At 43.5% G+C, this 72089-nt stretch overlaps 1 protein-coding gene across 1 annotated transcript; it reads right to left on the bottom strand.

Moving 5' to 3' along the window:
- Positions 1–35581: 35581 nt before the first annotated feature.
- Positions 35582–60770, bottom strand: EREG (epiregulin). Its single transcript, XM_069978287.1, has 5 exons — positions 60532–60770; positions 42033–42116; positions 41014–41137; positions 39911–40060; positions 35582–38430 (listed from the first exon to the last, which is right to left on the bottom strand). The coding sequence occupies exons 1-5, from the start codon at positions 60572–60574 to the stop codon at positions 38364–38366; spliced, it is 468 nt and encodes a 155-aa protein (XP_069834388.1). The 5' UTR covers positions 60575–60770; the 3' UTR covers positions 35582–38363.
- Positions 60771–72089: the final 11319 nt, after the last annotated feature.

Genomic DNA, 72089 nt, shown 5'->3' with positions numbered 1-72089 from the left:
CATCTAGTCTGCCCTTTTAGTATTATTTTAGGACAGATATATGTTTATCCCAGACAGGTTTAAATTCTGTTATTGTAGATTTACCTACCACATCTGCTGGAAGTTTGTTCCAAGCATCTACTACTCTTTCTGTAAAGTAATATTTTCTCATGTTGCTTCTTATCTTTCCCCAAACTAACCTCTCACTGTGTCCTCTTGTTCTTGAGTTCAGTTTATTTTTTTTTTTGTGGATATGCCGCAGAAGCTTAGTAGGCTATGAGTAGATCAATGTTAATAATGTTTTTCTCATTCCCCCCCCCCCCCCCCGCATTCTTGATTAATTCCCTAATTGCCCCTATGTAAATATGTGGCTTAAGAGCATTTCTCCCCAGATCCAACCCCCAACCTGTCCTATCCACTATGCATATTCATGTATGCATAGTGGCCTCTTCACCACGCAGTGTCGGGAGGATGTCCCATCGGAGACGGGCTGCTCCCCACGCATGCGCGATTCGGCCGGCCATCCTGAGAAGAATCCTGCTGCAGCCAAGTTGTCATCATCCCCGAGGTCACTGACAAAAGTAAGTGTGATAAAACCTTGGCTCCAGCAGGATTCTTCTCACTGCGTCAGGACGGAATATATGAATATGCATAGTGGGCTGGGACGCGGACGTGCTCAGAGCCGGCGAGCAACGCCCCAAATGCTCCTAAGCCACATATTTGCATAGGGGCAATTAGGAAATTAATCAAGAATGCGGGGGGAAGAAAAACGTTAATAACAGCGATCTACTCATAAGGTAAAGAGCTTCTGCGGCATATCAGCAGGTTCTCTATGCAGAACCTGCTGATAGCGCCGCTTTAAGTCTTTCCTGATATGGTTTATGTCTGACACCCCCCATCATTTTTGTAGCCCGTCTCTATTTTATCAATACACAGTATTCCGCTCAAATTAAACTTTTGATATGTTGCTGGGAGAACATAACAAACAGCTTATTCTTACCTTTCCACACTCCCCTGATGTCCTCTGAGGATCTTTGGGGTCCTTGCTGTACGATCCTGCCTCTACTTCCAAGATTGACTCATCTTGGCAGTGACATCCTGCTCAACCAATCACTGGCCACTGCGCTGTCCCATTTCAATCAGTGATTGACTGAGCGGGCTGTTGCCCTCAAGACAAATCCATCTCAGGAGTGGAGGCGCTATCGTACAGCACGGACCCAAAGATCACGGAGGAGGACACCTGGGGAGTGCAGAAAGGGAAGAATAGGCTTTTAGTTATGTTCTCCAGAGGGCAGAAACATATTTAAAGTTTAAATTGAGAAGAATACCCCTTTATTTCTTAGCACAACTCCTGTATACCACAATAAGGGAAGGAGTGCAAATGTCATAGACAAGAGTTCTAGTACAGTCATAGTAAATGGGTGTGTGTGTTTTTCATGAGAGATTTATAGGACTATACTATGTGTAAGTGTACTATTCATATCGTATCAGCAATAGAACATAAAAGCCTGATCTCTCTAACATCTAAAGTGGTAGTTTTTCTTTTTGGAACGCATCCTAGTAACTCTTAGACCATTACTCACACAGTAGAGTGATGCTACAGAAATACATCACACGTGGGGGAGTCTGCACAGTGACTATTAAATTACTGGTCTTACAGAGTGTTTTGATCTATCTGATCAGTTTCTCATTTTCTTCCCTTTAACATGACATAATGTGAAGGACTCACAGCAGTAGGATCACCCCTGACTGCCCCAGACTATAAAGCTTAGGGCTGAACTTTATGCATTTTTTCGTGTCTAGAATTTTTCCCCAAGGGAAGCTGTTTACCAAAACCTAGCAGACGTTCCCTCATTTCTCCCTCAGAATGGGAACATCATTATCAATAAGTCTTTACCTTTTACTTTCACGTTTCTTTATCTGGAAAGATTTGACAGAAAAATATGTGGATGTTATGACTGCCATTAGTCACCACTTTCTGGCATCTGTTACCAATGAAGTAGACAACAGTTTACTACGAGAGATGAGTGGAACTCGAGCATGCTCAAGTCCAATTGCTCGGTATTTGCATATCGGTGCCTGAAGAAGTTGGATGTGTGGTGGGCCCCCTGATGATGTTGTAGCGGTGGGACGACCGGTCACTTGCTAGATGGAAGTGTGACGCCACTACTGTGGTGGATGGCTGAGATACAGACGGACCTTTGGGTTATATCATGTGACGCCAGTGCCTGGTGGGCACATAGGTGTGATGGCACACCTGCTTTTAAGGTGTAAGGCCTGTTGTACCATTTTCCCCTGTGGACAGTGTCCTGTCTGGTTGCTGCAGGGTCCCCTAGGATAGTGTAGTCACAGGTAGCCAAAGCGGTGTAATGACCCTTCCAAATGGTAGTAGGACCCACCACCCACAGAAAGGGGAGATGTCCCAAGGTTGTGGTGTAGGTGCTGTGCAAGTGGTAGTGAATAATCACAGACTCAGGTGGTAACGTTGACTTGGTTTGTTTCTTGTTAATATGCAGCAGTTATTACAACGAATCTTGAAATACACTTGATACAGTTCTAATAAATACACGAACAGAGAACCACCAGATCTGTGGGATAAGTGCTGAGTAGGATGTAGTGGAGTTAATAAGGTTTTACTGAGGTAGCGTAGTAGAGAGGAAGGTGTCGTGAGAGTCTCAACCCAAGTAGTAATGTGCTTTACACCATGTTTGATAAATATCCCCCATTGACTACTAAAATTAGAGCTGCTTTTGTGGAAATGGCCAGCATGATTCCAAGATGGAGTGTCATTTGTTTGCCTTGTTTTTCATAAACATACCTTAGCGTGTGTGGGAACTAAATCGGTACAGACTGAGAACCCCGGTGTTCCCCACAGCAGTCATTCATTTTGCAAATGAGACGCCAACACCTTAGTTTAAGCAGCAGTCTGCCAGCTATTATTGTCCTAAGGACTGATGTTTGGTCTGTTGTGGCAACATATGTAGTATTCTGTCAATAGGTCTTTTCTCTCAGTAGGACTTTGAACTGAAGCTATTGTGCGAAGTGTTTCTACTGCAGTGGAAATGACCCGTGTTGTAAAAGCAATTGATACCAATAATAGTACCTGAAAAGTGACGTAAATTACGCTAGTACATCACTGTGATTCATAGACACATAAGAGCAAGAAGTTGTAAGGGTAAAGTAGCACTAACCCAGCAAATAGGACAGAGGATGGTTAGTGCGCCATGCCTTTATTTACAAGGTCTGCTGCCCCATTAATGAGGTCACTTACTATGTAAATAAGGTGGTTCAGTGCATTGGGGGTGGTCTTCTAGTGCACGGATCTGCCCGGCCACTGGCTCCTGCAGCACACCTCCATATGATTAATCATACCTTTTACATAACCCCCCCCCCTCCCACGCACACACACACACACACACACACACAGTGCAACAATACGCGCAGCCCCTTTTCTGCTGATAATCATTAGAAGGGGTGGGCTTGCTGGGGGTGGATGGGTACACTGGGGGGGCTGTAGTCCCACCTGAAGTACACCAAACACCTAATAGCATGGAAATGGCGCTGTGCGCAATAGGGAGATATCAGCGGGTTAGATTTATCAGATTGGACACTTTATGGCTGCATTCACACTACGTATATTTCAGTCAGTATATGTATATTTCAGTCAGTATATTTCAGTCAGTATTGCAGCTAAAACCAGGAGTGGATTAAAAACACAAAAAGGCTCTGTTCACACAATGTTGAAATTGAGTGGATGGCCGCCATTTAATGGCAAATATTTGCTGTTATTTTAGAACAACGGCTGTTATATTGATATAATGGCCGTTATTTACTGTTATTTGACGGCCATCCACTCAATTTCAACATTGTGTGAACAGATCCTTTCTGTGTTTTTAATCCACTCCTGGTTTTGGTTGCAATATGAGGACCACAATACTGACTGAAATATACGTAGTGTGAACCCAGCCTATAGCAGTATTAGGCTTTGTTCACACTTTGTATGACACCGGCCAACAGCCGGTGTCAGAAAAGATTATCCTGGCCGGTACTGCAGTACCGGACGAATGATCTATACAGCTGCTTAATTCGGGTTCGGGTGCATCTGTGCGCGGCGACATCCAAATTTGGCACTGCACAAATAGGAGTGTGCGGCCGGTGCCGCACGTTCCATTGTGTGTACTGACAGAGTTTTCTGTGGCCACTATTCAATGAATATTGGCCGCAGAAAACTGACATGGGATTTCTTAGAAGGTACCACTCCGTGAGTACCATAGTAATCACGGCCGTTGTTACAGCGGCCATGATTACTACGAAACTTACGCAGTGGGAACATGGCCTTAGTAAGTATGCGCACTGCATTTACTGATAGCAGCTCTCTGTGTACCCCATCGAGCTAAAAACAGACGCCTCCTCCTTCAGGCCATGTCATCCTGGTCTTTATGCTGGCCGGTGATCCTGTCCATAAGATGGTTGAGCATGGAGGAGCATGTGACCCCCCTCCCTCGTGTTCTCCATAGTAAATGTTCAGATAAATATGTACTTGTGGCTAATAGTGTTAAGCAGAATTGGGAAAACTGTCCGGATTTGACAATTTCTTCGAACTGTGCATTGACTCCGAACATCTGGAAACGTTAGATGCCACCCTAGGGAGTGCTGGAAAATGGATACAACAGCCAGTGTTAGTGAAGATCAGATGATCAGAGGTACTGCAGATGATCTTCATTTGTGCTTAATTGGGATGCGGGCACATCCGTGTGCACCCGCATCCCAATTCATCATTGAAGACAATGAAGAGTGCGGCCGGAGCCGCACTCTCCATTGTGTAACCTGTCAGGCTTTGACATATCAGTTTTTTTGTACGGCCACTAGCGATCACGGCCGGAGTGTATACTTTGTGTATACACTCTGGCCTGGATTCCCTCTAACTGCAGTGCACGTAAGTTGTGTAGTAATCACGGCCGTTGTTGCCGATCTGCAATTAATACACAACTTACATTGTGTGAACATTGCCAATGGCTATATATATTTTTTCCTTGCAGTCTTAGGGTGGCATTCAAATGCCACCCTAGTGCTTAGGTTCTGAGAAGTTGCCAAACCCAGACAGTTTCCTTAAAGGACAACTCCGGCGAAATTTTTTTTTGCCTTATTTAACACACATTACAAAGTTATATAACTTTGTAATGTGGTTAAATACCCGGTCTGGCCCCCTTCCCCCACTTTCCGACCCCCGACCCCCCACCCCGGAAGTTAAAGAATATATACATTACCTATTACGGTCGTCACGGTCCTCTTCTCTGGTGTCGGGTGATGTCAGAGCTGGGGGCGGTCCGGGTCTTCTTCCTCCTCGGCGTCTTCGTTGAGAGTGAATGGGAGAGAAAAGGCTGCTGGTGCACATGCGCACCAGCAGCCTTTTCATTGGCTGGAGCGCATCACATGGCTTCCAGCTTGCTCAGCCCTGATTGGCTGAGCTTGCTGGAAGCCGTGTGATGCGCTCCAGCCAATGAAAAGGCTGCCGGTGCGCAAGCGCGCTGGCAGCCTTTTCTCTCTCATGGACCCGGAAGAAGGAGACATCGCTGGACGGCGAAGGCAGGTGACGGTGAGGCGGACGGCGGGCGAATGGAGTGGCGACCGTCACCGGAGGGATGGTGAGTATGGTGTCTGTGTTTTTTTTTGGGGGGGGGTCCCGCCGGAGTTGTCCTTTAAGTCATCTCAAGGCTAGTGGCTTACCTATATGCCAAAAATGGATGACCTCCATATATAACTATAGGGGGGGTTGTCACTGGCTTTCTTTTTGGCTTGTCATAACATTCATTATTAGGGCCACTTAATATGGTGGTTTTGGTGGTTTCCTTACAGGAGCCACCCCTTGGCTGGGCCCTTCCCGGAGGGATATCGGGCTAGTCCTGTGTTTTCAGACTCTTTAATGAGGCTCCACAGGCTCTTCATTTGCATATTCATGTTTCCCAGGGGACAATGCACCTAGGACCTCACTGCATTGAGCGCTTTGCCTAGCAGCCGACAGTGTTGTCGTTTGGCTGGTCTCCCTGAGATCAGCAATCTGTTTCTTTTATAGATTCACACTATGTAAAAATGCCCACCCTCTTTCATGACAACGGACGTCATTGTTCAAATAACGTTCATTTGTGAAATAACAGACATAATTTGCGCAATGACGGCCATTGTTATGAAAGATGGCCGTCGTTGTTACGTAGTGTGAATCTAGCCCAACAATGTATTTTTGTTAGCAGTTTAATTAACATTAACTTACTTTCCGCCCACGGCGTGTTGCTTGAATTTTTCCCAGGACTATCCCCCGCTTATCTTGAATATTTTCTATATTTACTTCAACTGATTCATTAGCGTTACTGATTACAAGTAAAAGTTAAAATAAAGTTGTTATGTATTTAGTCATTGAATGTACTTCATCCACCCACAAAAAACTGCAAATGTCTCGCATTCCTACTTCGCACAAACTAAAATCAACTATCTCTGCCAATAGGTTTTATTTTTAGACGGAGATTTACTTAATAATGGCGATAAATCTTGTTTTCTTTCTAGCACAGTTTCAGTATTATACGAGTTATTAATAATTTGTACAATTTGCTGATGCTACTTGCAAAAATACATTATCTGCTATGCCTGCAGTAAAAACAATAAGGTCACAACGACCCGCTACCTATTTTACAAGTGTGTATTATGCAGTTTTACGCTCACAGAATCACAGATGTATGTAACCTGAATATTGGAGTGTTTATTAATATGTGCATTTGGTGAGCATTTAAAGACTCCTTAAAGGAGAACTCCGGCCAAATCGAAAAATCTGAAGCAAGCAGGGGGGGTGCGAAAACATAATAAGGAATTTATACTTACCTGCAGTAAGTGCTTACCTGCCCCTGCAGTGCCGTCTCTGACCACTGCCAGGATCCAGTTTCTCCTGGGTTCTGGTGTTACCATGAGCCAGCGAGAAGGGTGCACTCATCCAGTCATTGACTGCAGCATTGTCAAGCACCAGTCACTGACTAGCTGATCCAGGTTGTGGTGTTGCAGGAATGGGGGGTTTCCAGGAGGGGTTCCATGAAGGTGATGCAGTGCTACAGGAGGATAGGTAAGTATAGAATCTTTATTATGTTCCCACACCCCCTGCCTGCACCATTTTTCTCATTTTGGCTAGACTTCTCCTTGAAATAGTCTAAAAGAACAGCAGTAGTCTTGCATATATCCATATATCCTGCAACTTTGTAAATTACTTTATTAACCATTTTATTATGTAATCACCTTCTTTTCTCTGTTCTTGCTTTTTATCTTATTATCTGTTGTTAAGAGGCTAAGTTTATCCTGGGTGTTCATATCTACTGTAGATTAGTCAGAATGTACTGTTCCTACTTGTACAGCTGTGGCAAGGAATACTATATATATATATATATATATATATATATATATATATATATATATATATACCTAAACCAGGCCATAGGCATTAGTTTATAGTGGATTTCAGCAGGTGTGTCTATCAATGTAACATTTATGGAGACCTTCCTTCTCTTCCCTGAAGGCAGATGGTGGGGGTAAGAAATGTTGTATACAATATACTCTTTTGCTTCCATGGAGAAAAGCTACCTCCAGAGGAGTCTGGCCACAGGTTTTTCCTCCTCCTCTACCCCAAGTCAAGCATACATGTAAAAGGTTGGTATTACACAGCCCGATAATCGTTGTAAGCAAGCGCCGATCTGCTAGAGACTTTTACACAAATCGAGAATTGTGCAGCAAGGGCTCTCTCTCTCTCTCTCTCTTTATATATATATATATATATATATATATATATATGAGATGTTCATGCAGCCCTTGCTTTATATAGAAAATAATAAAATTATACTTACCTCTCCAGGCTCCCTGGTGTCCTGCTGCCTTTTCCCTGCTCACCGCAGCCATAGCTGAAGCCATGAGATAAAGCCATAAAGTGACAGGCTGCTCAGCTAATCACTGGCTAAAATTAGTCAGTGCCAGTGATTGCGTGGACAGGTAAGTATAAGCCGGATTGTAAGCCGGATTGTAGGGGATAAAGAAGAGAGTTATTGGAGAGATAGTGGGTTAGGCAAGAATAGACCAGACATTCCAGGAGTTTAGAGATGAAAGGCAGATTAGAGACAGGTCGATAGTTGGCTGTACAGGATGGGTCCAGAGAAGTTTTTTTCAGTAGTGAGGTTATAATAGAGTCTTGTATATTTTGTATGTGTACCACATACATATATGTAAAGGAGAACAAATGTTTTTAGTGAAGTAACTTAGATTCTTGTACCATTTTTTTCCCTATGCGTCTAATCTCTGGTTTTCCTCTCTGAACAATGACCCTTCTGTTGCTAGAAAAACATTAAAGAATGTTGGAAGATTGTCTAGTGTGACCTTTTCGTATTTCCCTTCTTATTATCTTAATGAGAGATACACAGTGGTACCTTGGTTTAAGAGTAACTTGGATTGAGAGCATTTTGCAAGAAGAGCTCACAGTTTTTCAAAATTGTAACTTGGTTTAAGAGCATTGCTTTGGTTTACGAGCTCCCAGTACTGGGTGAGAAGGAGAGGGAGGGAGGGGCATGGCCTGCACTGCATGGTCTACAGCACTGTACTCTGACCCAGGAAGTCTCCCTCCAAATCATAGCAGATCCACTTCCTTCCTATTTCATGCTCCCTGCAGTCTCTGTCAGCCCTCGTGTTTCCCATTCTCTCCATTCCTGCTATAATGTGCCTGCACTCACACTAAGCTATACACACTGCTGCTATAATGTGCCTGCACTTACACTCAGCTATACACTGCTGCTATAATGTGCCTGCACTTACACTCAGCTAAACACTGCTGCACTAATGTGCCTGCACATACACTCAGCCATTCACACTGCTGTATAGAAAAGTTTCTGTCACTGTCCTCCGATTCTTACTTCCTGATTGGTCCATACTGTCCACACAAATCTCTGCCAGCAGCCCTGCTTCTCTATTCTAGCCTGTTTTACTACACTACTGCATTATGGGGATCTGCAGTTCCATCCTGTATCTACAAACTGCTGCTGTTTCTTCAGGTTTATGCACTTACTATACATTATACACCACATACTGATTGCTATACTGTACAGTAACTTATCACATATTTAACTTTTTTTCATTGTTTGTTTCAACTGTTCTACATGTTATTCAGAATAAAAAAATCATTATTTTTGGGGTGTGGAACCAATTGTCGGAATTTCTATGATTTCTTATGGTAAAATTTGCTTTGGTTTAAGAGTGGATTTTGATTACAAGCACAGTCCCGGAACGAATTATGCTCGTAATCCAAAGCACCACTTTATGTTTATCCCAGGCAGGTTTACACAACATTTTTGCAATCCATTTTTTTCATCCGTTTTTTGGAAAAAACAGATGAAAAAGGGATAGAAAAAATGGAAGTGTGTGCATCCGTTTTTCCATTGACTTCCATTTAAAAAAAAAAAAACGGCTCAAAACTAGAGATGAGCGAACCTGGAGCATGCTAAAGTCCATCCGAACCCGAACTTTCAGCATTTGATTAGCGGTGGCTGCTGAAGTTGGATAAAGCCCTAAGGCTGTGTGGAAAACATGGATATAGTCATTGGCTGTATCCATGTTTTTCAGGCAACCTTAGGGCTTGGTTCACACACAGTATATTTCAGGCAGTATTTGGTCCTCATGTCAGGTCCTCATGGCAACCAAAACCAGGAGTGGATTGAAAACACAGAAAGGCTCTGTTCACATAATGTTAAATAAATAACTGCCATTATTTCATTACAATAGCCGTTGTTTTAAAATAATAGAAAATATTTGCCATTAAATGGCGGCCATCCACTCAATTTCAACATTGTGTGAATAGAGCCTTTCTGTTTTCAATCCACTCCTGGTATTGGTTACTATGAGGACCTGACATGAGGACCAAATACTGCCTGAAATATACTGTGTGTGAACCCAGCCTAGAGCTTTATCCAAGTTCAGCAGCCCCCGCTAATCAAATGCCGAAAGTTCAGGTTCGGATGGACTCGAACCCGGTTCGCTCATCGCTAATCAAAACGGATCCGTGTTTTGTTTTTTTTGACGGACAAAAAACGTGGTTGACCGCGGTTTTTGTCGTAAAAAAAAAAAACGGATCCGTTTTAAAGTTTTTTTTTTATAATGGAAGTCAGTGGAAAAACTCACATCCGTTTTTTCTATCCAATTTTTTGCAAAAAATGGATAAAAAAAATAGATTGCAAAAACGTAGTGTGAACCCAGCCTAACTCTTTCAGTAATATTTTCTCATGTTATTCCAGATTTTTATCCCCAACTAACCTCAGATTGTGTCGCCTTGTTCTTGTGTTCAGTTTCTTTGAAAAAGAAAAAAACATTTCTCTCCTAAACCTTATTTTGTCCTTTAAAGGGGTACTCCAGCGGGGGGGGGGGGGCACTTTTTTGCTGGGATCGGGGAGGAGGTGGCTGAGGGAAAAGACGTCCATTCACCTCCCCGGTTCCAGTGGCGGGTCCCGCATCGAGGCGCTCCGGTGCCCGGCCGCTTCCTGGTGTCTGACACGGGCCCGAGTCTCAGGTCCGCTCAGCCAGTCAGTGACAGAGGCGGGATCTGAGCGGACTTGAAACGGATCTAGCCTCCTTCACTGAGTGGCTGAGCGGACCTGAGACGTCACGTCTCGGGCCTGCGTCAGACACCAGGAAGCAGCCGGGCACCGGAGCACCGCGATGTGGGACCCGCCACTGGAACCGGGGTTCCCACCAAAAAAGTGCCCCCCTGCTGGAGTACCCCTTTAACATATTGAAAGGTTTTCATTATGAACTCTGAATTGTAACTGCTGTTGCCATGCAGCAGTGCAGACACTTTCCCACCATCCCTCTTGCTGCATGTAAAGTGAAAACCAGCTGCCCAGTACTAGTGGGACAGATCATGTGACTGTGATTGAACTGAGCATGTGAGACCCAACCTAGTGGATGCCTGGTGGGCCCTAACCAAGCAGCACATGGGGGATTGGTGAGTCTATATCCCTCAAGCAATTTATAAAAAGGCTTGGACATTGGAAATATGTTTTATTTAACATAATTTATCACTAATAGACCTAGTTTTCTTCATAACACCACCCCTTTAAGTCTATCCCTATATGTTTTTATACCTCACACCCTCCACCATTTTTGTAGTCCGCCTTTGAAACCATTCTATTTTATCAATATCGTTGTGTAGGTGAGGTCTCCAGAACGGGACACATTTTCCCACAATCCCCCTTGCTTGCAGGCTTAGTGGAGGCCAACTGCCAGCACTTCCTGGAGTTTGCCGTTGCACTGAGAATACCTGGTCCACCTTAGTGCATCATAACCAAGGACATTGGGCTTGGTTATTAACACAATGCTGGCACATAAGGAATTAGTAAGGCTATATTTCTCAAACAGTACATTTTCAAAAATGCTTGTAAATTTAAAATATGTTTATTGCAATACATTAGTTTACATCTAGTTTTCTTAATGACACAACCCCTTTAAGTTTAGGGTGGTTATGTGGGATATCCTGAGTGATAAAGATAGGTTGTACATTACAGATAAATACAACTACTAAAATAGATTGTTGTTGTTTTTTTCTTTTTTTTGTCAAACTGACCAGTGCCCCCAGCTTCTATTTTAAGAACAGAAGAATAGATAGAAACTCTTATTTTCCAGAATGACATGTCCTGTCCTTGATAGTCTGCCAGCTGAGTGGTACCAGTCATATAGTAACATGACGACTGCTGCACTTACATGAATAATGAGGTTAGACATGGGCTCAGTATTTCCACTCAGCAAAATGTGTCCTATTATTATTTTTTCCATAGGTTAAAATTACACAGTCCAGGAAAAATGTCTTGAAAGTAGAAACGTAAGTCCCGCTGTAAAAAAAAAAAAAGATGATATTTTACTTCTGATTAAGTGTCGAGACAAAGGAGACACTTGAGAGGGGAAAATATTTTAAAATGCCATTCACCATGCGATATACTGTAGCTTTACGTTTATATAACGTATCACTGTTTGTTGTAAGGAAATTACGATTGTATTAAATATTAAAGATGACATTTCATTGATTAGAAATCCATTCTACAATTTGTCATTGTTTTAAAAAATTTATTTAGGAGGAAACAGCTGATCTAAACCCTAACCCTTTGAAGACCAAGCACAAAATGACCCAGTGGACAGTTTTTTATTTTTGTGTTTTTGTTTTTTCTTCCTCCCCTTCTAAGAGCTGTAGCACTCTCATATTTTTAACTACAGGGCCATGTAGGGCTTTTTTTTTTCTGGGAATATTTGTACTTTGTAATGGCATGTTTCATTCTACCATAACGTGTATGACGGAACCCCCAAAATCATTATTTATGAAAATATGGTGAAATTGGAAAAAAGAATGCAATATGGTAACTTTTGGGAGGTTCCTGGGTCTACGTAATGCACCATACGGTAAAAGTTACATGATACCATTATTCTATAGGTCAGTCTGAACACAACCATATGCAGGTTTACACAGATTTTCTGATGAAAATGACGTACATTTACGTCCAGGGTTGTCTAGGGGTTGAGGACCCTGGTAAGTTAAATTTGAGCTGCATAAGAATCTATTTGCTGGGATATAATTAGAGATGAACGCAATTCGAGCATGCTCAAGTCCAATCGTTATGCTTTTGAATACCAGTGGCTGAAGAATTTGGTTGCAACCCTAGCCCTTGGCTTTATCCATGTTTCCCATAACTTCCTAGGGCTGCATCCAACTTCTTTATAGAAACATAGAAGATTGTCTGCAAAAAAAGTCCACCTGACCAATCTAGTCTGCCCTATTAGTATTTCCCTTCTTATTATCTTAGGATAGATATATGTTTATCCCAGGCAGGTTTACATTCTGTTACTGTAGATTTACCAACCACCTCTGCTGGAAGTTTGTTCCAAGCATCTACTACTCTTTCAGTAAAGTAATATTTTCTCACGTTGCTTCTGATCTTTCCCCCAACTAACCTCTCACTGTGTCCTCTTGTTCTTGAGTTCAGTTTTTTTTTTCTAAAAACACTTCCCTCCTGAAGCTTTTTCAATCCTTTAACATATTTTAAGGTTTTGATCATGTTCTTCATTTCTCTTCTTTCCTCCTGACTAAACAGATTCACATCCTTAAGCCTTTCCTGATATTTTTATGCCCTCCATCATTTTTTGTATCCCTTTGGAACCCAGAAATCTTGGCATTTGATTACCGGTGGCTGATGCATTTGGGTGCAGCACCAGGGCTGCCTGGAAAACATGGATACAGCCATAGGCTATGTTCACACTGCATATGATTCTGTCCGTAGTGCGAACCGCGAATATACGCACGTAGTTTTGAGATTGATGCGTTCACTTGAAAGTATACGATATACGCCCGCACAATGCACACTACGTATGAGCTTACGGCCGGATCGTATGCGGCGCCGTGAAAAATGAACAAGACCATTAATTTTGAGGACGAAAATGTTGAAACTCACGGCCGTGGGTTTCCATGCGGTCCTGTGCGAAGTACTTATTTCAGCCAAATTGAACTTGATTTTTTGATCCAAAAGGTTCTGTGTGGTTTACAGGGCTGGGCGAAGATTTCCAAGTAAATGACCTGCCTCAGATCGCTTCGAAACAAGCTAGGGAAGCATAACTGTACTACGGGCGTATGTTCGCGGTTCGTACGCATCCGGCCGCATCTACGGACGGAATCATACGCAGTGTGAACATAGCCTCAGGCCGTAGGTTGTATACATGTTTTCAAGGACTTCCTAGGGCTGCATCCAACTTCATCAGCCACCGGTAATCGCTAAATGCTGAGACTTCTAGGTTCGGATGCACTCCAGCATGCTCAACATCCACTTATCTCTAAAAAAATTTACCTCTACATGGCAGCAAAGTACACAATGTACAATAAGTTTAAATATAATATTATGCTAAAATAAGCAAAATATAAAACATAAAGTGCAATTTGGGGGGCAATCTGTCCATCAACCAAAAAATATTAAACACCTTAGATTGAAAAATAGAAATTTGCTATTTAATTTCCTGTGTTACTGTGTCATTATACGTACTAGTAGAATAAATGCTATTGTGTTTCAAATACATTGAGTGCTTATTATTTTTACATACATTAAAAAATGTACCATAGAAATTCCTCTCGGATGTATCATGCAATTTGATTCTGCCCACACTTCTACTCTATTAGTTTCGGAAATAACCAACGTCACAGGTAGCCAACGTTCTCTGTTCTTATCAAGAGAGAAGATTGTACCTCTGTTCACCAGCTGGTTCATTGACATAATAGGTAGCTGTATAATCTCATATCAGTTACCTTTAGCAGTTCAATTTTCCTTTCATGTCATAATACTATATGAAGTATTGTTCTGCTTTATGCTGCCTAATATGGATTTAACATCCTTAAACAAAAACCATGTATACATCAAGATTGACAATATTGGCTTTCAATTCAGTAAAGTATTTGATTGCATTAAATCTTCCAGGGCCCTTTGTCACAATTTTGATAAACACAGTCCATTGTAAGTGATTGCTGTCAAAGATGGATTAGAGGTAAAGCAAATAAAGGGTGTTCTCTGCATAATGCAAGTCACATGACCAGGACAGATTTTTTTCCATTGCAAGCAATGATTTTGGAACAATTTGGAACTGATACAGAAGGTTTATTAAATGCTGCATAGCTTTTTATATACAATGTATAACTTGTTGTAACTTTAACCCCTTGCCACAAAATGACGTTTGGGAGACGTCATGTAATGCAGGTAGTTCCTGCATAATGGCGTTTCCCAAACGTTATTCTTTCCCTGCCTCCCCCCACTGTCCCTAAAACCGATTGGGCAGCAGGAGGAGGCAAGTTAACCCCATAGGCACCGCGGTCCGTGGGACTGCAGTGTCTATGGGGCAGCCGAAGGGAGATCCGCTCCCTCCAATACCCCCGCCATCTATAAGTATCTAAACACTTGATAAAGAGACCGGACTGATCTCAAAATGCGTTGTGTCGCTGGCATAATTCTTTTAATAAATTTTATGATATTTTATATCTATATCTATATATCTATAACCCCTTGGACCTGCGCCTGTTTTACCTGCTTTAGAGTGGAGTATTGACAATCAGTTACTGGAGCGATGTCCCATACCAGTTACTGCCTGGCTGAGCAGCCAGTCCATCAGCCGAGTCATGTCAGAATATTGGTAGAAACAGAACTAGCACTCACCACTTGTAGCCGAGCAACATCTTTATTGTAGCTGTGATACACTCAGCATGGAAGGGGGAAGATAGATAGGAGCAGGTGGGTAAATAACAAATGTTTCCGCGCAGCCGTGCTTCGTCAGGTTGAGACCTGACGAAGCGCGGCTGCGCGTGAAAACGTTTGTTGTTTATGCACCTGCTCCTATCCATCTTTTCCCTTCTATGCTGAGTGTATCACGGCTACAATAAAGATGTTGCTCGGCTACAAGTGGTGAGTGCTAGTTCTGTTTCTACCAATATTCATATTGGGCGACTTGCTGCGTTTTTTCTGTGCACCTCCACTAGCCTGCTCCTGGCCGTGGTTCAGACTGCCAGTCACTGCGATCCTCTTGCCACATAGTGTTGCACGTAGTTTTGGCTACCAAACGTCTAAACCCTCCATTATATCTTTTTACACTGCAGAAAAGTAAGAGAACAATAAACCAAATCTAAGGAGTTGCTATCAAAAGGGTTGTCTTGTTTGTAAAACCCATTTCAAACCTTTTTAGAGCTTGGAGGGTCCCTTATTATAGGACCACCATCAGTCTGCCAACTACACAGAAACACTCTGGCCCAGATTTATCAATCTTTATAAAACAAAAATCTCACACATCTTTTGTTTCATACAAATAGAAGCCAATCATAGCACATTTTGATAAATGAAAACTGAGCTGTGATTGGTTGCTATTCGTGATGAGCGGACTTGCCAAACACGAATACTCAGCATTCCCAATAGCTATATAGACGGCTGCTAAGAATAGGCTTCAACACTTATGTCTTACATAAAAGACATAAGAGTAAAAAAATTGATAACTGTATGGTATGTATGATATGAAATAATATGAATAATTCTCTCACGCTTACATAAAGTAATAGACATGTGAGGAAATACTTCTAAGAAAGCTGTGAAAGTAAAGTCTCCATTGAGACTCAGTGGGTTCCGACCATGATGGCGAGGAATCTAAATTGCTTCTTTTCATAAAAGTTTTTTCTTTTTAATCAATGTTCCACTATCAGGGACCAAACTTGGGTCAGGCCAAACCCCAAAATGTTAATGCAGATACATCTCCAGTATGTGTCTCCCTTATATGCATGGTGAGCATCATAGCACTTATGGATACATGACTCATACCTGGGAACAGTAGCTGAGCTACAACTACAGGTTGGCGACAAACGCCATTCACTGTGTGGTGCGGGCACTGGACAGCTGATCAATGTGGGTGATTCATGTTGGCATCCCACAGGAAAGGTCCTACCTTTTCTGCTCTCCAGTGCTCCACTTCCTCCGTCTGCCCATCCATGCTGATACTCCCGCTGACGAGACGGGTGGTGGGAGCATGCTGCGGGCACATTGGGCATCGCATGTGGGCAAAACGGAAATGGAAAGGTAGAACCTTTTCTGCTTTAATGTTATACCATAATGTAATACAACCCCAGCTTGTATTGATAAAAGTCCAGGTGTAACCTATATACAGTATTTATCATTATGAACGATATAGTGTTCATGTCACATAGTATACTGTATATCACATAGTGAAGTATAAAGACGTTTGGCACGAGGAAAGAACTACGCGTCACTTTTCTTCGGAAGGTGCTTAGTTTTAATTGCAGCTTTAAATAAGATTAGATTTCACAATGTGAAAAGCATTATCCATACTGTGTTTCCTACTTCTGTACTTTTTGTTGTTAGTAAATAACATTATTTTATTTGGGTATATGATCACTTCCTTCCTGTCACTGAATCACAACCTCATCCTTTCCTTGTCACCCACTACATTTTGAAATAGTAACACAAATCCTTTTTTACTTTTCGTATTGAAGTTTACGTGATGCGCGAAGATCCTGTTTAGATGAGGCATCTGCTGGAAATAGTAATTGTTACGTGATAATGTCATTATTGCTTTGACCTGCGTATATTTGTTGCATTTTGGACATGTTCTTAGATATTATATAAACTATTAGAGGAGACACGAGGTTGCACATTATTGAAACCTATGTACTGGTATTTCTTATGGTAGCATGAGTAACACAACAGGGTAGAAGAACAGTTGAATGCTTTATTAACTTTTTTCTAAAAACAATTGCTATCCGACTCAAATATATGGTTAAATATAAATTGTCTGGTTTCTTTCTTTATTGCCCATGGGCAGTGTCTGGTATTACATCCCAACTTTATTCAGGTGGAAAAGGCTGAGCCCCTAGAAAAGAGTGCCACTCTTTATTGTAAAGGGAGATGCCTTGCACATGACCTGCAGCCTATTGGCTAATAGATGTCACTTTATGATGTGTCTTTTCCAAGTTTAGCAAGCCCAGTTCCATACACTCTACGAGGGAATTCCAAATTAATAGAGAAGGGTGTTCAGTTCAGAGAACTCCAGTGATCCCATAAAAAAAATGCACAAAAAGCACCGATCCGCCACCAATTGTTTGACACTTTTCCCACTACACCGCTCTTAGCCCCAGATTCAAACTTTTACAAATGTTTTACAACATGGCATCCAACCAAGAAACTACATCTCCCAGCATGTATTGCACCTCGGAATCTATGGGTGCCTGCCCCTGTCTTGTAGTATCTGCCCACCACTGACCCAGTCTGCTTCTGCATTGCACAGTAAATACAGTATGTAGCTATCTTTCTGTCTATCTGTTTATTTATTTATTTATCTATCTATATATTCATCTACATAGATTAGAGAAAGAGAGAGATAAAACAACAATGTCTCCTTTCCCCAATGCTACTCCTGAGAGTCTGTTGTTTCCCCGTCCTTGGCCAGGTGATCACTGTGCAATGTCAGTGGTGGTAGGGTTACAGAGGAGGTGTTACAGCTTGCCTAGCAACTGAAGAGACAGAGATCACATGACCTCTGTCTCAGAAGAGAGGGGGAAGAACAGAGGAGTGGAGACAGAGTGGACCAGAAAGTGAGGATTTTCAGCAGCTTCAGGATGTGCTGCAGACAAATGGCTTAATTCATGTAAAAGAAGCCTATTACACACAGGCTTAGATTATGGGTGAGGGTAATTGAACAGGGTTAAATCTTTCTTAACTGGGGTTCCCCTTAAGAACCTTTTGAAGGATTGTGTAATGCTTAGTTTCCCCTGTGGTGGCACAGCTGGGTAATTGAACACTTCTGAATTTATTTGACGGCCTATCACTAGTATTAATGTAGGAACCTAGTTAGATTCCCCAAGTCCTGGATTCATTTTGGAGACCTGGTCCCAGGAGGGGTCATTTTAATTACTTTAGGATCCATCACCTTACTGAAATGGGATGGTACACACAATTTGATCAGAAAAGGTGCTGAGAATCTGTTTTACATGGAGAGTAAATATTGCAGTAATGCAATTTAGAATAATTCATATTTCCAATGTATACATATCTTAGTGTTCCCTTTAAATGGGAATCCCACATTTTTTTGTACCCAGACTGAATGAGACTGGCTCCAGGAAACTGGTAGGCAATGGCGGATTATAATGTAGGCGGTTTGGGCGGCCGCCCGGGGCCCGAGGCTCCGGGGGGGCCCATGCCTTGCCGCCCACATTATAATGCCGCCCGGGAGGCCCCCTCGCCACTGCAGGCTCTTGTGACCGCAAGCATTGTTTCGCTTGCGGTCACAAGAGTCTCCGGCTGCCTCCGTCTGATGCGCGGCTGCCGGGGGTGTCCCGTCCTCTCCCCGGCAGCGCGCGCATCACACAGCTCCTAGTGCCGCCTGGGGCCCTGACTTCCGGTACTGGGAGCGCACGTACCGGAAGTCAGGGCCCAGGCGGCACTAGGAGCTGTGTGATGCGCGCGCTGCCGGGGAGAGGACGGGACACCCCCGGCAGCCGCGCATCAGACGGAGAGAGGATCGACGGGGGAACGCAGGGTAGGTGAGTTGTATTTTGTTATTTTTGTGTTATTTACTAACTGGGGGGGCATCTATAAAGGGAGGGGGGAGAGGGGGACCATCTATAAGGGGGGGAAAGGAGGACAATCTATAAGGGGGGAGAGGGAAGAGGGGGACCATCTATAAGGGGGGAAAGGAGGACCGGGGAAAGAGGGGGACCAGCTATAAGGGGGGGAAAGGAGGACCAGCTATAAGGGGGGGGGGAAGAGGGGGACCAGCTATAAGGGGGAAAGAGGGGGACCAGCTATAAGGGGGGGAAAGGAGGACCAGCTATAAGGGGGGGGGGAAAGAGGGGGACCAGCTATAAGGGGGAAAGAGGGGGACCAGCTATAAGGGGGGGAAAGGAGGACCAGCTATAAGGGGGGAAAGGAGGACCAGCTATAAAGAGGGAAAGAGGGGGACCAGCTATAAAGAGGGAAAGAGGGGGACCAGCTATAAAGAGGGAAAGAGGGGGACCAGCTATAAAGAGGGAAAGAGGGGGACCATCTATAAGGGGGGAAAGAGGGGGACCATCTATAAGGGGGGAAAGAGGGGGACCAGCTATAAGGGGGGAAAGAGGGGGACCATCTATAAGGGGGGAAAGAGGGGGACCAGCTATAAGGGGGGAAAGGAGGACCAGCTATAAGGGGGGAAAGGAGGACCAGCTATAAGGGGGGAGAGGGAAGAGGGGGACCAGCTATAAGGGGGGAAAGGAGGACCAGCTATAAGGGGGGAGAGGGAAGAGGGGGACCAGCTATAAGGGAGGAAAGAGGGGGACCAGCTATAAAGAGGGAAAGAGGGGGACCAGCTATAAAGAGGGAAAGAGGGGGGACCATCTATAAGGGGGGAAAGAGGGGGACCATCTATAAGGGGGGAAAGAAGGGGACCAGCTATAAGGGGGGGAAAGAGGGGGACCACCTATAAGGGGGGGAAAGAGGGGGACCACCTATAAGGGGGGGAAAGAGGGGGACCATCTATAAGGGGGGGAAAGAGGGGGACCATCTATAAGGACGGAGAGGGGGACCAGCTATAAAGGGAGGGGGGAGAGGGGGACCATCTATAAGGGAGGGGGGGAGAGCGGGACCATCTATAAGGGAGGGGGGAGAGCGGGACCATCTATAAGGGGGGAAAGGAGGACCAGCTATAAGGGGGGAGAGGGAAGAGGGGGACCAGCTATAAAGGGAAGGGGGAGAGGGGGACCATCTATAAGGGAGGGGGGAGAGCGGGACCATCTATAAGGGGGGAAAGGAGGACCAGCTATAAGGGGGGAGAGGGAAGAGGGGGACCAGCTATAAGGGGGGAAAGGGGGACCATCTATAAGGGGGAAAGAGGGGGACCATCTATAAGGGGGAAAGAGGGGGACCATCTATAAGGGGGGGGGGAAGAGGGAGACCATCTATAAAGGGGGACTATCTCCTATAGGATTAGCACCCTCCTCTCCTGACATCCTCTGTGCTGCTGGGACCTCCCCTATAGATCAGCACCCTCCTCTCCTGACATCCTCTGTGCTGCTCGGACCTCTCCTATAAGATCAGCACCCTCCCCTCCTGACATCCTCTGTGCTGCTGTGACCTTGGGGGGGGGGGGGGGCAACATCAGGGGACCAGGTGAAGTGGCAATATGTTTATTGGGGGCAGTGGAGGTGGGGTGGGCAATGCTTACTGGGGGTAGCAGCAAGGGACCAAACATTATGTTTATTGGGGCCAGCAGGGAGGGGAGGCAGGCAGTGTTTATTGGGGACAGTGGGGGGGGGGGGGGGCGCAGTAGCAGATTATAATGTGGGCCAATTGACTGGGGGGGGGGGGGCCCAGGTTGGGTGGACAGCCCGGGGCCCAGGGTACATTTAATCCGCCACTGCTGGTAGGAGTCAGGAAGATAAGTTTATGTTTATCTTAAGTTTTTCCCCAGGCTGGGCAGATTTATAAAAAAAAAAAAAACCTGAATAATAACTGAAAATACCCCTTTAAATGGGCACTGTGGTTTTAAATGCCCTCCCGCCATGTAATAGCCTATGTGTTTTTTAACACATGTCAGGGTGATGGTGTGAGCCCTAGTCTGATCCACAGCCTCTGTCCCTGCCTTTTTGTTGGTCTAGTGTCACAGAATCATGTTTAAAATATAACCTTTATTAAATATTAGGATAAAACAATTAAAAGGGAACTCCAGGTAGAGGTTAAAAAAAAATGAAACTTCTGCAGAAGCATAATGCATTATTTACATATCTATCCCAGTTTGAAACTACCAAAAATCCATTTGTTTTGTTTTTTTTTGTTCTGTACATTCCTTGCTGCAGCTGCTTCTGGCCATTCAGAAATGGTGGATCACTCAGGGGATTGGAGGATCCAGCCGCGCCTCCTGTGAAATCACGCCCTGACTGCATCATCAGCCTGTTCTCAGCAAACACACACAATGTGAGACAGAGGCATAGAAGATTTGTCTCCTAAGGTGGGAGAGCAGTGGGAGCAGAAGACAATGTGAATTGGCACAGAGGCCATTTTTCTTCACTTCCTGAATTTCTATCAGCTACCAGTGTGGCAGAAGATATAGTAATACATTGTATAGACACATCTATATAACTTTTAATGTACTTTTAATAGAAAACAATTTCCCCTATGTGGAGTTCCCCTTTAAGTCCTACTAATTGCACACAAATTGAAAAATAGTAGTAACCAGGCCCTGTCCGTCCTTTGCGTCCTTTCCATCCTCTTGAAAAGTGTATGTCTCATACACATACACGTTTCAAGAACGGTATATACACTAACTAACTGATCGTTGGTGCATACTGGGTGGCTGCCCGCAAAGGAAGGACGGTTTCTACTATTTTTCTATTTGTGTGCCATTAGTAGGACATAATTTTTTTACCCTAATATTTAATAAAGGTTATATTTTAAAATGAATTTAGTGACACTAGAATTTTTATAGTTTACATACATGACAAGTTGGTAGTGTGCACTATTACAGGGTGCCACATCTGTGAGATTCTTTTTGTTGGTCTAACCCTAGGGCACAGGCGACTGCTGGACAACGGTCCCTACTTCTAAGTGCTGGGGCTGTCAGGTGGTGAGAGAAGTCAAACAGTCTGGGTCAAAACACAGAACAGGAATATCAGGCCACAAATCAGAAGACATGCTAAGAGCATCAGTAACTAGTAGACTAGTAGACTACTGTATAAACGCCTGTATACGCCTGTTCAGCCCAATGCACTTCCACCAGCACTGTATCACTGTAGCAGAGAGAAATATGTGATTTGTTGTATTGTGATGGGCTTGAGAACTTCAGTGTGTGTCCCTCAGAGGTTTAAAGTGACTGTACCACCAGGCCCAGGCTGAAGCACTGGAGGCGGGCCGACCCACCCTTAGTGGGAGGAAACCCCCTCCCCTCTATGATAGGGTTCCATTGATTCTAATGGAGTCACGTCATGGAGGGGCTGGGGTTTCCTCCCACTAAGGGTGAGTCGGCCCGCCTCCAGTGCTTCAGCCTGGGCCTGGTGGTACAGTCACTTCAATAACAGCAGTTTTGAAACAATCTGTAAGCTTTCAATACTAAGTATTAATAAGTAAACCTCCCTAGTAAAGTTCTTTTTCTGTGGTCATGTATGCCAATTTGGAGCTTCTGTTGCCAGTTCCAATTGGGGTTCCAAATGGGGTCTTTCAAGTATCATTGGCCTTCATCATACAGCATATGCAGCATTTGTGGCTTTCCCTCGACACATATGCAAACTGAGCCTAAGGGCCGGATTACACGGTGCAATAATCAGCTTAATCAGGCCAATTTGGGAGGGAGAACGATCAGCCAATGAAACGATTAGCTGATCGTTTCTTTAGGTCCAGACTTAAAATCATGGAATCATGTAATAGTAATGCATGGCCGACGGCTGATGATTTTAGTATAAAATAATAAAGTATTAACTTACCTTACCACGGTTCTGGTGTCCTATGGCCTTCCCTGGTGCCTGCAGCTGCAGCTCCGCTTTCTGTTCCAGTCTCTGCACTGACAGGCAGTGGCCGCTGAGCCAATCACTGGCCAAGACAGGCCAGTGACTGAAACAGAAGACAGAGCTGCAGAGACCAGGGAAGGCCAGAGGCCACGGGGGAGCGTGGTAAGGTAAGATAATACTTTATTATTTTACACTAAAGGCAAGTGCTGCCCAGACATCGCTAATGATTGCCACATGCCGGGGTAGCTAAGTAGTGTTGTGGCAGCTCTGTGGGTGTTGAGTCTCTTGGGCACTTGTAACAGTGGCCAGGAGTGATGTCAGAACCCACTCCAGGACAAACGGGCACTGAGTGCAAAAGAATAGACCAGAGTCCTATGACTTAACCAGGACAACTTTGTTTACTTGTAGAAACGTGTAGAAACAGGATAAATACACTTTGGTAACTGCAGGTGCAGACAGTAGGTAGTAAGAGTTGTGAGAACAAGGTAAAGTAGAGGAACATCTTGAGGGCCCTCTTCAATGGAGCAGCATACTCTGCCAGGATAGTGTAGTTGAGAAGAGAAGAAGAAGATACTCGTACTCATGTATAGATACTGTGGAACTGGCCGCCTTATGCCCTATAGTGTCTGGGTACCCGATCTGCTAGGGTAGTATGAGGTCCCAGCTCCCTGCGCTGGGTTGAGCAGACTTTCCAAGACGTCCCATAATAGTTGTTCGTTACATTAGGATACGTAGGCTTATATGCTGCTTTGTCCTACTGGGGTCGGTACCTAGCCTCAGGTATACTGCCCTGTGTGTCGCTCTAGGTATCCCTGGCGTGGACAAGGTTTTACTGAGAGGACGTCACTCCCTCCTAAGGTTTTTTAGCACTGCATGCTAGCGACAGTTACTTGCTTAAGAAATAGAATAAGTCTCTTGGTCCCTGACCAAGGCCCTGGCTTCGTTGCAGCAGCAACTACTCTCTGTTTTAGTCTCTCTCTTCACTGACTCAACTAGAAAAGACCCTCCCACCAGGAACTAGCTCCTTTTAATAGTGACAACTTAGCTAGCCTGTGATTGGTGGGGGCTGTGTGGGTGTGTTAGAGAGGATAGACAAGTTAGGAGGAAAAGTGAGGGAAACAAACCTCCACTTGTGAATAGAGAAAACATGACATGTGACATAAAACAGTTAACCCACGAGACCTTCAGCTGTGCATAGTACACTATACATACAAAAATACAACACTGACACCTAGTGGGGAAAAATACACAATACACTTTCCTTCCTCCCCTTCTGTGAGAACCTGAGTGAGTTACTTTACCCAGGTGTATAAAACTTAGTGGCACACCTGTGCTGGGACACTACACGATGTCTGTGCAGCCCTTGCTGCCCGATAGTCGGCCTATGTAATTACTTAGTAAACGAGCGCCGATCTAGTTTATGGTCGGGCCGTGTAATATGACCCTAAGATGACACCTTTCTTCTCAGGGTGACAGTGTTAGATTTATTGTTTCAGTTTCTTAGGTTTCTCAAGAATGTTTAAATTCCTTAGTAGGAAACATGTAAATGTTGAAAGACAAGAGCACCCCCTTGTGTACATTGTGATACTCATACAATATATGAATCGGAGAAAGGAAATCCTTAGAAAATGAGAAGTCATTTAAACTTACTTTAAGCTTGTGTTCAGGAGGAAATAGCATGCAGAAGAGGAACTGATGGCTTTGCTTATCTTTTATAGGATGTTTATGCTTTAATCTCTGTTATTAGCTTACCCTGGCTGATAGAATTCCCATATATACTCCAATACGTTGTGTAAGGAACTTGCCAGTCAGAAGCTACGGAATGTGAAACACTTACTAGGCAAGCATCCAAAAGAAATAGTGCTGTGTCACAGGAAAACCCAGAGGGCACAGTGATGCCAGTCTGAAACATTCCTGGGCATTGAATTGGATTTGTGATTTAAAGTCAGGGATACAGCATTGAAAGAAGATGTGTGTCCTAATTAAGAAAAATTAAAGTTAAAAATTAAATCAAATGGTGTCAGAAAGTTGTACATTCTTAAATTAATTGTATTTAAAAATATCAAGTCTTCCAGTACTTATTAGCTGCTGTATGTTCCTCAGGAAGTGGTGCATTCTTTCCAGTCTGGCAGCAGAGAGCATTGTGCCAGACAGGAAAGAATACACCACTTCCTGTAGGACATACATCAGTTGATAAGTACTGAAAGACCAGTTTTATTTTAGTTTTTTTAATAGAAGTAATTTACAAATCTGCATAATTTTCTAAAACCAATTGATTAAAAAAAACCTCTGGAATAACCCTTTAACCTCTACAGTACGTCATGGAATCCTGTCACTTAAGGACCCATGAAGTACCTGTATGCAAGTGAATCCAGCGGCGCTATGCAGTGAGGAGCTATGAAGCTGAGCTCACTTCATATCACATGGGAACCGGCTGCTATATGCAGCCAGGTCCTCACTGTTAATGACGGGCCGCCATTAACCCCAGCAGTGCCATGAGCGCGGCACTTACATCAGTGACAGCAGCAGGATGTTTTAATGTTGTGTAATGGTTAAATGTAGAGATGAGCAAAGCGGGAAGCGATGGGCTTTTCAATCCCGCTGTCTGTCCGCTCCGTGGGGAAAGTGGAGACAGAAAGTGGGCTGTATCCATGTTTTCCAAGGCTATGTTCACACTACGTAAGTTTCCGGCCGTAGCGCGTTCCGTGAATAAGCGGCCGGAGACTTACGTAGTTTGTGTATAATGGAAAGTATACGAAGTACGGCTGCACTGTTCACATTTCGCACGAACTTACGCCCAGATCGTACGCGGTGGCGTAACAAATGAACCAGACCATTGTTTGCGTACGAAAATGCCGGAACTTACGCCCGTAGCGTTACATGCGGTCCCGTACGTAGTGGTGATTTCATCATTTTTGCAGCTTTTTGTGCCGATCCAAAAGGTTCTGTGGGGTGTAAGGGGCTAGGCGAAGCTTTCCAAGTAAAAGACCGCTGTCAGATCGCTACGTAGGTCACTCGGGAAGCGTAAGTAGACTTCGGGCGTAAGTTCGCGGTCCGTACGTAGCCGGCCGCAAGTAGCGTAAATCTCCGGCCGGAGTTTACCGCGTATATGTCCGGCCACGAAAATATGCGGCCGGACATATACGCAGTGTGAACATAGCCCAAGGCTGTATCCATGTTTTCTATGTGGTCCTCAGACTGCCTCCACCTTCTCCTCGAAGCAGACTGAAAGCAGGATTAAAAAGATGATTGTTTAGCTTTGTACGAAGCAAAACAGATCCAACTTTGTTAATCTCTAGTTAAATGATAAAACCTAAAGAAATTTAAAGGGAACCTGTCACCAAGACTACACTATCCAATCTATAGCCATCATGTTATAGAACAGGAACAGCTGAGCAGATTGATATATATCTTTGTGGGAAGAGATTCAGTATAACTTGTAACATGTCCATTCTGTGCTAAGGAGTCCAGTGGGCAGTGTCACAAAATGGAATGGACTCTTTACCATGGAATCATCAATCAATAAATTACAAGTTATACTGAATCTTTTTCCATAAAGATATATATCAATCTGCTCAGCTGCTTCTGCTCTATAACATGATGGTGATACCTTAGGTAGCATCTTCATGGTGAGGGTAAGGCTAGGTTCACACTGTGTTTTTGCTGTCCATTTAACATATCTGTTTTATGGGGGGGGGGGGAGATGCAAAAATGGATGCAGTTGTATTCCATCCATTAGGATCCATTTTCCATTGACTTACATTATAAAAAAAAGGATCAAACAAGATCTAGTGTTTTTTTAATGTACACACAAACGTGGTTGACCATGTTTTTCTGTACGTTAAGACTAACCATTTAAAATAAATACCAAAGACGAAGTGTGAACCAAGCCTAAGTGAAATGAACATATTTTTATTGCCTAAATGAAAAAAATATCAGGAATATGTACAACCCCAGGGTACCCTCGCAACAATAGACCTGTAATAGTGATATAAGCATTTATAACTGTGACTGGCAGGAAACCTACCAGGCAAAAAGGAATGTGATTTACGTCGTTACTCGTTGGCAGTCTGTTTTACAAACGTGTATTAACGGATCCCCAGCAAACTTACTAACTTCCAAACAAGTATTCATATCTAATACCATACTTGTTCAGTGTGCCAGGAATTGATGTGTTCAGGATGACCCATAACCAGTCACTCACACACCCTATAGACTACTAGTTAGGTGGAACAAACAAAGAACATTGGGGAAAATTCATTAATAATGGCACATTCCAAGTAGGTTATAACTTGTGCTCAGTACAAGCTTGAAGGCTCACTCATATTTTCTAATATATTCAGATTCTACCCAAACATATTGGTAAATCTGCCCCACATATCCACAAGTACTATGCACAAAAAATTTTCAAAACAAAAATCTGCGTCTTAGAGGCTAAGGGTATGTCTACACTACGGAATCCCGGCGATCACCTGCTCGCGGCCACACGCATCTCCACTGGTCCCATAGGCTTCATTCTATGGTTTGGAAGATTCCACCATCCACCCAAAGAATGAACCCACTCATTCTTTGGTCGGACGGTGGAATCTGCCAACCTATAGAATGAAGCCTATGGGACCAGTGGAGATGCGCGCAGCCGCGAGCAGGAGCAAGCTGCGGAATCCGTGCTGGGTGATCTGCCGGGATTCCGTAGTGTGGACATACCCTAACACACTGTGTTTTTGCATGCGTTTCACTGGTTCAGTTTCTGAACGTTTAACTTTAACATACAGAAAAAGTGGTAAACTGATTACCAGAATACCCCTGTAAAGAGAACTTGTTGGCTCTCCTGTCTCCCAGTGTCTCCTTTAGTAAATAATTGCATTTTGTGTGAAATAATTTTTGTTGGAAAGTAGGGACCCATTGCTCTTTTATATCTCCTAGAAATGTATAAATAAATTGACAGCTGTGTGTTACCACTTAGGGAGAAAGGAGTCCCTATACTGCCACTGTCTAACAACTGCTGGCAGGTTGAGACTGTGCCAGGACACAGCTTTTTGAGAAGGTGCATGAAACAGCACAGTTGTCATTTTATTTATACATTTCTAAATTTAAAAAAAGATAAAAAGCACAAGGTATACCTCTCACTTCCAACAACATACAGTATATAGCGATTTCAGATGTTGTCATTTACAGTGTTCGTGCACTAAGACCACTACTGATCTCTAGCACTAAGGAGGACAAGTTTTCTTATGTTCTAGTCTACAAGCACTGCCACTGCTACTGTCAGGAACTTACCTGACCGCGCTCCAGCGTCGTCTGCTCCGGCTGGAGCGCAGCGCCGCCCTCCTCGGCCGGGCCGGGTGACGTCACGGAGACCCGACGGCGTCCCTAGTAACCAGGGGAGCCGCGGGTCTCGCGTTAGTGTACGTCGCCCGGCCGAGCAGCTGAGTGCTGCTGAGCTCAGGCTGAGTGACGGATCTCTCTGCCACTCAGCCTGCAGCGCATCAGCTGCTATGCGTCTGGATTCAGGAGACCGGACCAATCAGCCTTTGGTCCGGGCTCCTGATCCAGTATAAAGTGTTATTAGTGCCAGCCTCTAATCGCTGGCTATTAGTTGTTTCTGATCCCAGCTCCCCAGTCCCTTGTATTCTGCTATATCCTTACTCTTTTGCCTCGCCTGGATTCTGACCTTTTGCCTGTCCCCTGACTCTCCGTTTGGTTCTGATTTTGTACTGCGTTGCTCGTTTGGTTTCTGACTCGGCTAGTTGACTCCCCGCATTGTGTTTGTCTGTCTGTCCGTGTTTTATGTTCTGCACGTATACAGTATAGGGATTGTCTTCGTGGTTGTCCGCGACCGCCTAGGGTCGACCGAGGCAAGTAGGCAGGTGACAGTGGGTGGGGTAAGATCTAGGGCCCACTGTCGAGTGTCTTGTCTTCACCTGCCAGTCGTGACAGAATAGCCAGCCATTACAGTTTCGTGACGTGCACCAGGATTTCTATTATGGATCCTATGAAAGCATTGTTGGAGCAAATGCAGAACCTAAACTCAATGGTACAGAGTCTTGCTGAACGGGTTCAGGAGCAGGAGGCTGCTCCCCGACAAGTTACCATGACCACCCCTTCCCCCCCTGAACCACCTGTACAACTCCCAGAAAAATTTAAGGGCGATAGAAGGAATTTTCGGACTTTCAGAGAGGGGTGCCGACTGTTCTTTCGATTACGTCCCCGCTCCTCAGGGGACGAGTCCCAAAGAGTGGGGATTATCATGTCACTGTTGCAGGGGCCACCACAGGAGTGGGCATTTTCTCTTCCTCCTAACGCCATAGAGTTAACCTCGGTTGATTATTTCTTTTCAGCTTTGGGATTACTGTATGACGACCCTGACAGGACTGCTGTAGCCGAGCGACAATTGACATCTTTAAGACAAGGGAAAAGGCCAGTTGAGGACTATTGCGCAGAGTTCCGCCAGTGGTGTATCCCATCCGGTTGGAACGACTCTGCTCTGCGCTATCAGTTTCGGGTGGGCCTCTCTAAGCAGCTAAAAGACTGGTTGGTAGCTTATCCTCCTCCTGAAACGTTAGAAGAGACCATGACGTTAGCCATCAGGGTGGATCGTCGTACGCGGGACAGACGTAGGGAGAAAGGAACCATTGAACTCTGTAAAACCCCTACCTCTTTTCTGTCTCCTTCTAAACCTCCTCCTTCCCCGTTACCACCTCCGGAGGAGCCCATGCAGATCGGTGCTACCGATGCGAAAACTAGACAGGCCCATCGTATGCAACATAATCTGTGTCTGTACTGTGGCAAAGCTGGACACCGTGTTCGGGAGTGTACTTCCAAGCCTGGATCATCGCCGGAAAACTCCAGCGCCTGAGTGACTATCGAGGGGGTCACTCAGGCGCACAGGTACCACTCGATAAGAATAAATTAATGGTCCCCATCTCACTATGTTTGGGTGAGAAGTGTATTTCGGGGTTTGCCCATGTTGATTCAGGGGCATCCGCTAATTTTATTAATTCCGGGTTTTGGTCCAGTCTGGGGGTATGTCCACTTCAGCTTAAATGCCCGCTGAGTATTACTGTGGCGGACTTTACCCCACTGGCTCAAGGTAGAGTGAAATATATCACTCCTCCTCTAGAAGTAAAAGTGGGGTCGATCCATTCGGAGTGTCTTGATTTTCTGGTTATGGACAATTTGTCTTCCAATGTTATTTTAGGTTTGCCCTGGTTGACCCAGCATAACCCTGTTTTTGATTGGGCAAGCAGAGAACTCGTCCAATGGGGCCCCGAGTATGCTGCTCACTGTCTTTCGTTAAATTTAACAGGATGTTCTTCATTAGAAGGGGAGATCCCCGAGTTTTTGTCTGATTTTCGTGATGTTTTTGATGAAAAATCGGTGGATGAACTACCCCCTCATCGTCCATACGATTGTGCTATCGATCTGGTTCCTGAATCTAAATACCCGAAAGGGCGTATCTTTAATTTGTCTCGACCAGAAAGGGAGGCTATGCGGGATTATATTAAGGAAAGCTTACACAAGGGTCACATCCGTCCCTCCTGTTCTCCCCTTGGGGCCGGATTTTTCTTCGTAGGCAAAAAAGATGGTGGATTACGCCCCTGCATTGATTATCGGGAGCTAAATAAAATCACCATTAAGGATCAACACCCGCTCCCTTTGATTCCAGATTTGTTTGATCAGATTGTGGGGGCCCGGTGGTTTTCTAAGATCGACCTCCGGGGGGCCTATAATTTAATTCGAAGAAGGGAAGGTGACGAGTGGAAAACTGCATTCAATACCCCCGAGGGACACTTTGAATACCTAGTCATGCCCTTCGGGTTGTGTAATGCGCCCGCAGTTTTCCAACGCTTCGTCAATGATGTGTTTCGTGAGTACCTGGGTCGTTTTGTAGTAGTGTACTTGGACGATATCTTGGTTTTTTCTCCAGATTGGTCTTCACATGTCAACCATGTTCGCAGAGTTATGGAACTTTTAAGACATAATCAGTTATTTGCGAAGTTGTCGAAGTGCCAGTTTGGTGTTCAGGAGGTCTCTTTTCTGGGATATAAGATCACCCCTAGTTCTTTTGGTATGGATCCCCTTAAGGTGGCAGCCATTGAAAAGTGGGAACGCCCAAGGAATCTTAAAGCTCTTCAAAGATTTCTGGGTTTCGCCAACTACTACAGAAAATTTATTAAGGGATTCTCAGTAATTGCTAAACCCTTAACTGATCTTACCAGAAGGGGTTCCGATATGGATAACTGGACTCCTGAAGCCATTCTGGCCTTCGACAAACTCAAAACATGTTTTTCTGCCGCTCCGGTGTTGATTCAACCTAACTTTGAATTACCTTTTATTGTCGAGGTAGATGCATCTGAGGTGGGTGTAGGGGCTGTCCTGTCACAAGGTCCCGTAACACTCACTAACCTCCGACCCATAGCCTACTTCTCTAGAAAGTTCTCCAAGACCGAATGCAACTATGACATTGGCAATAGAGAGCTCCTTGCCATTAAGTGGGCATTTGATGAGTGGAGACATTTTTTAGAGGGGGCTAAACACAAAATTAAGGTTCTAACCGATCATAAAAACCTCGTTTATTTAGATAAAGCCAAGCGCCTTACTCCACGGCAAGCCAGATGGGCATTGTTTTTTGCACGATTTGATTTCGAAATCACCTTCAGACCAGGTTCCAAGAATGTAAGGGCAGATGCTTTATCTCGTAGTTTCAGTATTAACGAAGTCCCTGTAAAAGAATCCGAAACCATCTTATCTCCTGGGGTGGTGGTGGCAATTCTGCAGCCTGATCTGGCTGCTCAGTTGGTTCAGTCTCAGTCCATGGCACCTAGAAACACCCCGGAAAATAAACTATTTGTTCCCCCTAATCTTCGGTTGAGAGTGTTGGAAGAAACACATTGTTCAGTACTGGCAGGTCATCCAGGTATTGCTGGTACCAAATATCTACTGTCTCGTCATTATTGGTGGCCATCCTGGGCCACGGATACTAAACTGTTTGTAGAAGCCTGTGAGATTTGCGCCAGGTCCAAGGTTCCTCGCAGGTTACCGGAGGGACTTCTTCAACCCCTGCCTCTGCCTGCTAGACCTTGGACCCACATCTCCATGGATTTTATAACTGATTTACCACCCTCTAAGGGTAAAACGGTGATTTGGGTGGTGGTTGACAGGTTCTCGAAGATGTGTCATTTAATTCCTCTCAACAAACTTCCCAATGCTCGTACTTTGGCCTCTCTTTTTATTAATCATGTCTTACGGTTGCATGGGGTACCGGAGAATATTGTGTCTGACCGGGGAGTACAGTTCATATCTAGATTCTGGAAAGAGTTTTGTGGTCGCCTAGGTTTATCTTTGTCATTTTCTTCAGCCTTTCATCCACAATCCAATGGACAAACGGAGAGGGTAAATCAGTCACTGGAGCAATTCTTAAGGTGTTTCGTTGCAGGTTCACAGGAGAAATGGAGAGAATACTTACCATTGGCTGAATTTGCCCTAAACAACCGTGAAAGTCAGTCTCTCAAAATGTCGCCGTTCTTTTGTAATTTTGGGTTTAATCCTCGTTGTTCTTCTGTACATGCGTCCGAATCCACTAATCCATCCGCCGAAAGAATTTACAGAAAACTGTGCACAGTTTGGGCCCAGACTCTGCAGAACCTGGTTAAAGCTCAAGAGAATTGTAAAAAACAGTCTAATAAAAGACGCATATCTGGCCCTGAGTACAAGGTAGGTGACAAGGTGTGGCTCTCTACTAGAAATTTGAAATTAAAGACACCATCTGGTAAATTGTCTCCTAAATACATTGGTCCCTATCCTATAGTAGAGATCATAAATCCAGTTTCATTTAAGCTGCTGTTGCCTAGGAGTCTTAGAATTCACGATGTTTTTCATAAATCGCTATTGAAAAAATTTGTTAATCCGGTGATTCCGTCTGCTCCTCCCGCTCCGTTGGTCATTCAGGGTGAACTGGAATATGAGGTGGAGAGAATTCTGGATTCTCGTCGGGTTCAGAATTCTTTGCAATATTTAGTTCATTGGAAAGGATTTGGGCCAGAGGAGCGCACTTGGGTAGCTAGTAGAGATTTACATGCATCACGTCTAGTTAGACAGTTTCATCTACAAAATCCATCTAAGCCTGGTCCCTTAGGTAAGGGTCCGGAGGCCCCTCCTGAAGGGGGGGGTAATTTCAGGAACTTACCTGACCGCGCTCCAGCGTCGTCTGCTCCGGCTGGAGCGCAGCGCCGCCCTCCTCGGCCGGGCCGGGTGACGTCACGGAGTCCCGACGGCGTCCCTAGTAACCAGGCTAGCCGCGGGTCTCGCGTTAGTGTACGTCGCCCGGCCGAGCAGCTGAGTGCTGTTGAGCTCAGGCTGAGTGACGGATCTCTCTGCCACTCAGCCTGCAGCGCATCAGCTGCTATGCGTCTGGATTCAGGAGACCGGACCAATCAGCCTTTGGTCCGGGCTCCTGATCCAGTATAAAGTGTTATTAGTGCCAGCCTCTAATCGCTGGCTATTAGTTGTTTCTGATCCCAGCTCCCCAGTCCCTTGTATTCTGCTATATCCTTCCTCTTTTGCCTCGCCTGGATTCTGACCTTTTGCCTGTCCCCTGACTCTCCGTTTGGTTCTGATTTTGTACTGCGTTGCTCGTTTGGTTTCTGACTCGGCTAGTTGACTCCCCGCATTGTGTTTGTCTGTCTGTCCGTGTTTTATGTTCTGCACGTATACAGTATAGGGATTGTCTTCGTGGTTGTCCGCGACCGCCTAGGGTCGACCGAGGCAAGTAGGCAGGTGACAGTGGGTGGGGTAAGATCTAGGGCCCACTGTCGAGTGTCTTGTCTTCACCTGCCAGTGGTGACAGCTACCTTACAAAATGGTTCCTACTATCTATTAGATCACATGTAAGGGGTTCACTCCTTCCTCTTCTTCATAAAACCTTGGTAAGCGACTGTAATATGACAAGTGTTTTAGTTAGTCAACCTGTTGTGACATCACAAATGTGTTTCTGCCAAATAAGACCCAGTGGCAACAAAAGTATTTTTCACTCCATCTAGAAGTCTTAGGGCCCTATTACACGGGCTGATTATCTGTCCAATTGGCTCTCCAGCAGCAACATCATGGCCCAGCTGAGTAATTGCCAACACCGCCCCCGTCACTGATTGGCTGAACAAGCAATCGATCACCCAGGTATGTGACAGTGCAGCTGGAACCGGCTGTCAACAGAACCTGGGAGTGACGCTCTGTAAAGGCCACTTCACGGAAGAAGGGAAGACAATGAGATGAAGGATGGACTGCTTCAGCCAGGTATGTTTTTTTTTTTTTTTTTATTATAGAGGGGAGGTGCCTTAAGGGGTGAGGGCAAACTGTTGTGGTGGCATTACCTACAGGGGGATGGCTACAACATTACATGAGGGATACTATCGGGGGGCTAACTTCTGGGAGGCTAGCAGGGGTGTTTAATACAGGGGAATATGTACAACATGGGGGATACTAACTACTGGGGTGGGCTAACTAACAGAGGAATTATGTCTACTACACAGGCGTGTTGGGGGTTCTACCTATGGGGGTAACTATCGGGGGGATCACTTGCAGGAGGATGCCTAAGATGGGGGATACCCATCTTAGGTAGGGGCTAAAACCCAGGGGGAGTACCTACAGGAAAGATACTACTTACTGGTGTGTATGTGTGTGGGGTGCTAACTAAGTATTATATGGATGAGCAGAGGGGCCTAACTACTATATGGGGGCACAGAGATACCTAACTACTATATTGATGCACATAGGGGTGCCTAACTACTATATGGATGCACAGAGGGGTGTCTAGCTACTATATGGATGCACAGAGGGGAGCCTTACTACAATATATAATGCACAAATGTGGCCTAACTACTATATGGGGACATAGAGATGCCTAACTGCTGCATGGATGCACAGAGGGAAACCTATGTGCTATATGGATGCACAAAGGGGGGGGGGGGCAAACTAGTATATGGGGGAAATGAGGAGAAATATACTGTCAGAGTGAGAGGCATAAAATGTTTGTCAAAGTCTAAGGAGACAAGTTGTAGCCAGGAGAAGTCTTTATAATTATTTGGCCAGATAGAGAAGAAAATGAAATGTTGGTGGTCAGAGAAGATGCACTATGTGAGTCACTGGATGTAACTGCACTTTATTTACTTTCTGTATGTTGTGTGCAGAATCTGTGTACCATTGGTATCTACCTCTATATGGGGGGGATACTGGTCTTTGTGCAGTGAATTTATTTTCGTAATGGCATGGTTGTATTAGTCACTATGTGGTGGTAATAGTGGTGGTGGTGAAGGTGTGGCAATAATATTTGTAGTGGACACAGATGCAGACGAATCCAGGTTGGAACTGGATTAAAATGTCACTTCTCACTTGTTCTTCATTGGTGGGCCCCCAGGATCATTCCCCCTGGTGGAACCCATGTACCCAATACCCAACACTGACCAAACCCACAACCTGCTCCTTATGAACATTTAAATTATAGCTGGAAAACAGTTATCTACTATAGGACATAAACAAGAAGAATACTATGGAAAAGATGTAACCATTTTTTTTATTTGGTTCTGCAGCATAACAGTACCAGTCATAGATTTCAGTGAACATCACCCATGATATTTTGAACACATTATGATACAATTTCACTGTGTAAGTAATGCACTTAGAAAACAAAAACACTTTCTTTTTGAGAAATTTAAATATGAATCAGTCAGAATAAAGGAAAATTTGTTAGTATTAACCGAAACACCATAATCTTATTTAATCATTTTCAAAGCTAAGGAGACATTTTGACAGTCATCAAAATGGTATAAGGCCCATGGGCAAACTATTAATACATTCAGGTTTGCCTAAACTCAAAGTCCTCGGCATTTGATTACGGGTGGCTGAAGAAGTTGCATGTGCCCCAAGGCTGCCTAGACAACATTGATACAGCCATCAGCCATAGACTGAATCCATGTTTTCCAGGACTCCCTTGGATCTCCACCCAACATCTTCAGCCACTGGACTCAAATGAGTCTGAGTTTGGTTAAACCTGAAAGTATTTAAAGTTTGCTCATCTCTAGTTGGAACCCATCTGGTGCCGTCGGTGTCTATTGTGTGATGGATCTGACACGCCATCATGTTTGCTTTTTTTGTTTATACCAAAGAAAAGAAAAATGGAACTGACAACACAAACATGAGCAGAACCCCCGCTTTATGTCATCCCTCCTTTTAGAAGTGGCAATCTGGCCTAAGGACATTTATGGAGAATTTTGAATGCATCATAGTAAAATAACTACAGTTGTTCTATAGTAGAGGTCAACATTACAGACTGGCTAAAAGTTTCAGGCCTGTTTCTTGGCCTGTTTTCTAAATAATCTGAACAACCCCTTTAACCAATGCCTTACTAACATCCTTAGTAATATTAATGATCTCTATGATGTTGCTACAAATATGTAATTTTATTACTAATATTCAGTAATGGCATAAAAGCAACAAGTAATCAGTCTGTATTTTTCACTGCTGATAGTTCTATATGCTGCATATAAAAGTGTATTTGGGTTCTTTAAAGGGAATCTGTCAGTTGGCTTATGGTGCCTTAAATGAAGGCAGCGTAAACTAGTGACAGAAATACTGAACAGATCGGTGTATTACTTACATCATTCTATTCAGCCATTCTCCTAATATGTAGAAGAATAGGATTCTTGCCACACACACACACCCACACACACACACACACTCTAGCTCGTAATTTTCAGCTGACTGCCTAAACACAGCATGGATAGATAACTGCCAGCTGGTGGGTTGAGTTTACTGGAGCTCATGAATATCCAGGACTACTGAGCTCACCCACATAATGGAGAAGACCTCTTTAACGGTGTTTAGATCACTTCTTGACAAAAGACTGATTAGGGCATAATAAGCAGTTACAGTGGGGTACCCTGCTTGGAACCCCTCCAGTTAACTAAAGCGGAGAGCTGCAAATTTCCTGCTCTGAAAGACCTTAGATGTCAATGAGCACCTTTGTATACAGTACTTTTTATACAGTGAACTCCAATGATAGGAGTGAATTATTTCTCTAAGGGAGTCCTCCAAACTGGACACCCTTTTATTCCTTTATATAAACAATACCTAATTAAATATATATATTTTTTTATCATAAGTTAATTAAAAAAAAATAACGATGGAATTCATTTCACAGTGATGCATTATGGGCAGACAGCAATGATATACAGCATATTGTAGAGATTTAGCTAGGGAGCCGACAAGCATGGCTAAACACACCCACATATTTATAGATAGCTTCATATATTCATTCATAAAAAATAAAAAAAACTCATTATACCAGATCTAAGCAATAAGTTAAAGAACAGATTTTTTAAAGAAATCACAGCATGATATGAACTTCCAGAACAGTAGCTACACCAGGTTTCAAACATTCTTTAAATACATTTGCAACACATAAAAAGTACATAAATATTCATATAAAAGGTCGCGTACAAAATTGTGTTTCTTACAAAATACATTTAAGCTTTATCAGAAGTTTTTTTCCTTTTTTTTTTTCAAAAATAATATATACAATATTAACACTACCATTAAATAACACATTCATGTTTGACCTGCAGTGCACAATAGATATTTACAAGGTCGCTAATCTTTCAACAGACTTTGCAGTAGACGCGGTCCTGTGTGTACGTACAGTAATAATTCTGGCCATCATATAACTTGTATATGGCATATTTTTCACCAATTTTCTTCTTTATCTCTGTAGTATTCAGTTGTCTCTAAGCTAGTTAGTAAAAACTAGTTAATGTGCACACACAGAAGAGGAGTTCCTGCTCCCCTATATATCCGTATAATATCCTAAGAAGCAGCATGGAGGACATTATAAAGCAGTACTGAGCTATATGACATAACACTTACTGCAAGCTGCTGGAGCCATTGTGTTTGAGTCTCTATTGCCCCTATCTCACTCTAAACCAAAGTCCTCCTCACCCTCCCCTCTCTGTAGATGTCTATGAGCAGCACTTAATCTGATCTCTCAGTCTCTGCTGGTCAGTCTTATCTCTCAAAATTTTTTGTAGTTTTCACAGTGAATGATGGATTTAGGAGAGAGAAGGAGGACAGAAGCCTGATAGGTGGAGAAAGAAAATTTTTCTCTGATTTCATATATCAAAAAGTACTATTGATCTATGCAAAGTTTGTTGAAAGGTTAGGGACCATTTAAGGCTTATAAATAATGAACATTAGAAATGAATGCTTCCAATATGGTCCTCCCAAAAACTGCAAAAGTTTGAGGGTTGTTTTTTTCTGTGACTCTTGTGGAAATCAAGGATTCCTATATGTTTTGTGTATTGACTTCTTTGTATTTCTGGTTGGGCTGGCTTGATTTCTTAAGAGCATACCTGTTAAAAAAAAAGAAAAAAAAAGTTAACACTCATAGCTGGACACATGAGGAGGAACTAGGTATAAGGTTGTACTGCCACACTCAACAAGTTTGTACACATTTCTTAGAGACCCGGTCCTCCAGTTATGTATAGAACAATGAACATATGGGAATGTTTGGTTTTGTCTATTGAGCTTGATGTATCGAAAGAGTGAGACAAAATATAGGTCATTTTGGATTTTAGTTGAATGGCTGTAGTTGTGGTCGTTATCATTTATGTTAGTTTTTTAGCTATGCAAAAGAACACTGCAGAGACACCATGACATGTCTCGACATCAGTGAACTAGCCAGACCTTCCCCTGGAAAGAAACAACCAAGCCAAGGAATGTCTCAAATCAAGGAAACCACCCAAGCAAGGTATCCATCCACAGACAGCTGTTTCAGGGTATTTGCCCTTCATCAGTGTTGAGTAGGATTCTGGCTAGTGGGAGCAATGCCTAGTAAGTGCATGCAAAATGACGCTGGTTGACCTCAGGGAGATCAACCAAAACACCGCAGAGACACCATCGCGTGTCACGACGTCAGTGTATTCTATAACATTGCCTCCTGGGAAATCAAATATGCAAAAGAACACTGCAGAGACACCAGTTTTTTAACTATGTCATCAGCTGAACATTGAGCTCTAAACCCAGTATTTACACACCTGATTCTTAATAGTTTTAAAGTGTCACTGTTGTTTGGAAAAACTTTTCGCATGTCATAGACATTTCCAGAAATGAGGTTATCTGACAGCGTGTACTGAAGATACGGTGAAGTTTATTCAAGTGTCATACATAGTGGCAACCTTTTGAACTCTCTTGGTCTTTCTCAAGCCCAAGCTCAAGGGCTTGAGAAAGACCCAGAGAGGTCAAAACGTTGCCACTGTGTATGATGCTTGAACTGTATCTTCACTACTGGATGCTATCAGAACCTCATTTCTGGATGTCATATAGTCTCAGTTTAAGTCTTCAGACCCATACCAATCAGGAGAACGAGCAGGGAGAGGATGCGCTGCAGCATATCCACTTCCCACTCTGTGTCAGTGATATCAGTCTGGCTCCATAGACTTACATAGGCAATCAGTCGGAGCTTGACTAATCACGTTACACAGGAAAGGATTTTGCTTAGCGCTGTCTTCTTCCGGCTCGCTCTCCAGATTGGTAAAGGTCCAAACACTTAGACTCAGACCGATAAAAACTTTTGACACGTCTCTATGACATATCATATTTTTCCAAACAACAGTGACACTTCAGTGTCATTTGTAAAATAAAAAATAAAAAAAGTTTCCAATGTCACAGGGACATGTCAACCCTATTGATGAGTTGGAATACCAAACAAAGACACATAGACAAGAGTGATGAAAAAACAGCCATGTGCTTCTAATATCACACAGTCCCTTTCAGAAAAAAATAAGTATCCAATGAATTATTATAAAACTGAGTAACAATAATAGCACTTACCATTTATAGGCAAAAAACACTATAAATGCTACTGATAGAAGCAACAAGGATGTTAAAAAGATGGTGAGCGCCAAGTATTCCTCACTCATTGGTCCTTTTCTCGAAATATCTGAGTCAGCACAGCGAAGACCCATATAACCATATTCACACCTGAAAACAAAGGGAAGTTATCAGTTGAAGTCTATATACATTCATATGATAGAGCTCCACCATTTATACCAGTGGTGGGGAACGCTGGAGTTCCTGCTAATGCAAGATCAATGGCCGCTGTTTCCGCTCTGTCCACACAATTTATGGCTGTTCTGACAGCCATACATTGCATTGGAGTGCAGGCACACCAAAATGTTCCCGCAGTCCAAATAATATAAAATTATTACCTAAGGGGGTATTTACACGTTCCGTGTAGGGTCTGTAAATACGGATGATGTGCTACAGAGCAGTTTTTGGAGTTCTAGGCATCACCATTCATTATTATGCTATGCTGTTTAAATCTTCACGCTACTGTACTGACACAGCCTGTCAGTACAGTAGTGTAAAGATTTAAACACTTTCTGACTTCTCGGCATCATCATAAATGATGATGCCAGGAATTCTGAATTCCGGTCTGTTGCACATCATCCGTGCACGAACCATAATTACAGAACATGTGAATGCCCCCCCAAAAGCCAGACAGACTTTCTTTCCATATAACTTCTTTAACGTGGTCTATGTAGTTTTTTTGATCAAAATTTTCAACACTCTCATTTCTAGGACCTGATGGGGACATTCTTAGCATAACTATTTTTCATTATTTAACAAAAAATAGAAATAACGTGATAAATGTATTGCACAAGCTAAAACAATAGAAAGTTCTGGTGATGCTTGCACTAGTAGGAAACATAATAACTGGTCCAGAGTTCAACATAATTTGGGGACTTTGGAATCGCCAGTATAATATATCACTGTTAAAAAGGACTAAATTACCAACTTCCAATTAGAAGATTGTTGGCAGAAAAAATAAAATAGTGTCATAAAATGTGTCATTTAACTTCACTGTGTTAGGATAATGGAACTCTGGATGTGAACATAGCCCTTATGGAAAAGATATACATGTAAGTAATTACCTGCAGTAGTGTTCATCCACGTCTAACAGGTACAAGCATTGACCATTTACACAGTATTTTTTAATGTCTGCCGCACACTCTACTATTCTAACGACGGCCACTTCTGGACTTACAGTTGTCGGCACTACAAGAAAACAAACAAAAAAAATAATATTAAAATACATGCATGTAATATGTTGCAGGAAAATATACTTTCTTAAAGGGGTTTAACTGGTTTAGATAGCTGTCAATGTAAAAGAAGCCAAAAGCAGGGATGTCATTGCTATGAGCGATGGCAAACAACTGCTTTCTGTTGAGGGGATCACAGGAATAAGAATCAGGTATGATAAAAGTTAACATGCTCCTTTGCTAATGACCCAAAGTTGTGCCATAATCAGAGGGCCCCCATGCACATTAGACTTTAATCATATTTAACAGGTTTGGCCTACTTTAAAGGAGTATTCCATTCAGGTATAATACATGTTAAATCATCCCCCTTCTTGGAGACTGAAAATTTGTTCCATACTTGTTATTACCTCCTTCCCCCAGTTTTGAGTTGCTGCTTTCTGCTGAAGACACAGAAATATATGCTCTGATCTTCCTCCATCCCCTCTCCCTTCCGAGATGCTTCATGTAAAAGGCATCCCTGGCCGTCTGTCTCTGCACTCTGTAATGCCAGGACTCTGAGGTTAAGTTGCTTATGACCTCACTGTAATTAACTATCCCAGCATTACAGAATGCAGAGACTGCTGGCCAGGGACACTGTTTACATGAGCTGCCTCAGAAGGAAGGGGGGAGGTGCGGGAGACGGAGTGAACCAGTCACACACAGTTTTCTATGTATTCAGGAGAAAGCAGCAGCTCAGAACTGGGGGAAGGAGATTGAAAAGATAATAAAAAATATGGAACAAATTGTTAGTCTTCAGAAGGGGGGATGATTTGACATATTTTACCTAACCGGATGACCCCTTTCATTATAGAAACCTCCACTAGACCTTCTAATCTGTCCCCATTGCATGGAAATAAATCAATATATCTTACTTAAAGTGGTTGTACAGTTCTCTCCAGATTTACATGCAGGAGCAGTTGTTGTCTGACACCACACGATCTGTAGAATGTGAAGATCTGTATGAGATATAAAGAAAAAAACAGAACGTTATTTTTACTTTTAGTAATAAACACAAAAACAAAATGAAAAGCAGATTAACCTACAAGAGTATTGTTTAATATTGTAAGATTGTTGGGTATATGGAAAACATGGCCCCATCCACTTGGTTAGGGATACACTGTGATAGGAGACACTTCCATTGATAACTGGTGCTCTTTCTTGAAAAATTTCAAAAAAGGCCATTTTTCCTACCTCTCGATAATTTAAAGTGAAAATAACCTTTGAACGTGTTTTAGCTCACTGACAAACTACGTCCAGGAGAGATTCAAGCCTATCAAGGCAGCCACATATCACCATTGAATTGTCAAGCTGATGGCATCAAACACAGTAGTTATTTGCAAAGTAAATTTGACTTTACAACCGGAAGCTTGGTGTCAGCCCACGATGTGTGACAGATTCAATATTTGTCTACGTCGTGTAGACTGTGGGAGCGCCCCGGCCATTATCACGTCCAAAACCTGCCGGTTTCCAACAAGCTAAAAAACAAACAGCACTGCGATATACTGCTGGAAAGGCTCTAGTAAGAAGGGTGTTAGTGGGTTTATGCCAAATGGATGAGGAAATATGACAAGCAGATACACAAGGGAAAGCATGTCCTAACATACTTCTTATTAACATGCAGATGATTAACATCTGGATGCCCCCAGGTAGTTTGAAGAACTCCTTGATTTTACATATTTCATGTCAGGAAATAGCGATTCTGACTGTACATTGTACACTTGTAGTCATCGCACATGAACACGTTATAAAAACCGGAAGGTACTGCTTGTATAACTTCATTAGTCAGGCTTCTTCCTTGATAACTACAGTATATCTTATTATATTATCATATATATTATTATTTATTATTATTATTATTATTATTATTATTATTATTATAGCGTATAACATATAATGAATTATAGTCCCCTACATAGGTTTTTCGAACACTTCACTTCTGGTCAGGTATAGGTATATGGTATGGTTAAAGGGCCTTTTACACAGATTGATTATCGGTCAGGAGCAGTGTAAGAAATGCTCCTGCAGCCGATAATCGGCCCGTGTAAAAGTGACAGCGATCAGTCGAGGATGGGCTGATCGGGAATTTAGAGCAGGCTTCAAAATTAAGCATCATCGGACAAGTCTTGCTGTGTAAACAGGGAATGTTAGGCTGATGATGATTAAGGGAAACTGACAGCACATTTATATATATCTGTGCTTTCAGTTTCCATATGGCGCAGCGTATATACTTTCCAATGCTGCGTACATACTTACCAATGCCGCTGCTGTTATCCAGAATCCTGATCTCTGGCTCTCCCGGCCAGTCGCTGTCTTCAGGCCCTGCCTTCTCCAGCTGTCTATCTTTCTGGAGGCCGGGCTTGAAGACACAGAGGCTGGACAGAATAGGATACTGGATTGCAGCAGCACACTAGGTAAGTATGTAATGCTGTGTGATATGGAAACTGACAGCACAGATATATGTATATAACTGTCAGTTTCCATAGCTACATAAACAATGCATGGTTTATTCATGCAGCCCAGCCACTAGATTTTTTGTGCCATGTAAAAGCACTGCAAATGTGTTTGGGTGAATAAAATTGTCACTTTTATCTTCTACCGGAGTGCCGGCTCTCTGTCGTCTATATTGGTATCCAGTGGGGCCTGAGGTCAGTCACCTGGAGACATGCACCCACAAGCTAGAAGCTCAATTACTTACAAGAGAGTGATCAATGTCACTAATGCATGCATTTTCTTCATATTATGTAATGCCTTATGTAATATAAGTAACATAGACCGTCATGGCCATCACAGTGTAAAATATATTCTCATGTTTCAGCAAGCCAATGTCCAAGTCTGCTTAGTCAAAAGCAAACACGGGCTCCAAGCTTTGTAACCAATAACACACTCTCCATAGTTACAATGGAAGATGTTTATCAGTACTTTGTTCACGTATTAACTTTAAGACAAGGATTTCCTTTGCATACTTTCTGAGGCCTGCCCTGTATTTGAACATGGAATACCTGTGAGCAATAACATTTTCATCACTAGTTGTTGGGTTATAATAAATAATATTTTGCAGAACAATGCATAGACATGGAGAGTAATGATGAGCGAGCATGCTGGAAGAGAAAAGTGCACAACTGAGCATCGGGTGGGGGGGAGTTCGATTGAGCTTGACCAAGGTGCTCGAGTAAAGGTGGTCATACACCTTTAGCCATAAGTTGTATCTTACACTGCAGTAAACTATTTTATTTTTTTGTTCAGTTTTTTTGTATATTTTATCCCTTGAATGGATGTTCATATTAAAGATACAAAAATTAGAATGAAAAAATACAATAGGGTTCTGCAAGACACATTAGAACTTCATCGGTATGCTGGCAATTGCCGGCATACCGCCGGATTTCTAATATGTCTCGCAGGAACCTATTGTATTTTTTCATTTCTATTTTTGAATATCTGGCTTAAACGTCCCTTCAAGGGATGAAATATACAAAGAAAAAAGGAACGAAAAATGAAATTAGGTAGCCAGGTACCCCCTGGATGAGCAGGGGGCACCTGGTTAAATGCTTTAGTCACTCACTGATTTCAGTGGGGTTCATTACTCAAATCAAACACTTGACTCAATTAATGAACAACAAACGCATTTTAGTGCTTGCTCAATACTCAGAGAACTCAGACGTATGTACTCTGCGTGTTTCTCAGCTTCTCAGCATGTTTACCATAGCTTCCGGTTGCTGACTTTCCGATGAGAACACACTATTTCTATATTTCCATAGCTCTTTAGTGTACACTAGGCTTTTTACAAACAAGCTTCACTGCCACTTTAGCTTCAGTTTTTCCACAATTTATTGTTGGCTTTACACACAGTCATGGGAATAAGGGAAAGCGAGCGAACAAGGTGGCAATGGTGACAATGTAGTTGAAGGGGTTGTCCGGGGAGCAGAAAAGGTTGAGTGCTGGGGAACGAGAAAAATAAATGCCTTGGGTAACCCTTTTAAAGCTATGTTCACACAGAGTATAACAACGGTCGTTGCTTAACAACTGTTGTTGTTATACTGGCCGAACACAGGTGGTTGTTTACATGTTCCTGTGGCCGTCCGAGCTCTGACTGCCGCAGGAACGTTTATTTCCATTCGGCCCATACAGGGTGTGTATAGAAATCAATTAAGCAATGATATTCATATACACCACCATGAACAAACTGCATCCATGTGTGAATGGAAGATTAATATCAGCCGCTGTTCATGGAACATCGCCCCTTATCAATTGACATGATCATTCTCTGGCGCGGCCGCACCGAAGATTGGCCGTTGTTAGTGCGGTCTGTGTATGGAACAGGCAGCATTGCATTGATTCATTGAAAACAAAGGCCGTTCTTTTTAAAAATAGTATGTTGTGTCAGCATTGCCTTATACAACTGCAATGCAGAATCTATGTCAATGGGCAAATCTGATTAGATTACCAACTTCTTGAAGTTAACATTTTGTCTGTTCGTGACTTAAGGTCACGAACAGACACGGACACCTTCAACAACTGACGGACGAACAATCTTCTGTCCACCTCCCATCTGTCCTGCCTGCTGCCCAACACTGGTGGCCCACCGGTCCTCCGCTAGTCAGAACCACTCCCACTTCCAAGACTAACTGTTCTCGGAGTGACAGCCCGTTCAGCCAATCGCTGGCCATGGCGCTGAGATGAATTCAGCTCAGAAATGGCAGCAGCTTCGGCCAGCGGGAGACACAGCAGAAAAACGCCAGGGAAGCTCAGAGAGGAATGCATATTCTCCATATGTTTGCAGCACAATATCAAAAATCTTGAAGCACCAGATAATCCCGTCAAACAGTTTCAGAGCTCCCGGCATCACAATGAATCATGATGCCAAGTGCTCCCATGTCCAGTCCGCAGAATAGTGTCCGTGCACGTATGAATGCCCCCGAAAACTGGCATCATCTTTTAGTGTTTACTTGATCTAGAAAGGTGTTAAGGTAGGCAACCATTTAAGAAAATACAATGCTAGCCTCTGAACCTTGCTGACGTGATAGGAGCGGTGTCAGCTTTTTCACAGGCCTACATGTAATGGGTGAGATCAAAGTTTACACCCAGCCCTGTTTTGCTTCACCATCGTGGAGCTGTCAGCACTTTGAAGCTTTAGACAATGAGAAAGAGATATCCGTCATAAATGTCTTAACACACACCTCCACCCGTCCACTGTTACTGCTGCGTACTATATGACTGAGAGTCAGATCACATGACTGGATCTTTGGACGGCTTTATAGAAGTTTTTGCTCAAAATGCAAGAGCTCCTCCTATATGAGTGTCTACTGAGTTTTAACTGCTATAAATAACTTTATAACTATAAAAAGTGGCATTATACAATAGACATATATTATAACACTATACGATTGTCAGATCTGTCTCCTAGCAACTGTTATATGTTGGTGTAAGAGAGATTTGGCCCACTGGATTTTATGGGCTTTTGTTGGAAACCAAACATCTGTTACACTTGGCCCCCTAGGCTGTGTTAGAACTTTGACCCCCAGAGGTTTATCTGGTAGCCAAGCCTAAATGGCACCCGTCAGTATCTATACAGTATATCCAATCAACAGGGGCGTAGCTAGGATTCATGGGGCCCCATAGCAAGAAACTGTGCAGGGGTCTAATGAATCCTGTACACCTTCTCCCCCCACCCATGCATATACTCAAGGTGGATGGTGCCAGGCAGTGTCTCTGTCAGGGGGAGGAGGGGGCTGGAGAGATGAGGTGCAAGTTGGGTTGCCAATGGGAGGGCGGGAGGTGCAGGTGGCAGGCACTAGTGGCAGTGCCTGATCTTGTCACTGCCGTGAGGAGCCACTGTCTCTCTGAAGGAGAAAGGTGCTGTTGGTGAGTGATCTGACAGTGCCACCCGCTACTACCATGGAGACAGACCATGTGCTTTGCTGATGAGGGCCCAGGCCCCCCTGCCCCATGGGCCCCATAGCAGTCGCGAGGTCTGCCTCCATGGTAGCTACGTCAATGCCACTGCAAAGGACCCTATGGAATAATTTGGTTACATAAGTGATCCACAGTTCACATGGTTTTATACATGACAATGTAAGGCCTTATACCCAAGTCCTGTGCACAATCCATATATAAGACTGTGTGCCAAGGAACGGATTTTATAGCTCCGAAACAGTTTAAATGTTCACATTACTGTACTGACACAATAGCGCGATCATTTAACCGGTTTTGGCACTCCTAGCATCATATGGATACATGATGCCGGGAACTCAGAACTCCTCCGTAGCTCATGTAACAACATGGGAATGAGGCCTAACTAAGGTAAGTGAGCATCTCACATACTGTATCCAAGGAAGGAGCAGGCAAAAGGAAAATGCTCCCACCCCTCCTACTAGATATCTGATGGTAGCCATCTGCATATTACTTGGCTCTATGGCGACTCCATTCATTCCCTATGGAGCTGCCAGAAAGAGCAAGTACAGCGCTTGGCTGTTTCCGGGGGCTCCATAGAGAATGTATAGAGCGGCTCTATTAAAAAAGGAGCTGCGGGCCGATATGGAGATCGCCAGGGAGTACGGAGGTCTGCCCTAGGCTGGGCGATAAGGGCCTAAATCAATGTCATGGTTAATCGTAAATCTAGCAGCGGTAACAATAATTGAATTATAACTATGACACGCCCCTTTTGTAAGCCACACCTCTTTTGAAAACCACACGCACCTGTTTTTTTTGTTTTTGTTTCAATAAAGTAAAAAGTAACTGAGCAGCAACGCAAGGCTGTGCCATTTAGTCTATTGTCATTATTAGTCATTATTATTATTTGTCACTATTAGGGTGTCTCAGCAGAGACCTGGACGCGTATAGACAGGTATACAGTACATCCACTAAAGGATATGTATACAGCTATGTACAGGATGTGTATATACAGGTATATAGAGGAGAGATAGGAGCCGCACTTCTTAGTTGATGTAGCGGGTGCTGCAGGATGTAAGTCCCTTGGCAGGAGGGATCCCCAGGTACAACACCAAAGTCCCAAGCACTCCAGCATAGGTGAAAAAAGTGATTTATTGCAAAAAGGTGCAAAAAATACAAAGATGGAACCTTTCAGTTCTCTCTCAAAACCTTGAGAACGGTTCTGAGAGAAAACTGAAACGTTGCATCTTTGTATTTTTTTCATCTTTTTGCAATAAATCACTTTTTTCACTTATGCTGGAGTGTTCGGGACTTTCGTGTTGTATACAGGTATATAGCTATGTAGTATGTATCTGTGTACCTGTATATAAGGAACTTGTCATGTAGTGGCTGTATACCAGTGTATACACATCCTGTAGTGAGTACATAGATGTAATGTTTACCTGTATATACATTTCCTGTAGCATGTACATAGCTGTATACCTGTATATCCACATCCTGTAATGTATACATAGTGCTGTAATCACAACCAGCTTTATAGCATTCACTTCCAAAGAAAATACTGTGTATGGCTATGTTCACAGTCACACAACGTTAAAAATAGAGAAAATGGCAATGCATTGAAGTCGATGGGAAGACAGACGTCCAATGCGCACAATGTATTGAATAATGGACGTTTTTACCACGGACGTCAAAATAATGAACATGATCATTCTTTTCAGACGTCTTTTGCAAACAGCGGACGTTTTTTATTAGTTGTTCACACAGTTTTTCTTTTGTCTTTTTTTTGCAGTTTTTACTATTAAATTCAATGGACTTTTAAATTAATCCACACCCAGAGTCCAATTAGTAACCCCAAACTAGAATGATGTACCAACAGCCGTCATTGAACTAAGGGGAGGCCAGACAGCTAAATGATGTCCGTTATTTTAGACTCAAAATGACGGACGTCATTTTAAACGGAGCTGAAAAAACGTTGTGTGAACATAACCTATAGGGTTACCCGCCAAGCATTTTGCAGGGTTAACTTATACTGTTTGGGGACATATATACTATTACAATACAATACAAGGCTATGTTCACACGCTGTGAACACCCGGCTGTTCCGTGACCCCGGCCGGGTCACGGAACGGCCGGTCTTAGCTCGGATCATCCCGGCCGGGTGATCTTTCCGGCCGCGGAGCTCAGCGCGCGCCCGCATCAGAGCTTCCCATAGCACACAGTGAAGCAAGCGGCCGGAGTCACTTGCTTCACTGTGTGAACTGACAGGTCTTTCTGTGGCCGGAATTCACTGAATTCCGGCTGCAGAAAACTGACATGTCAGTATTTTCCGGCGCCGCATGGGATCCCATACGATGTGTGTACGCTCCGGCTGGGATGCCATTAGCCGCCCACACATAGGACAACCCTGCGGCCCACCTGCACACAGGACATGTCAGCCGCCTTCACACAGGACATGTCAGCCACCCACACACAGGACAACTCAGCCGCCCACACACAGAACATCTCAGCCCCCCACACGCCACCCACACACAGGACAACTCAGCCACCTGCACACAAAAATACAGAAAATGCAGATCGCCATAGACGGTATCGGTATTTTGACGGTATATCACCTGGCCCTAGTCAGACCCCCCCAAGATATTTTACTTGTCCTTTATTCTAACTAGTTTTAGTTGGAATGCCCCTTTAAAGGGGTATTTTGGGAAGCATTTCTATTTCTTAGGTTGCTGTAAAAATAAAAAGTAAAAATTATACCTACCTGCCCCAGCCCCCATAGCCCCTGCTGCAGCTCATGGTCCCTAACCTTTTATCTCCTCTCCCTGCTTCCCAGACAACACGTCAGAGAGAACCTGCTCGGCCATTGATTGGCAGGGTGGACTGGTCCTGCTCCGACGTGTGGCCTCAGAAGTAGGGAGAAGAGACAATCAGCGGGGGACAAGAAGGAGCTAAAGCGAGAGCTATGGGGAGATGGGGCAGCTATAGATTTGTCATTTAAGATGTCAAGCCTTCCGGTACTTATCAACCGCTGTATGTCCTGCAGGGAATGGTGTTTTCTTTCCAGTCTGACACAGTGCTGTCTGCTGCCACCTCTGTCCGTGACAGGAACTGCACTTCCTACAGGACATACAGCAGCTGATAAGTACTGAAAGGATTGGCATTTTTAAATAAAAGTAAATTACAAATCTATATAACTTTCTGACACCGGCTGATGACCAGTTAGTAAAAGAAATTTCACCGGAGTTTCCCTTTCAACTTTTTTTTTAATTCCCAGAATAACCCTTTATTAATAGCTGTGTTACAATTCAGAAAACCACCTACAGTAACGCAGCCATGAGTACATCCTATTGGATTAAGCACATTCATTTCCAGCCGGCTGTGGTCAGTGAATGACTGAGACTGAGTGCATCAACAGTTACTGCACCGACTTACATCATCGTTCCCGGCATTACAGAATAGAGCTATTACTGAGCACCATTTTCTGAGTGGAATGCCATTCACAGAAGTACAACAAACACTGATGCGGTTGAGCGGAATGTCATTACAATAGCTGAGTATTATAGCTATTAGCAAAACTATAGAGATAGCTCTGATAAGGCAAATCTTAAAATAGCCGCTGCTCACTGTCCCTGGCATTGTAAATGATCATATATAAGAGCAAACATGGTGACGAGGACAGCGCAAAAGCAAGTAAAAAAAAGCTATCTTTGTTGGTAGTTGGAGAATTACACTATGACTATGACATTGTACGATGCGGCATTATATCACTAAAAATATATAGCATGACTTTATATGTGTATAGAAGCCTAATAAAAATTCTAGTTAAACTGGTATGCCCATCTTAGTGATTGATGACATATCCATAGGCTATACTTTAAATATCTGGTAGATATTGGTTCTATCTTTGGAATACTTTCCCATGATTGTCTAATGTAAGAGAAAAAAGGAGTAGAGATGCCTTCCCGTTCCATGGTAATAGGTAATAGGCTGTATCCCTGTTTTCCAGGCAGTACTCGGGCTGTTTCCACCTTCCCCTCGGAACGGGAAGGCAGTGGGAGTCAAATGCCGATGGTTCGGGTTCGTATGAACCTGAACCTCGGCCCTGTTCGATTATATCTAATCAGGAGCACATCCAGTAAAATGTGGTACTTTGTTTGACAGGGCCAGGAGCCATTGGTTGCCCACCCTGTCAATCACTGTTCTGGTTGAAGGCAGAATTATGCTTCAGGCTACAAGAAGCTGCTCTCTCCCCTAAGCACTGCGGCATATGAGTATTATCACTTGTTCATTCGCAGTGCAGTAAGGAAGAGGAAGAAGCTGGAGGAGGGCAATGCAGCAGCAGGTGAGTATGGCTTTTTTTTTATACCATCAGGAAATACTGATGGTTTTACTGATGAATTGTCACAGATCTTTGTTGTTTAACATGCAAAAATGTTGATGAGATTTAAAAAAAAAAAAATATGGAATTCAGAGAATGCTGTGAATTTTTAAATCCACAGCATGCTCACTGTGTTGCTAGATGTTCCGGAATTTTACTGTGGATTTTACCCTTTGCAATGCGATCATTAAAATCTATAGCCGAAACTAGTTGCTACATCTGACCCCACCCTTACAGTATGTTCTCTCATTCAGGATTTGCCAGTGACGTGTATTTACAAGAGGATTCATGGCAGAAATACAAGACTGACACTCCAATGCCTAATGTTGATGTCCAGCAAATGCGCTGACATATCCTTAAAGTGTGACTGTCATTTAATTTTATTTTCAGAAATCAATAGTACAGGCGATTTTAAGAAACTTTGTAATTGGGTTTATTGGCCGAAAAATGCATTTTTATCATAAAAAAGCAGTTTGAAGCTCTCCCCCCTGTCTTCATTGTTCTCTAGGGCGAGGGGAGAGGTGGAAGGACATGAAGCACCAAAACAGAACAACAAAGAGTTAATTTACAGCTACATCACTTGGCTATCTCCTCTAAAGTCAGCACTGACCTCTCTGACCTTTGAATATCTGCTTTCACACAGTTCCCACTGTGTAATCCTTTGTTCTCTGCTCTCTGCTGCCGACTAATCTCCCTCTTTCCTCCTCCCCCCTACCCTCTCCATAGAACAGACAGGGGCATGTCTGATGCAACAAGACATAATTTCCTAATGAGCAGTGAATGGAAAAGAGGAGGGAGGGTGGGGGGACCTGGGGAAAGTCTTTTTGAATGCAGATAATGGCATATTTGCCTAATAAACCCAATTACAAAGTTTCTTAAAATCGCCTGTACTATTAATTTCTGCAAAATAAAAAAGACGACAGTGACACTTTAAAGCTTCATTCAATGGGGTTATTCTACGATTTTTCCATGCAGAATCCATGAGAAGAATGAACATGATCATAGTCTTTCCATCTCACAAACCACTCTTAAGTAGTGTTGAGCATACCTTTGAAACTGTTTGGGTTTGGCAACATTTCCGAACCTGAACACTCTACATTTGATTCCCCGTGGCAGCAGAAGTTGGATGCCGCCCTAGGGAGTCCTGGAAAAACATGGATACAGGAATAGGCTATATCATGTTTTTCTGGGGAATCAAATGCAGAGCTTTCAGGTTCGGAAAACGCTGCCGAACCCAAACAATTTGACAGATCTACTCACTAACACTAATCTCCCAGGGCACCCTGAAGTCTATACCAGCTTAGGGCTAGCATGGATATTTCACTCTGCATATGATACTGCACGCTAAAGTCTAGGCCGGGTACTTAAGTAGGACTCCACTCCTTAGAATCATGTCAAACTTGGCAGACCAATTTGATACAAATTTATTGAGAAGCAGTGGCATTGACTTTCATGAAACAATCGGATTGCTTGGAGATCAGAGGAAGCAAGGAAGGCATATTATACAGAAACTATAGGCTGATTTTTCATGCCTCCACGCCCTCCTCTGACTATCTGATGAAGGTCAATGTGACCGAAACAATACAGAATTCACTGATAGAATTCACCTTATCTATGTGTGCATACAAAAAGTTGCATGCTGGTTGATAAATTTGCACCAATCCACACAAAGTTGCGCTGCAAACCTACAAATAAGACTGCTCAGAACATGTGTAGATTTGTGCAACATTTTAAGCAAAAGGAGAAAAGTCACACATAATATATTAAATTTGCTGATAAGACTAGCCATAAATAAGTTTTCATGCTTCCGCACACATTTTTTTTTTTTTTGAGCAAGTGAAAATTACGCAAAATTTTGCAACTTTTTGACTCAAAAACCCATAAACACACCACTGACAATTTCGTCCCAATATCTTCCATGAAGAAGACTGGGTATATGTACTTATAGTATGTAAGTATATACATTTGAATCTTTATTTTTACTGGTTATTTCACACTAAAGTCACACATCTTAGGGCGCATTCACACGTTCCGTGCACAGTACAAAAATACAAGCGATGTGCTCCAGAGAGGAGTTCAAAGCTCCCGATATCATCATTCATAGTGATGCCAGGAGCTCTGAAACTGTTTAAAGGGGTACTATCAGTAGGTTGGACAAATCTAACCTTCCGATAGCCCCCTGTAACACTGGGGACGCTAAGAGGAAAGGTGTGTGTCCTGGTCCTGCGCTGTAAGTTGACTTTTCGTTTATATTGCCGCAAATTGTGCACAAAAACAAAACACAACTTGGAAAAACAAACACCATATAGAGTCACATTATGCCAGAATACCCTATAGATGCACAACTTTTAAAAGATCAGATTGGTTATAATATTAATTCTAATTCCCAAACATCTGGCCAAGATGCTGGACCTTCCGCATGTGCATTTATGCGTGTGCATTTCCCTATCTGATATCTCTGTTGACGATGAGAAAGGATCAGGTTGTAGCTCACGTTTAATTAAAGGGGTTGTCTGGATTTATAACAATGATGGCCTAACCACAGGATAGGCAATCAGTGTCTGATCGATGAGGTCTGATCAGTTCAGTTGAAGCTACGCTACAGTAACCTGTGCCACCACTACACACAAAACAGCATTGGGCATCTGGCATCATTCTTGAAGTATTACAATTCACTCCTAGTAAAGAAGTAAAACAACTTTGTGCACAAATCTGTAATCAATAAAGGTGTATACCTGCCGTCCAATATCCCATTGACTTCAATAAAGTGCAATATTTCATTGAAAATACGCCTTATTAGCCTAAAGTCTAAAGCTATCTTCCCACTACAAGAGCATTTATCAGGAATAGGCGGCTGTCTTTTCAAAATGACAGCCGCAAATAATGATCACAATCAGTATTTGCAGCCGTCAGATGACCATATTTTCCAACTAAAATCCCATAGTGGGAACATAGCCTAAGGCTGCATTAACATGTCTGTGATATATGGTTCGTAAACTGATTGTATATTATGGACTGAACTGTTCATCATAACTTATGACGTGAGCTCAGACACAGTTAAAGCTCTGTGCTGCTGTAGTGACACAGCCGTGGGGGGTGCCATTAAAATCTAACGTGCTCAGTCTTTCTCTCTCTCAACATCATGTGTTGGAGGAGAGTCAAATGGCCCCTATACACTCATACATGGTCATGCTGAAGTCTACGGGTTTGGCCAACCTTTCACGAAAGTGTATATGAACCATAAAGGAGAACTCCAGCGAAAAATTTTCTTTTAAATCAAAAGGTATCAGAAAGTTATATAGATTTGTAATTTACTTCTATTTAAAAATCTCAAGTCTTCCCATACGTATAAGCTACTATATGTCCTGCAGGAAATGTTGTTTTATTTACATTGAGACACAGTGCTCTCTGCTGACATCTCTGGCCGAGACAGGAACTGTCCAGAGCAGGAGAGGTTTTCTATAGGGATTTGCTGCTACCCTGGACAGTTCCTGTCATGGAGAGAGGTGGCAGCAGAGAGCACTGTGTCTGAGTGTAAATAAAACAACACTTCCTGCAGGACATATAGTAGCTGATAGGTATGGGAAGACTGGAAATTTTTAATCAGAAGTTAATTACAAATCTATATAAAGCCCCTATTATACAGGGCGACAGGAGGAGCAAACGAGTGCTGTCAGCGCTTGTTTGCTCCTCGTTCCCAGCTCGCTGACGCCGCTAGTACAGGTGGCGGCCGCAGCGAGCAGGTAAGTAAAGGGGGGCGCTGTGGGGAGCTGCAGGGGGCTTACCGGGTGATCTCTAGATTGTCCGGGCAGCCCATAGAGGATAGTGGCGTTCTGTTGCCGCCACTCCTATTCCAAAGAGTGACGGCAGCAGATCGTTGCTATCACAGTCTTTTGTCTTTTAACATGTTGAAAGACAAATAACAGCGATGATCAACCGACATCGCTCATGTCGGCTGATCATTGCCTTCTATTACACTGGACGATCGTTCCGTTTAATAGGGCCTTAACTTTCTGACACCAGTTGATTTGAAAGAATTTTTTTTTTGATGGACAACCCCTTTAAGGCCCAGCCACACTCATAAGGAGGAAGCTATGCTGGGAATTAAAGTGAAGGAACTGTGGCAGTCCATCACTCGAAAGCTCTATTAATCCATGTTATTCAGGACTTCCTTGGGCTGCATCCAACTTCTTCAGCCACTGGTAATCAAATACCAAGAGTTCAAGGTTTGGAGGAACCAGAGCGTGCCCAAGGTTCGCTCATCTCTAAACAGGAGTAATGAATTTGACTCGGCTACACATAACTTGCATACTGTTATAAACCTGTCTAAGTGTTATCTAATTATGGATCCAAAATGATAATTATATAGGCATTGTAGTTTTGGTGATCTATTTATTTCTAGTTATGCATTACTACTGTGCTGTACATAGCTGGTGATGCAACCGCATTCCTCTTATAATAAAAGATTAACGTCAGAAGTGAAAAGGTGAATTGTCAGGTTAATAATAAGCTAAAAGACAATTAAAGTGACCTTGGACAGTGCTCGGGTAGCTCAGTAACATAATCGCTGCTCTGGTAGCATTTAACTATCCTCGCGCTGCCCTTTGTACACCATGGCTGACTGCCGATATTAACTCCAAGAACAGAAACGAACTGTGTAATTGCCATGAATTCTGACTCCTAAGCATAAAGGACTATAAATACTGTATAGGGCATTTTACACGAGGCAATGATCAGCATAATTGGCTGAGAATTGGGTCAGCACAGTAGGGTTTCAGTAGGTTGAACTTTATGGACTCTTGTCTTTTTTTAACCTTATTAACTATGTAACTGTTGCCCCTTGCGATCAGACAATGAACAGGCTTATTTGTCAGCTGATCGCTGGGATTGTGTGACCCTTAAAGGCATCATTGGTCGAAGGGACGTCATCCTATTTAAGCAGGGGATGTGTAGCTGGTGACGCAAGTGAAGGATCGTACAAACTATTACTGTCCTGCGGCCCTAGCTGCACAGTCATTGATCCATGTAAAAGGCTCATCCTAAGAACACTGAACTGCTATATCAGTGCTTGTATTGGGCATGGGTCTGCCTGTCTAAAAGGACCATAGGAGGTCATCAAACCTGAACATATTGAACACTTGTGTGAAGATAACTTAAAGGCCTTTTTAATATAGCCCGAAGGTCCCCATACGCTTTAGACTATTGCGGGCCGAACCCTCTGCTTGTGGTGGATTTGGCCAGCAGTATAGCGTGTACTCCCCCCAACAATCATCAACAGATGATGCCATTGGTGATACTGGTCGGCCGACATCATCTGTTCTGAAATAGATAAGCTGCAGCGAGAGCGCTGTCTCAGCGACTTACCCCTCCCCTCCCTGGAGATACAACTGATGGACAAACCATTTCTGCTGCACTAAAAGTTGCCAAAAGCACAGTGGCCTCCATAATTCTTGAATCAAGGAAATATGGAATGACCAGGACTCATACTAGAGCAGGTAACAAAGTAATCAGGGGAGAAGGACCTTGATAAGATAGGTGATCAAGAACCCAATGGTCACTCTGGCTGAGTCCCAAAGATCTTGTGCACAGATCAGGTCAACCACAACTGCAGCAGCCTTATGGCAGTGTGGCCAGAAAAAAGTCTTCCTACAGGTAAAACTCACAAAGGCCATCTGGAGTTTAAAGAAAATTACCTATAGGACTCTGAGACTGAGAAATAGGATTCTCTAGTCTGATGAAAGAAAGATTCAATTTTTAAAGAATTAATAGAGTCTCGGGTCACATGCCAACCTGCTGCTGTATTCAAAACAAAGGAGTTGGGGGCCCATTTGGAGATCGCCAAGGAGTGGAGGCTGAACACCCCGCAATTTCTTACTTGTCCCCTATCCTGTGGATAGGGGACAAGTAAATTTTAAACGGAGGACCCCTTTAAACATCTCTGGAGCGACCTGAACATGGCCGTCCACCAACAGTCCCCAACTTGAGAGAGCTTGAGAAGATCTGCAGAGAAGAATGGCAGAAAATCCCCAAATCCAGGTGTGCAAACCTTGTGGCATCATACTGTACTCAATAAAACTGGAAGCTGTAATTGATGCCAAAGGCGCTTAATCTAAGTACTGAGTACAGGGTCTGAATACTGACGTTTGAATACTGAGGGGCAGTACGGTGACTCAGTGGGTAGCAATGTAGCCTTGCAGCACTGGGGTCCTGGGTTCATATCCCATCCGGTTTCCTCCCACACTGAAAATACAGATAGGTCAACTTAGATTGTGAGCCCTAATGGGGACCAAAATTGACAAACTATGTGGAGTGCTGCGGAATCAGTTGGCGCTATACAAATAAAAGCATTATTACTGACGGCAATGGAAGATTTTAGTTGTTCCTTTTCAATAAATTAGCAACGATTTCTAACCTTCTGTCATCACTTTGTCTTTATTAGGTATTGGGTGCAGAATGATGCGGGAGACTAGAATCTTTTTATATTTGCACCACAACATAAAATGTGGAAAAAAGCTAAATGATCTGTCTAAATGCATTGTCGGTTGTGATGTATCACCTATATAATAGTATTTTATCCGCAAACACCTATTATAGCCATTGATGTATCAGTCTTCATGCAGGTACTTGTTCAGGTTTGACTTGTACAGAGTGTATTCCTTATATGCAAATTGCGAATGGCAGAAGATATGTGAATAAAAAAATAAAAAAAAAGCCACAAGCACAACAGAAACTATGGCAGCTCCTATTTAATATGGGTTTAGTTAGAAATGTAATTTGCAACCTGTAATTATGAACAACAGAGTCCAAAAATGTAACCGGATTTAGTAATCTGGCTCATTCTGGATCCACAGACATTTTTGTGTTTAACCCTTTTCCTTTGTATTCATGGGAGGGATATAGAAAAAAAAACTTTTCACAAACTCTTAGTCAACTACTTTTCCAAATACCTGTCTGTCATGACAAATGGAATTCAAGAGCAGCTGCAACAGGATGCTGGCCATGTTTGTTCTAGTATAACCTCAACTTCGTGAAACTGCGAAGGCCTCAGGTTCCCATCCAATTGCTGGTAAGTTAGCTCTAGTTCTGCTAGTTTATTATACTGAGGAATGCAAGATAAACAGGACACTCCTGAATATTGCTTACCTGCAATCCAGGTAGATCAGATTACAAGCATTTTCTGCATTGTCTCCTAATCTATAAATGCAATATAAATACATAGGTAGGTAACAACGTAACACCTAAACATAACCTTCCATTGACCGATCAATTATTCAAATTTATTTATTTTTTTTGCTAATTCTTTGTTCTCACCAGAATTTATTGTATAGAGTAATAGAATGTTATCTAGGCCACTGAAAGTTCAGTAATGAAACTAGTCCTTGCATGTGCGACAAAAATGCAGGAAACTCTGGGTATGCAAGCCCCTATGGATGACAGGCAATCACAAGCATCTATACTCATAAATAATGAACACATGCCGCCTACAGCCATAGACGGAGTTTGGATTTCCAGTGCTAAAGCTACTCCTGGCCCTTCCTACTAATTACCAGTGACGTAACCTGCCACTATATCTAATGGGATCTCTCACTATAGCCAGTTTCACAGGCAGGAGTGAGTTTCTGGTGAGTGGGAAGAAAACGTGTACAATAGAAATTCCCTATTTACTGTATGTCACCCAGGTCAGATTTAAGCCTGGACATCAGTGGTAACTGCTGAGCTACCATATAGTTTAAAGTATATGAAAAAAATTATAATATATATATATATATATATATATATATATATATATATAAAAATTATATATACATATATATATATATATATATATAAATATATGTGTGTGTGTATATATATATATATATATATATATTTTTTTTTTTTTTTTTTTTTTTTAAAAAAATATTTAAAACTTTTTTATCATAGAATTAAATGGTTAATCAAATAAAAAGATTGCTTAAAGAAGCCTCATAATAAAGCAGGGAGTGAAATATTACAAGGGATAATTAATCTGTTTACATGCTCATATGTCAGTGCTGTCATCCAGCCGAGTCATCTACTTTTTCCCATAATCAAACGCTCTTACAGCAATCCCTGTCAAGTGGTTTCAGTGACAGTGCTATACATAGCATTGTTACCGGATTAACAGATAATGATGTCACTATTATGAAACAGATCGGCGTAGTACTGCCGGAATATTATGTATTATTACAAAATTAAGTGGTGGCCGTGCACGCTGTAGAGTTGTCAGACGAGAAACCGCTCTGCTGGCGACACCTCTCAAGGCTTATGCTTGACTTGGCCAAACATGCATGTTTTGTCTATGTGTATTGGGGACTTCTGGTACCAAATAGGATATGTAAAAATAAGTGCAAATAACGTCTGTTGTTGATGAACAATGGTTGTTATTAGTTTTCAAGTTATTTGCACCTATTTTTACATTGTGTGAACATAGCGTTACCCTGGAACTGCGAATGAGGATTTGAAAAATCCAATTGATTAAAATAAACAAATAAAATAATAATAATAATAACAACAATTATATATATATATATATATATATATATATATATATATGTAATTATTATTATTATTTTTACTATTTTAGATAAATATGAATTACGTAATATTACAGATACAGGATACACAATACAGAAACAGTAATTTCTGTTAAATGTCATTTATATTCCATATATATATATTTTTCAGTAGGTTAAATATCAATAAGGAAATCAGTAAAAGAGCATATTATTAATAATAATAATAATAATAATAATAATAATAGACAGAACAGTATCTCTATTAACACATGAATCAATTTTTATTATTGGATTTCATTGTGTGCCGACATATGTATCTAAATATACCCCTGTTTTTATTATATTGATAATCTAATTATCTAATCTGAATCAAGCTACAATGTGTGTGTATATATATATATATATATATATATATATATATATATATATTGTCATATTTAAACCTAAGGGGAACAGAATCCAGGTGAACGTGTAAGGCTAGAAAGTGAAAAAAATGACTAGGAACAGAGTTCAGTATAGTAGGTCAGAAATAGTTTACATACATAGAAGACAATAATAATTTATACTCACATAGGAAGACTAGTGCACTGGAAATCCCTCTCCAGTAATTCATGCTGGCAGCTGGGGGTGAGGTAGCAGAGCAATTGAACTTCTGTCAGGCTCTTCTTGATAAGTGCTTACAGGGTTGGGAGGCAGCCTATAGCTACAATAGTCAGAGGAGTAAGGTTAAGTGTTCAGGCAGGTTTCCCTCTCACTTTGGAATGCTACTCTCTTCAGCTTCGACTGTGACCTCTGAGCCAGCACGTCATTTATATAACCAGTCCTGCTAGATAACTGGCTTGGCTGAATATCCACTAAAGACGTACAATCCAGGAGGAGGAGATTTGATTTCCCACTCATTCCTTTTAATTCTTCAGTCCGCCCGCCGGAAGTAAGATCCTTAAGTCTAAGTAAATCATGTCTTACCACATTTGTGTAATGGGAGCAGGAAATTCTGCCGGTGTGATTGGTGGTTACAGGTAAAGGGGTGAAGAAAAAGGTTTACTCTTTCCTCCTCTCCCTGCTCCCTACACTTCTCGCACCCATCCATGTCTCCAGCCGATTAACAATTCACAAACTCCTGAAAATAGTTTAGAATAATTTATTTATTTTTTTTTTTAAACAATAATTTTTATTGTCTTTTTTCGAAAAGTGTACAGGCCATGTCACATATAATACAAAAGAAATAGAGAGTTGTACACGTATATACCATATGAAATATGAAAGAGAGGAGACACTTACATATACAAAGTCAATTGCAAGTCCCAGGGTGTGAAGAAGGGGAAGATATTACGACTCCGGGATCCATGACCCTCTGTTCCCCCAGGTGTCTCTCGAATTCCATGTCGAACATAAGTGTTAACCCGAACTTGGCCCTTAAACTGGACCCTCTTATCTAAACAACTACGAGACAGTTTATAGCATCTCAACTGGGGACCAATGGATCCACAACAAACACACAACTCACACAGACCCACCAACATACGTACCCAACAAAGAACACACACACAGAGACAACGAAAATCAGCCTGACCAAGACATAACACTTAAGTGACTTTTAGCACACCCAATGTGCCTTTAAGATCTTCCGTACAGTACCATTCTGAGCACCTAAACTGTAGCATAATCTCCCTCCTTTCGTCCGGAGAAGATACTTTTTCTAGAAACGGTCTCCATTTATGAAAGAATTGTTTAGTGATCCTCCCCATGGATCGTAACGTGTCCAGTCTATCAATGTGAAGGAGCATTCTCAACTGATCCGTCACGTCTGAGATTGATGGTATTGAAGGATCTAGCCAGCGTTTGAGTAAGCACTTTTAAACTGCTAACAACGCCACATGTATACCTTTGACTGCCACCAAGTCTTGAGAATCCTCTCCAGACCTTCTAGTTAGAATAATTTTAATTACACCAAGGGATTATCATCTGCTTTTGGCCGTTACGGCCGATAATCGATTGGTGTAATAGCTCCTGTTAAAAGGCAACCATCAGATGACTTGCACGATGTCAGACGATCCTTGTCTTTCAACATGTTGAAAAAAAAACTAGAAGGATAGCGATGGTTTGGTGGCCATCACCCCATATAATAGGAGCTGCGGCAGCAGACCACCACTATCTCCTATGGGCTCCCCGAATGATGTGTGAATTGGGCCCCCCCCCCACTTACTGTCGGCGCATGCAATACGAGGAGTAATTGACAGGCTGGTGCTCCCTTGTTTCTCCAGATCGGCCCATGTAATAGGGGCTTTACTCAACTGATGTTGTTTTTGGTGAAAATATTATTCTTCTGATACTTCCTCCAATACTTCCATGTGTAACGCCTGGAGTAGTGGATCCATTGGACCATCACCAGCGATGGCACTAACCTCACCAGGGAGCGGAGTCTAAGGGGCCGCTGGTTTTCACCAGAGCCCGCCGCAAGGCGGGATGGACTTGCTGCGGCAGGCGACCCCCAGGTTGCTACCCCTGGCTTGGTTGCTAGCGACGGCAGGCGAGGCGTGGCAGGAGCAGTAGGCAGGAGATAGTGCAGGCAGAGGACTGTAGACGTGCTCGCAGGTGGCGGACAGGACTCAGGAACAATGGGAAGGCAGCGGGCAAGGACTAGGGACAAGCAGACCAATTAGGAGCGCACTGCCCCTTTAAATCTGAGACAGCCGACGCGCGCGCGCCTTAGGAGGCGGGGACGCGCGCCGGCCGGCACAGACGGAGACAGGAGCGGAGGAGAGGTGAGGCGCCCCCAGGGGCCGAACTAGCAGCAGTGCCGGGTCCCTGCACAAGGACACCGGCGGCTGCATGGGGCAGGAGGAGGTCGCGGCGGCGGCCCGGAACACGGGACGCCGCCGCGGCCGTGACAGTACCCCCCCCCCCCCCTTTGGCCTCCCCCTCTTTCTTGCCTGCAGATGGAGGCATCAGGCAAGTCTTGGTATTCCGCCGGTAGGCCGGACAAAGGCTTGGCGGGCTCGGGTGACAACATAGAGTACTTGGGCTGAGGTGACCTCAGACACTGGTTAGAACAGTCCTGACCCCAACTAAGAATCTTCCCGGTTCTCCAGTCCAGCTTAGGGGCATGTAATTGCAGCCAAGGGAGTCCCAGGAGGATGGTGGAAGATGAATGGGGCAGGACGTAGAAGGAGATCTTTTCCAGATGTGAAGTGCCCACCTGGAGGACTAGAGGTGCGGTCTTACTCAAAGACAGAGCGAAACTCGGCCAGGAAAATTCGGAGATTAGCAGCCACAGGATCATCACGGTCCCACAGTGGTGTGGCCCAGGCCAGAGCTCTACCTTCCAATAGGCTGATGATGAAAGCCACTTTAGAGTGCTCGGTGGCAAACTGACTGCTTAGAAGTTCGATATGCATGGTGCATTGGGTCAGGAATCCTCTGCACAACTTGGGGTCACCTCCATATTTACTTGGGAGAGCCAGTCGTAGCTTAGCAGAGGCTGCAGGAGGTGATGACTGCTGAGCGGTGGTATGCTGCTGTACGGCTGCAGTCAGTTGTTGGATCAGTTGTGACTGTTGCTGGATTTGTTGAGCCTTTAGGGCGACCACTCAGGCTACTTCGCGGATATCAGGCACCTCGCCGGGATCCATGGTTGGAGCCTACTGTAACGCCTGGAGTAGTGGATCCACTAGACCGTCACCAGCGATGGCACTAACCTCACCAGGGAGCGGAGTCTAAGGGGCCGCTGGTTTTCACCAGAGCCCGCCGCAAGGCGGGATGGACTTGCTGCGGCAGGCGACCCCCAGGTTTGGCTTGGTTACTAGCGACGGCAGGCGAGGCGTTGCAGGAGCAGTAGGCAGGAGATAGTGCAGGCAGAGGACTGTAGACGTGCTCGCAGGTGGCGGACAGGACTCAGGAACAATGGGAAGGCAGCGGGCAAGGACTAGGGACAAGGACTGAAGACAGGAGAAAGGGACAAGGACTAAGGTCAGAAACAACAGGGAGCTGGGCCAAACGCTATGGGAAGCATGTAGAGGCTCCAACACCTGGAAGGGGGCAGGGCTGGAACTTATAGGGGAGTGATTGACAAACAGACCAATTAGGAGCGCACTGCCCCTTTAAATCTGAGACAGCCGGCGCGCGCGCGCCCTAGGAGGCGGGGACGCGCGCGCCGGCCGGCACAGATGGAGACAGGAGTGGAGGAGAGGTGAGGCGCCCCCAGGGGCCGAACTAGCAGCAGTGCCGGGTCCCTGCACAAGGACCCCGGCGGCTGCATGGGGCAGGAGGAGGTCGCGGCAGCGGCCCGGAACACGGGACGCCGCCGCGGCCGTGACACCATGACATAATACAATATGTTTTTCATACATACGTTCTGCCCTGAAGGGTATAGTCGCACGCAAGCAGATTTCCTGCAGAAACACAACACCTTGTTATTTCCACCGAAACTGCCCCAATTAAGATTAATGGAACCAATTTTTGGTCACAGGAGTTTTTGCAATAGATAGAATCTGTAAATTTACCCAAATCCGATGATCAGAACTCCAGAATGATTGTTGAGTTTTTGCATTAGCAGTGCCAGTCATTGTCCCCTCTATAAATGCTACCCATGGAGTTGTTCCTTGAAACACTAGTGCATTAACCTGCACAAAAAGTAGGTAACTCTGCAAATACCTTAAAGGAGAAGTACGTTGATTCCTAAAATGCGGCAGGGGGGAAACTTACAAATAGGAACTTACCTCACCCCATGCCCGTGGTGAGTGTCAGGAGCAGCCTCAGGATGCTGACAGGTCACGACCCGGCTGATGGACTGGCTGCTCAGCCAGTCAGTGAGTCAGTCATCGGCCAATCCATCAGCCAGGACAGGCCTTTTCCCCCCAAGTCGTGACTTCATCACAACTTGGGGGAAAATGCCTTCCGACAGGGGTTCCGAAGCCGGTCCCACCACTCAGCGCGGGCACGAGGAGAGGTAATTTCCTACTTGTAATTAATTTCCCCCTGCCCTTGCCGGCTGCTGCAGTTTTAGAAATCGCCAGACTTCTCCTTTAAATGAGATATGTTGGCGTGGAACATGGGAATGAGGCTTTAGTCAGTGATTGGCTGAGCAGGTAGGGACTGCTATGACAGCTCATCTCAGAAGTAGCAACTGGTGACTAGAGATGAGCGAACCTGCCATAACTGTATCCCAGTTTTCCAGGTGGTCCTCCGGCTGTATCCACCCTCTCCACGGAGCGGGCAGACAGCGGCAGTCAGAAGCCGAGAGTTCAGGTTCATACGAAGATACTGAAATTTCCTGGAACAGGAGCTGGACAGGTATGACTTGTTATAATAAGCAAACTATATGATACCCTTTCAATGTCTGCATAGAGCTTACTTTGGTGATTTGCATTCTAGGAAGTGCAAGCAAACACAAAAATGCAACAGAACCCTTCAGGCTCTAAGGCTGCATTCCCACGTTCCGTGATCCTGATGGATCATGGACGTGGAATGCATGTACCGGAGTCCCCCCGCACCCGGACAGCATTTGTAATTAGATGCTGGGAGCGGGGGAGACTGTGTTCATAAGCGCCGTGCTGTAATGAATCAGCCGCGCGGTGCTGTTACTACAGCGTGGCGCTTATGAATACAGTCAGGATCACGGAACGTGGGAATGCAGCCTAAGATGTATGTAGGCATTAGAGATGAGCGAACCGGGTTCAGGCTCGAGTCCATCCGAACCCCGAACGATCGGCATTTGATTAGATGGGGCTGCTGAACTTGGATAAAGCTCTAAGGTTGTCTGGAAAACATGGATACAGCCAATGACTATATCCACGATTTCCACATAGCCTTATGGCTTTATCCAAGTTCAGCAGCCACCGCTAATCAAATGCCGAAAGTTCGGGTTCGGATGGACTCGAGCATGCTCGAGGTTCGCTCATCTCTAGTAGGCATGTTATATTTTTATCATTTTAAATTTTTTAAGGCTAAGTTCTCACACAGTAAAACAAAAACCAAATTATGGGACTAAAATAGGTCTAAAGTGCTGCCATATTTTTATTCTGATAATGTTCTACTTTAAAGTCTGTGGAATAATGCCATCTGTGCATACATTGTAGGGTTAGCTTCACATTATGTAAAATAAAAGACACCTACAATTACATACGTCATTTTGAGTGAAATTAAAACAATGTGTGAACAGAAGCCATATGAGCATGTTTATTATTACGGGCAGTCTTAATCAGTTACGGATGTTATTCTATATGGTTTGTGCACTACTGGACAAGTTCCCATTAAAGAGTTTGTCCAGCGCCACAAAATCATGGCCACTTTCCTCCAGAGACAGTCCCACTCTTGTCTCCAGCTTGGGTGGGGTTTTGCTGGGGTTTGTCTGTGAAAGAAAGTGGCCATGTTTTTGTAGCACTGGATAACCCCTTTAACGTCAATGGAGTAATTATTGTATTGAAAATACGGCCGTATTTTACCTTTAGTTTGCTGTGTGTGAACACAGCGGCCTTATTTACACGTCCTGCAATCTACGGATCTGTATTTCCATACTCGAGTTAGTGCACAATGATGCCTATTGAGCTGTTCACACGATCAGTAAATTACAAGGACGCAAACCCATCCTGAAAAAAAAGGACATGTCCTAGTGCGGACCCCAATTTTTTTTGCGGATTCTCTCACAAAAATCCATGGGATACGCTATTTTTTACGGATTGTAACTTTTTCGGCGTCCATATTTCAGGAAAGAAAAAATAAGGACGAGACATGTTAAAAGGTTGTGTTTCTAAAAAATACAGATTTACGGAAATACGGGTACACTACAGATGTCCAATCCAAAATTCTTACCGGATTGTTGGATAGCCGGAGGAATCTACGGACATGAAAAAAATACTGAACGTGTGCATAAGGCCTTAGGCTATGTTCCCACACAGTATTTCTGCTCAATATTTTACAACCAAAACCAGGAGTGGATTGAAAACACAGAAAGGCTATGTTTACACACTGTTGAAATTTAGTGAATGGACGCCATTAAATGGCAAATAACGGCCGTTATTAAAATAGGGGCAATTATTTGCCTTTAAATGTAAGTTTCATGGTGCACGAATTAAAAAAAAATAAACTGCTGCCTTTGGCTCCTGGAAGTAATGTGAGCAAGCAACAACTTGCATATCACTTCCTCTACAGAACTAATCTCCGTAATTTCGGACCACTTCTTCCAGACTTCTCCTCCTTCTCTGAGACTTCCTGCTATGTAGGGCGTTTGCCTGTGTCCTCAGGAGTCTGGGACCTTTCCATATTATGGAACATTTAGTTGCAATCAGAGACAGTAGGTGCACAGGAGCATTTTGCTTCAAAGGACTATGTTGCAACATGATTCACTGGCTCTATCCTCAAGTCAAGGTGCGCTATGTTTCTGATGCATGAACCTTTAGTAGGTAACACACTCCTTTGAAACTCAAATGTTTTAATACCTGGTAGGATGTTCATACATATTTTCTAGATCTCTATAAAAGAGAACTAGTATGAACCACAACCGCAAGCATTGCCCCCTCCACCCACACACCTTCTCCCCATTCCTTTTCAAAGTATTTTTTTCAAACCATTATGACAGATATTAAGAGCCAGTTATGCAGAAACATGTATCTAATTTCCTGTTTTTGACATAGAGAACATATTTTACCACCTAGTATTTCCAGATTTTTGTCATTTACATTGTTCTTGTAATGTACCGTCATATATTCTTGTTTAGCATTGCTTCCTTGACTTATTTCCAAAACGACAACTTTAGTCATTTTTTCCTATAACTATAATTAGTTTCCTGAATTTAAATTTTCTTGCCTATCCATATATTTAAAATCTGAGAAATGTGTGTGAGGCACTTCCCCCAGCTGGTCAATGCACAAACTGCATTCCACCTTGAAAATGGATGAATGGAAAAAAGAGAGAGAGACAATTTCAGCAGGATATGGGTAAGAATAAGAACAATTCAGGGTGAAGGGGTTGGGGATGGGTTGGAATGTAAGCCTTACAAAAAGTCTGAGTACAGAAAGACACCTTTTCAAAGTATGAAGTAGAGATCAGTGAGCCGAATCCTCCAAACTGAGATTCATTCGAAAATTTGCAAGAAGTTCGGTTTGGTAGTGAACCAAAATTTTGGATAAATTTCAAATGAGTTTTTAAAGATAGCGGCTGCATATCTTAAAAAAATAGCATGCTTACCTGTCTGCACTCCTCCAGTGTCCTCCTCCGGTGTCTTAAACTGCCACCAGCCCACTCCTAGGATGAGAGTGACAGCCCACCCAGCCAATCACTGACTGACCGAGACGGGACAACGCCACAGACAGTGATTGACTAAGCAGCCTGTCACTCTAGAGTGACAACCGGCTCAAACAATGACTGACCACAGCACTGTCCCATCTTAAGGCCCTGTTCCATGGAACTTTTTCGAACGATTATCGTTTATAAAATCGTTCAAACGACCGCTCATTAACGATATTCGTTCTGTGGAATAGCTGTAAACGAGCAAACAACAACAGCGAAATCGTCGTTGAGTCGTTCACTATTTTTTTTCAACATGTCGAAAAAAAATTGTTGGTCTTTCAACAATAATTCGCTAATCTTTTCGTTGAATAAAAAATCTTTTCATTTCCCCACGTTTTAAACGACCATGTAACGATGTAACGACCGCAAAAAAATCGTTACACTACAGATATCGTTCACGTTCCCACTCGTATTATGTGTTATCGTTCGCTTAAAAAAATCGTTAAGTGCTCGTTAACGAGCGGTCGTTGGAGCGAGTCTATGAACGATAATCGTTCAGTGAAATAGGGCTATTAGTAAGTGATTGGCTGAGCGAGATTTTGGCGGCTGTGGAAGACACTGGGGACTGGAGAAGGAGGACACTGGAGGAGTGCAGACAGGTAAGTATAGATGAGTGAAACACATTCCCATTCCTTTAAAATGCACAGCTTTGGCTCAAGAACTGCAGTGGCTGATCGGATGAACCCAGGGGTTTTGCTATGGTCCTAAAACAACTGGGGCATGGGTCCCCTGAGTTGACTTTTGCACTGACGTTACACACACACATACACACACTATAGATATATATATGTGTGTGTGTATATATATATATATATATATATATATCATTCATTTAAAAGCCTACATATGATCATATAAGCTAGTATTTGAAATAGTGACTTGTGACTGACAGTTGACATCTTCTCTAATCAGAGTCGCTCACTTTTCTCTTTTTTTCTCCACTGGGCCCAAGCCGTAACCCTTCTCTTCAGAATCTGCCAGGAAAAAAAACATTTTAGGCTCCTTGCTCTAGCACACACAGTAATTAGGTCTCCTCTGTGGCCTATCTGTGCTCCCATGTAGTATAGGCCTTCTTTCTACTCCCACATAGCAGTAGCCCCCCCCCTACCCTCTGTGTCTGCATAAATTATAGGCCTCAACTGTGCCTCCATATAGTATCCATATAAGTCCCCATGCAGCAGTCCTCATGTAGTATATGGCCCCCTGTGCAACACCTCCTATATAGGATATGCCCCCCCCCCCGTGCATCAGACCCCATATAGTATATGCCCCCCTCTGCTGTGCAGCATCCCCATTTGTAATATCCCCCCTGTTGTGCAGCATCACTATATAGAATATCCCCCGTTGTGTAGCATACCCATATAGAATACCCACTGCTGTGCACCCAAATATAGTAATAATGCTCCCTGCTGTGCTATCCCACATTCTAAAATGCCCATATTGTGCCCTCCATATAGCAATAATGCTCCATGTTCCCCCCATATAGGAATAATGTCCCCTGCTGTGCCCCCATATAGGAATAATGTCTCCTGCTGTGCCCTCCATATAGTAATAATGTCCCCTGCTGTGGCTCCATATTGTAATAATGTCCCCAGTTCGGCACCCAAATACAGTAATACTGCCCCCTGCTGTGCCCTCCATATAGTAATAATGCCCCTGCTGTGCCCTCCATATAGTAATAATGTCCCTGCTGTGCCCTCTATATAGTAATAATGTCCCTGCTGTGTCCTCATTTAGTAATAGGGTTAGTAATGGGTGTAAATACCATACTCACCAACTTGGATCTGCTATCGCTGGTCTTGGGGCACAACTACCGGGTGACGTCATTCGAGCCTGTGTGGAGGCAGGAGAGAGGCGACGCAGGAGCGTGGAGCCGCCGCGACCATCCATCCAATGATCGAAGGGCCGGATGATGTCACTGGAGCAGCGCGTCCTCAGCTTGCTGTACATCCGTGGGGTCTGGCCTCAGGGGAAAGAGGGGGGAGAGAGGTCGCTGTTGATGCAGTGAGTGCCGGGGCTGGGGGATGTTCTGGGGGGCGATTGCTGTTGGGCGCCGGCCTTGCCCCCTGTAGCTTAACGTCAGTAGGCAAAAGATTCGGGGCAGTGACCTTCCTATCCGGGGCACTGGCCCCCAATCTTCATGCCTAGCGATGCCACTGGATAAACCCGAACTTTAAGTCAAAGTTCGGCAAACCTGCCTAACCGAACTTTTGAAAAGTTCCATCATCTATAGTATGAAGTATCTTTACACGAATGTTTATCAACCTACAAGTGACCACTAATATGCTTTTTTACATTGGTCACTAAGGAGCCTTATTCTAACCCATACAGGGTTAGGAACTGGCTAGCATGGGTCTCCCACAATGGGCATAGCGAAGGCTCCGCAGTCGCATCCCAGCTGAGCTTCCACTCTAGCTTATCTGTTTAAATGATGCGTAAGAGCACTCAAAAATGATTGCAAAGTCAGGATGTTATTGATTTGGATTTAACAGGCATGACAGAAAATGGAATGTAAACTCGAAAGTGTTCCGGAAATGCTCTTGTGTATTGTGCAACCTCCAGGGCCTGTGGTCCTCTACTGCAGCTGTGCATGTTTAGAATAGGGTTTAGATGCAACAGATAAACTACAATTTATACAAGTTCATAAAAATAAAACCAATGTTGATACCGTGGTCACAGGCAATGAATTTCCAATGTCCTAGTCATCCCATAATTTATTTTTCCTTTTTTTTTTAGTTGACAAAATATAGAGTAAATGGCAAATATGATGTGTGATTGTCAGAGCAGAGCAGGTACACAATAGGTATGATGTGTTGTTTGAATTGGAACTATGAACAATATGGACTATGGGCCTTGAAAAAATTACATATATAAGTTCTTTAATTTTATCATGTAAATTCTATGGACTCTTGTGTACTTATTATGGTACAAAAAAAATGTTAATAAAAAACTGGCTGTCCTATTCATGATGAAATCTTTCAGAGAAGGTGTCTTGACAAGCTCGTTCCCAGCTCTTACCTCTCCTCTCCAGAACAAACTTTTAAGAGTGCCTTCACACCTACCGTATCGCAGCAGAAAATCCGCTGCGGATCCGCAGCAGATTTAACTAAATGAATGAACACAGCATCAAATCCGCACTTACAAATCTGCTGCGGATCCGCAGCGGATTTGACAGTGCGTTTTTAATGCTATGTTCATTCATTTAGTTAAATCTGCTGCGGATCCGCAGCGGATTTTCTCCTGCGATACGGTAGGTGTGAAGGCACCCTTAGGGTGCCTTCACACCTACCGACTCGCAGCGTTAATAACGCTGCAAGTCGGTTAGGTCCTGGCAGATCACTGTCAGTACATACACGCAGCGGTCTGAACGACCGCTGTGTGTATGTAAATCTGCCAGCCACTTAACCCCTTGCTGCGACAGGGCAACACACTGATTGGCCGGGCGCGAGAGCCGGACGCCGGGACCCCGTGGAGCGAGGAGGTAATGTATACAGAGCTGAGCGGGAGGCGGCCGGCCGGCATCAGAAGGGGTTAAGTGGCCGGCAGATTTACATACACACAGCAGTCGTTCAGACCGCTGCGTGTATGTACTGACAGTGATCTGCCAGGACCTAGCCGACTCACGGCGTTATTAACGCTGCAAGTCGGTAGGTGTGAAGGCACCCTTAAGGAGTTTTCTGGGCTGAAATGATTATTGACTAGAGATTAGCACAACTGCAGTATGCTGAGTCTGCAATGGACTTTCCAGGACTCCCTCGGGCCGTGTTCACACTACGTACGACACCAGCTGTTCTGTGACATGGCTGTGTCACAGAACGACCATTGTCAGTGAAGTTCATCCA

This window comes from Dendropsophus ebraccatus, chromosome 7 (assembly GCF_027789765.1).
Source record: "Dendropsophus ebraccatus isolate aDenEbr1 chromosome 7, aDenEbr1.pat, whole genome shotgun sequence".
NCBI classification, from domain to species: Eukaryota; Metazoa; Chordata; class Amphibia; order Anura; family Hylidae; genus Dendropsophus; species Dendropsophus ebraccatus.
This window is presented reverse-complemented; position numbering and strand designations above follow the sequence as displayed.

Excerpts from the sequence above, each read along its gene's own strand:
- EREG (XM_069978287.1), bottom strand. The coding sequence starts at position 60,574 with ATGAATTACTGGAGAGGGATTTCCAGTGCACTAGTCTTCCTAT. Across the intron at positions 42,117-60,531 it reads CAGTGCACTAGTCTTCCTAT|ATCTTCACATTCTACAGATC; the intron begins GTGAGTATAAAT and ends TATCTCATACAG. Across the intron at positions 41,138-42,032 it reads GAACTGTACAACCACTTTAA|TGCCGACAACTGTAAGTCCA; the intron begins GTAAGATATATT and ends GTTTTCTTGTAG.